We start from the raw sequence: 72,089 nt of genomic DNA, 5'->3' as shown, positions 1-72,089 counted from the left end.
TAAGCTTTCACATTCTTCTCTTACTATTTAATGCTGGGCTGTCAAATGCAAATAGGTTGGAGAGCTGAATTAACTGATTCCCAAAAGTTACAAATATCCCACCCACCCCCCGCTGTCACCAAAATATGTCAACTCCATATGACACCAAAGTATCAATTCCTTTCAAGGAGATGCTAAAAGTGGAGTGGAAATTAACATTTTTCCTGGAGCTTTGGTGATTTATCTGTTCTTAAACATTGATTACATGAATGGACTGATAAAAATGGTATTGTGTATGCATAGGTAACACAATGCTGAAAGATGCAATAATGGCCATGCATGAAATAACATTTTTGACTGCAACTCTGTACACATATCCCTGGGAGTAGTTCCTATTGAACTCAGCGGGGCTTACTTCTGAATGCACATACAGAGAATTTCAGGGGACACCCATGCAGAGAAGAGTCTTTAGCTGGCACACACAAAAATAACCAAAGTTAGGATCAGCTGAAATTTGGAGAAGATAGAGTTCCATAACTGCTGATATTGCTGAGAAGGACCCCTGGTGAGTCACCCATCACCTAGCCTCCTGCAATGATGGCCCTTCCCAAAAGACAACAACCCCAACCTACAAAGTTTAAAAAACATTGTGAGCCAGCAAAATTGGAATTTTTTTTATTATAGTATTTATGGTGAGGTATACTTACCAATTTGGCTTCAGGGATTATTCTGACCTCAGTTATGATACTCTCCCACAGTGCTTCATCAATTATCATTTAACATATTGCCTAGTATGACCCTTAGTACAGTGGTACCTCAACTTACGAATTTAATCCGTTCCGAATGCACATTCGTAGGTCTAAAAATTCGTAAGTCGAAAAAAGCGATTTCCCCATAGGAATGCATTGGAAACGAAAAATTCGGAAAAATTCGTAAGTCGAGTAAACCGCATCTAAAATTCTTAAGTCGAGTAAACCCCATCTAAAACCGCCAACGGATGTCCTTCAGATGTCAAAAAATTCGTAGGCATGCGGGCACTTTTTTCATTCGTAAGTCAAAAAATTCGTATGTCGAGTAATTCGTAAGTCGAGGTACCACTGTATTTGCCTGCAAACAAATCCAAACCTTCATTAAAAGGCATACTTTTGGAACTGTCCTCTTGTCTTGCACAATCCCTTGCACCCATCAAGATCTGCACAGTATATTAATCATTTGATTCTTGAAACTGAGCAACATATAATTCCTATGAAATGCAATATATAATTCCTATGAAATGCAATATATAATTCCAGATGAAATTGTAAATAATTTCCCAGCATTTCAATGCATTAATTTTCCATCAATTAAAAAAGAAGGACTGCTACCATTCTAGAGTCAGCTGCATCTGAAGAAAGCCACAAAAATAAAATGTCTGTGGGATGGTTTTAAGCATGACACCATTTAGATGTTTTCTAAAACAAAAACAAAACAAAACCACTGAGAACTTTCCTTTCTCGGTAACACTATATCCATTGGACTCAATAATGTGAAGTACATAAACTAACAAGAGTCATGTTTGGGGGTTTCATCAGCCTCATATTTTTAGGAACATAAAACAACATATTGTTCCATTACATAAATAGTTAAAACCTTGCATAACAATGCAATAGTCATGACTGCGAATTACCTACGAGAATAAATTTCATAAAATTTGCAACCATAGAAGTCAGGGTTACTTCTTAGAAGAAGAAAAAAAACCACAATTTGAACTTGGGGCAATGCTTGGCAGTAGCTGCAGTAAGAACCGAATGGACCCCCATTACTTAGGATCCCAGAGAGGGCCCTTCTCTTGAAAGTGTGGCCTCTTCTTTTGAGTTTTACACCCTCTGCCACCTCCTTAAGCCCCAAATTCTCTACCAATTTCATGGATGCCTCTCACAATGTCCCAGATGAGTTGGCCATGTCCCTAGACTCATCCCAAGGCTTGATCAACTTTATGCCTAAGAGGAAATACCTTTTGGGGTGTTCATACCATTGTGAGTTGTTTAGTTTCCAAACAGGATAGGCAATTTAATAGGCAATGACCACTATACTGGTGTGTGTGTGTGTGTGTGAGAGAGAGAGAGAGAGAGAGAGAGAGAGAGAGAGAGAGAGAGAAGCAGGGGAGGTAGGAGACATCATCAATATTTTTTAATATTTACTATATGGTTCTCAGATAACTTTCTCCTATGGGGCAGCATACAAATGTTAAAAAATAATTTTAGAATTGTAGTTACTTATTCGTTTAAAAACATTTGTTTACCTCTTCATTGTATTTTAAAAAAACCAACAACCACCCTCCAAGTTACAAATAGAGTAAAACAATAAAATCATCAGCTGGAATAGTTAGTTAAAGCATTAGTGATAAGCCAAACACAGATCAAAGCACATGTAAACTTTCTACATATCTGGGTAGGCTTGTCTAAACAAAAATGCTTTTAGCGGGCACAGAAAAGAGTACAGTGAAAGCAACTGCCTGGTGTCAATAGGCAGGGAGTTCCAAAGTGTGTGTGCTGCCAGACTAAAAGATTGATTTCTTATAAATGTGGATTTGAGTATTATATACCACCTGTAAGAGTGCAAATTCTGCTGATTGAAGTGATTGAAACAGCACATGTGAGGTAAGGTGATCTTGCAGGTAAACTGGTCCTAAGTTGTTAAGGGTTTCATACGCTGATCATAACACCTTTAACTTGGTCCAGTAGCAAACCAGCAATCAGGTCTAAGCACAGGTGTTATATAAGGTCACACACCTATCTGCAATCATGCTGCACCAACTGCAGCTTCTGGATCAAGCACAAGGGAAGCCCCACCTAGAGTGCCCTGCAGGAATGCAGTCTTGAAGTAACCAATGCATTAGCTATTGTGGCCAGTCTTTCCCAGTCCAGGAATAGCCGTCTCTGTCATATAAGTTAAAGCTGTTAAATGCACTGCTAGCCACTGAGGATATCTGGGCCTCAAGTGATGAAAGGTGGATCCAGAAAAGTGTACCCAGACTGCAAACTTTCTCCTTCCAGGTGAGTGCAGCCCAACTCAGGGTGGACAACGGACCAAGTTCTCAGACAATTTTTTTATCCACCACCACTGCATACCCTCTGATTCAGCATAATGGCACCTTGCCCCAGCATTCCCAATGACTGCCTCCAACAGCTTCATGTAGTTGTGGATAGTAAATAGCGCTAGCGATAAGAACCATAACGTAGCTGCCAGTGAGGCCAAAAGCACTCTCCTAATGCTGCTCTCTGAATTCGGTAGAATTGGAATTACTGTAACACTATTCCTATTCCCCAGAGCGGGTCCAGGAAAAGGCCATGGTCAGTGGGAACAAAAGCAGGTGAGAAATCAAGAAGCATTAGGAAGGCCATGCTCCACTTGTCCTGCTCTCTGCAAAGGTCATCCATCAAGGTGACCAAGACCAACTCAGCCCCATGGCCAGGGGCTGCACCCTGATTGGTATGGATCTAAATAATCTGTGGTATGAAAGCATCCAAAGTGCTAAGTTAATGCTCACAAGGGCTTTAGAACTCTGTGATGTCATACACCTGAGGCAGTTATTTTGGTTGGTACAGTTATGGCAGTTATTAACAGAGGAGCCAGTATGTTCTGTTATGCTAGGGCTGCCATACGTCCAGAATTTGCTAGACATAGCCAGGATTCACCCGCCAAAAATGGTGTCCGAGAGGAATTTTCAAAAACTGGCTAAAACATCCGGGGGAACCCAGGCGTATGGCAGCCCATTTTTGAGGTGTTGGGGGAAATTGTTTTAAAACTTATTTTAAAAAAAGATTAAAAGTTCAACAACTTTTGTATCTGGATTTTCACTTCTTAAAATATCGCAGCCCTATGTTATGCTGCTGTCTGCCTCAGAGTTAGTCCGTATTTATCTTAGATACAAATTTATGTAAGATGTATTAGCAACATAAGTAACACCTATCTGCATTGTATATATTTTAATCTGCAAGTGCATGTACACTAAGTAAAAGTTATATGTTATTTAAACTTTAAAAGATAGTGTCTTGCATGGTTCTTACAGGAGGGGAAAGGGGAATACAGTACTGTAATTAAAGGGTCAAACGACCCGGGCTCTCTTCCATATAGCTATGTAATTGGGAACTAAAGTTTAATTCCAACATGATCTGTGTAAGAATGCTTGCAGCTTCCCCACCACAACCCTTTCCAGCACCTTCCCCAAAAAGGGGGTATGTGTTGTATCTGGTGATTATCTGGTCACCGGTGCTTATGCCAGCCTTCCCTTTCCAGATGTTTTGGGCTGCCACTACCATCAGCCCTAGCCAAAAAAATATAATAATTCATATCCTCTGGCTTGGCTATTGCATTCCAGGACAGCTATATTTTTATGCATCGAACAAAGGAGAATTCACTGTCCTTTTCTTCCCCAGTGGGAATAGCAACTTCAGGCTTTATTTTTTGGCAGGATTACGGTACCTGAGGAAAGACGGAACCCCACACATCACACTCCTGATCAAGAGAAGGCATGGTGGCTGGTGTGTGTGTGTGTGTGTGTGTGTGTGTGTGTGTGAGAGAGAGAGAGAGAGAGAGAGAGAGAGAGAGAGAAGTCTTATGCATTCATTGTTGAAATATGACTTGGTTTGTCAGTTGTGAGTCACAACACTTCAAAAACGAAGCACTGTAAATTAATGTGTCTTCTTGTATAAGCCAGCCCCTTGATTTATATCTGCTGTGTCAAGAGTGTTTTTGAATGGTGCCACAGCACAGTGTCATGGAAAGCAATAGTACTTTCACCTACATAGAAGGATAATGTCAGCCATTTATACTGGCAGAGTGCAGAATGTGGGACAGGAGAATTGCTTGGTGTTCAGGACATTACCAGGAATAATGGCATTGATTCTGCAGTGGTAAGGCAGTTACGGTGGGTGGGGTGTCCAACTCTCCTTTTCTTCAAGGAGATGATTAACATGATTGTTTGATCAGCCCTTCTGCTTTATAAGCACACCATAACCTATACATTAAGCAGCACATTTTTAAACTGAAATTTGTTCCTGAAAGCTGTAGTGATGGCCACCACCTTGAGTGACTTTAAAAATTCATAGAAGATAAGGCTATCAATGACCTTACTATATCTCTTCTGTCAGAATCAATATGCCTCTAAATACTAGTCACTGAAGAGAAACGGTAGGAGTGCTGTTGCGCTATTGTGTTCATGTCCAGTTTCTGGGTTTCCCATAGGCATCTGGTTAGCCACCATGAGAAAATGATGATGAACTAGATGGGCCTTCAGCCTGAACAAGCAAGGCTCTTCTGATTTTCTTTGGCACATAACTAACAAGTGGGCCCTTACGTTCTTATTCCTTCAGGGCAAAGATTGTGCCATTTCTGTATTCTGGACAGCTCCTGCCACTTTTCTGGTGTGAAATAGTGATAGCAGGTAGCCTTGAGCATGCAAACAGATTGAACTGCAAGTAGACCTACAGATTCTATTTAGTAAAATAGCACACAGAATATTCTGTGTTTGTTCTTGTGTTGTTGTAGTGTGTGTGTGCGCGTGTGCACACACGCTGAAAGCACAAACACAAGGAATATGCCAGACCCTGATCAGTCTATGTGTTCTGTGTCCCTTTAACCTGGAATTCTCTAAGGGCTATTAATCAGCGGTTCAGTGGAAGTGGTTTATCTGCAAGCTGCTGGGAAATTCATCCAAGGAGAATTTTGCCATTGATAGGATAACAAAGCCATCCTTCTTCACTTGTCCACAAAACATGAGTAATCTTTCTGTCCAGTTCAACTCATCTAGTTACTCATTGCTGTTAAATAAAACCCAACAGTATACATCTCCAATAGACGTCTGTTGTGCCCGCCCAAACATTCTATGTTTACAGTGGGTTTGTATGCATTTGACTAATGCACCGATATGATCCTCCTGCATACTTCCACTACATCTCTTGCATAAGTAATACATTGGCATAGCTCTGCCATTTGTCAGCCAGCAGTCTGCGAACACATTTGCTCGTCAATCTAATTTTAACCTTTTCTCACACAAGCACTTGTAAATCAACCAGGCATTCTGTCGTTCCCTACTCCCTGCTCTTTGTGGTAGTCTCCTTTATTTTTATTTTTCATTTAATGTGCTTTATAAAACATTTCCCTTCTAACCGGCAGGAAGAAAATTAAATGGGGCCTTTCTCTTTACTTCTAGAATGCTGATATGAGAATGCTGGGAACCTGTTCATTCCTAGGCCAAGGATAAATGACATGTCTTCTGAAAACGATTGATAATGGACCCAGCTAATGTAATTTGGCACTTTCCAAAATGAAAGACCTTCCCACCTTGAAAGGTAAGTCCTTTGATAAATGCATGGCTAATAAACTCACAGTACAGATGCCTAAATCCATTCTTGTCCTGTTGATTCCCCCCCCCCCTGGGGTCACTGGGGCTGAATCCATCAATGTATTTATAAATAATCCCTTTTTTGGTTTATTTTAGTCCAGAGCACATTCTTGGCATAACTGAAATGAAAGGGAGCTTGGCTCATATATTTCGGTGAAACCAAAGTCACTGCTAATACAGTTTTCTTCATGTGTGCTTTTAATGCCAATTTCACAATAATGTTACAGTTTGGTATATGTAGAACTGCATTTGGCTTCTGTGAATGGTTTTCTTCAGCTGCTCCTGGTCCTGAATAGTGGTATGAGTTTTAAATAAGAGAGTAGGATGTTTGAAAGTTAAAATACCAAAGGACTGTTTGGTGGTGTCTCGAGTCTATACTTCCATTCTGTTTTGTGGCACCTTAAAGACTAACAAATTTATTAGGGCATACATTTTGTGAGCTAGAATCTGCTTCATTAGATTCTGTGGGTCTGGTGAAGCAAACTCTAGTCCAAAAAAAAAGCTTATACCATAAAAAGGTGTTAGCCATTTGTGTCCCTCAATATTTTGTTGTTTTTCCTTCATCAAACAAACAAAGCTATGCCTCTGACAAACCATTTGATTTGTTTCTCCAAGATTGATATAATCAGATTATTTTGGTTTGATTAATGAAATGTCAGTAAAATTTGGGTACAGTCCTAAAGCATGTTAAGTGCACCTAAGTCCTATAAAATTCAGTGCAAATTATGCACACAGTTAAAACACTTCATTCTCAGATTTCAATGTACCTAACTTTCTCTAGATTTCACCATTATAAAGCTACATTCAAACCAACTACATTCAAACCAATAATTTATTGCTTGAAAAGTATCTTAAAACAACACTCAAACTCTCAACAAATTCAGTCCCATTCAATATTTTCCTTTTCCTGTTAAACTGCACCTTTGGAGCACTCAGCGCTAACTTACAATTCATCAAAACAAAATGCTTACACTGACGTATTCAGATCAAATAAACAGGTTGAATATTATGGTGCCTGGCAAACCTTTACTAAACATTTTAGTTAGCCTTACATAGCAAAGAGCTCAAGCAGTATTCTTCTTAGAATATAGTCTTGTTTAAAATCACTGTTCCCAGCAAATGAGGTTGGGAAGTTTCCTCAACCAACCTAGTTCATCTTCTGCATCACTGACACAATCTAACCATACCAATAAACACACTAAACGCCATACATATGTACCTACACACCACACACACACACACACACACACACACACACACACCCTTCAGAAGAAGCAGTCACACATTAAATGAATGTGTGAGCAGGGATGTCTCCCTAGCCTTGCCTGCTAAGTTGCTGGTTCTGGCTTGCTCTGTCCCTGGAAATAAATCCAAGTGTGCAGTACAAATGCAGGCAGCAAGGAAGCCTTCATGCATGATTAAGATAAGGTTACCAGACGTCCCCGTTTCCTGGAGACAGTCCCCAGATTTACAAATCAGTCCCCTAACAAAATATATCTACTTAGTAGGAGGTTGAAAAGTGTCCCCGGATTCATTGAAAAAAAATATCTGGTAACCTTAGATTAAGATGCTTAAGATATGTCTGTACATGGCATGTAAAGCATAATGTGTAATGAGATCGCATTTCCTTTTTTATGCATACACATGTCCGCTCGCCACATGTGGTTATCTACATAGCATGTTACACATTTTCTCATGATAAAGTGCTTTCAGTCTAGGGAGATGTTGTCTAAGATGGTCCACAGACTCCAGAAAGAAATCCACACTCGAGAGACACAAGTTCTATACACAGATGTGCTACCTGCAAATATTCTTTGCCTCCACAAAATGTTACCTCTGCTGCTGCCTCCACACACATTGAAGTAGCACTACATTCACGCACACACATAACACTATGCAAATTATCTTATTAAGGTGGTTTTGATAATATATATGATAAGGAACCGGTCTCCCTACCCTGATCTTTTAATATAGAGTGTGATCTAAATCTAAATAACCAAATAAGAATAATCTACTTGGTATGTGAACATTCAGCTTGTGATATGGATGTATTTGAGGCCTATAGGATCTATGACACTGGTCAGATTCAGCATCTGACAACAGCTGGACTAAAATATTTTGGCCTGTATTTTGAATGACACTTGTGAAATCCAGCCAACTTTGTCAGCGTTTACTAGGCAATATGAACAGAACTGCCTAGTTTTCTGACTTCCACCTGGGGAGTTGAATATTTTGGTTCTGGCCTCTCTGATTCAAATTGCCCCATATAAGCCTCTAAGTAGAAAAGGGAAATGTTTTATATAATTTAGGTTTTCCCATTTTGAAAAGAATCCCCCCCCACCCACCCCAATTATGACATAACTTACACGATATGCTTGGAAGACTATACAAAGCTATACAATCATGAAGGGGAAACTTTGGCCCTCCATATGTTGATGGACTCCAACTCCCACCACCCCTGACCATTGACCATTCTGGCCGGGGCTGATGGGAGTTGAATTCAAATGACATCTGAAGAGCCAAAGGTCCCCCACCACTGCTATACCAAAATGAACTATTTTGTAGACTGGTTAGAATATTAGCCTTCAGGGGTGCATTAGGATCTATGAGGCCCATGTATAGAAATGAAAGCAGTAGACAATCATGTGCACAGTAAGGAGCAATATTAGGTAAGGAAAATCACCCCCTTGTTTGTGTACTGCTTACATTTACGTAATACTGAGATGCTTCTCACAGCAGGGTGTTGGGTCTCAGTCAGGGCAGCTTTCATTGCCTCTGAATGCTTGTTTGTCCACTGGCTTTTTGGATACTTTATACAAGGAAGGCACTAAGATACCCCTTTAAAATTTTTTTAAATATACTAAAAAAGAGAGAGTGCATCTTTGTATTTCATTAGCATTCTTGAGCGTACTCATTTGTCATTTTGTATTGCACACTACAGATGAAATGGCTCTAGATTTATGTATTGAAAAACATAAGCATTGTCTCATGAGACCAGACTCTTATCTAGAAACAGTACTCCACTTCAAAGTGTGATCAGCACAGTGTCTCTGCACTGGACTTTACAAAACCCAAAAACAAATTCCATAAGACCTGGCAATATTTTCTTATGTACTCTATTGGTAATCGCCACTAACACATGGACTTTTATGGAAAAACACTGTGGGATGGCATGGCAAATGGATGGGATGGACATGATTTGCAATGCCATGCCCCATATGAATGTGATAATATTGTTCCATAATTCTGGTTTGTTGTAACTGGGAAAAACTCTTGTGCATATTATGTTGTCCTCCTTCTTTTTCTTCCTTTTCTCTTGGTTGATGTGTTGTACATAATTTTCTGTAAAGGAAAGTCCTACTGAATGTACAGTATGTACGTCCATGAAAAGATTTTTAGGAGTGGGCTGCATTGACAATAAATGCTTGAACTGAGAGACAGTGACATATACTACTTTCTTGAAGATACTTCCACTACAATTTCTGCTTCCACAGATTAGAATTTGCCTTAGGTAAAAGCCCACAAACACAATTTTGTTGTGTCCACTATGTGCTCCTGCTTCACTGTGTCTCAAGAGAGAACTTAAAGATATGAGGGAACCCTGCACTTTGCAAACTACCTTGTATTTGAGATAGCAAGGAGATTGTGAGCAGAGGGTGTGAGTTCCATTCCACAGATAATGGGAAAGGAGGCTCCTTCGAAACTATTTGGCTTGGAAGTAGAAATGTGCCTTGGAAGTAGAAATGTGCCTAACTTCAATGCTGCTGTATTTATTATTTTTGCTGCTCCAGTTTTTCAAACCATTTAATCTGAGGATTATAGAAGATAACTGCAAGCTAAACTATCTGGGCAGGCCAAATAAACTGATTACATATTAACCCTTTTGTCCTACAATCATCCTAGCAGACCAATATAGAAGCACTGGTTTCCTCATATAATATGTGTATGGGGCAGGAAAACAGGTGTGGTGTTTAGATTTTGAGGATTTTTTTTTAATTGCTTGGCATTTCAGTTGGAGGGCTGTGCCCCAGTAGCTCCAGAGGACCAGCCCAAATCCCTGATGAACAAACATGAAGGCCAAAGGCTTTTAAGCCATTTTCACACGAGAGATTTATTCACACTCTTACTTCTTCCATTAAAATAAATGGGCTACAGTGGGCTTCATTTTGATTTTCTTATGAGGGTATATTCCAACCAATAGTGAGTTGCTTGAAAAGGGGAAATATAAGTATGTGCTTAACTGTTCCATCCTGTCTGGATTTTGCCTTGTGGATTGATCGTATATGTACCAGCCAGTCCTTTCTGTTTAATTATACTATACCTACAACCCCACTGACATTTGGACAACCTAAATATCATGGCATGCTATCATGACATGAATATAATCTCATACACACAGCATGAGTCATGAAGTGAAACTGCCAAAAGCTTTTTCCTGGAGACGCTTGAGCCCTTGTCAGATTTAAATTTCAATTAATGGCATTACATGCCAAGCAGTGCTTCATTTCTAAAATAAGAGGTGCCAGGAGGATCTCTAATGCCAGGAAACCATGCCTGAACCTGGAAAGTTCTGGGCCCTAGATATGTGGGTGTTGGCTGTGGTTAGTCATATATGAGAAATGGGATCAGCGTCACACTCTTCAATTTTATTTCTTCCCATGTTCCAGAGCCTTCCCTGATATGTTAACAAGCCTTCCCTGATATGCAGGATGCAGGTGTGCCTTTAGTTTATTGCTTGTTTTATTTTTTTAAAATGCTTTGTTTTTATTAATAACTTTATTGTTTTATTCTTTTTGCAAACCACTTTGCTTTTTTTGGTTTTTACAATCAAGCGGTATATAAATTTTATGAAAATAAATCAGTAGCTGAAACAAAGCCTAAAATCAAGTTGAGCAACCATTTTGTCTCAGAAACGCCACTAGAATCACACAAGTAGAATGTTTACCGTCATGCCTAGCCCCACTGTTTCGGAACAGCTATAAAACTTTGCTTTGCTGTTCTGAATGCTGTTCATTCTGCTGTTCGCCTGGCATTCCCTAGAATAAGCTGTGTGTGATCACACCCATAGCTTAACATCTATGCAGAAGCATCTCTTTAATGATTCATCGTGCTACAGGCTTCACCTTAGGTCAGCTTGATCTAGACTGAGGCAACTGCACTTAGCAATGGCTTCTGATGACTAAAAAGAGAGAGAATAAATAGTGTTCAGGCTGATGTACCCACTGTCACCCACCCACCCCATCAAGACCGTGCAGATCTTGTCTGAGGCCCGTGGTATGAATATTGTTAGAATGAAGTTATAAACTCAAACAGCCTGACTGAGGCCCCTGGCAAGGCCCCCTGCCCAGCTTAGTCTCTGAGCCCCAGAGCAAGTGTACCCTGCTGCCTCATGGGCCTGCACACCATGACTTTTGGAAACAAGTGCATTCCAGCCCAGCATTCACCACCATAACATAGGTTATGCATGTTGGCCTCTATTTTTGCATTACCATCAAAGTAGGCTACTCAAGCTGCTGGGCAAGCACAATCAGACTTTTTAAACTTCTTTTGTTTCTTCTCTTTTTCTGTTTTTAAACTGTTTTGCAGTTTTGTCTGCCTTTGCTTCTTTGTTGCATTTCCCTGGTCATTCATTTTTTTGCTTTGTTTTCCCACTCCTCAGTAGCTTGGGGGGCGGGGTGCAATTTAATGTGAAGCATGTCCAAAACAGGGTTCTTAATGCTTGCCACAGGAAAGGCTCAGAGGTAGAGCATCTGCTTTGCTTGCAGAAATTCCCAGGTTCAATCCCTGACATCTCCAGGTATGAATGGGAATGTCCTCTATCCGAAACTCAGGAGAGTCACTGCCAGACATTGTGGAAAACACTGGGTGGGCTAGATGAACAAATTATCTGACTTTGTATAAGACAGCTTCCTATATTCCTAAAGCTCCCCACCCCCAAAAAAGAATTCCTCTTTGCTACCTTGATCAGCTGCCATGGCTATTACAAATATGTTCACCCCTTTCCCCAGCCTCCCTGGGCCCTGAACTAAGAGGTACAAAGAGCACATGGCAGCCTTTTAAACACATAAATAACATTGTCAGATCTGGCCTGCATGCTGTTCTGAACATTAACTATGCCTCTACAGATGGCATAAGGGAAGGTCCAATAGATACAGGGAACTGAGAGTGAATATTAATGTGTGTGAGCACATCTGTGAAAACAGAGATGAAGGAACCCCTAGCATTGCACTGCACTCAGAGATGTTGATGGAGTAGCCTGGGGATAGTCATAGAATGCACATCTGCATAAACTGCCCAAGCGTAACATCCAATATTCAAAGGTTTATAACTTTGGAAAACTTAACAGATGCTCAAGCATTTTCCCACCTCAATGATGTATTTGTTTTTTTCTATGCACTAACTTTCCTCCAACTGTTTCCTATGTTGGGGAGTAGGGAGCAAGGATGTTAGAAGAGATCACTTGTCTTTAATACAAGAGGAAGGAGCTGTTATGGCACTCCCTTCTTATGTTTAATATATCAGAAAAAATATCCCCAAATTTCTAGACAGCATGATAAGTTTGGGATGTGAAATGCTAACCATGTAAAGTCTAGAACATTTTACTGCTACAAAAAATGGAGTTAAAGTTGAATTTATTGTCCCATGATACACTAGAGGGCACTCCCCCAAACACACTGATATATATTTATTCATTTGCATGTAGCTCTCCTAGCAGTTGTGTTACCTTTTGTTATCACTTTGGGAAAACCATCATATAAAATAAATATATGTTGATGTAGACAATAGTTAGTAATGTTTAACAGACTGTCAGTTGTATTCTAGCTTGGCTAGCATTATAGCCAGAGGTAGTGAACCTGCTGCCTCCCAGATATTGTTGGACTCCAGCTCCCATCAGCCTCAGGTGGCAGGAGGGGGGGTTCAAATCAAATCAAATCAAACTTTATTCACGTAGCCAACAGGCCATTGCGACTAAAAATACAGATAAAACAGATAAAAATACTGGGGAAAGACCAGTCAGGTACACAAATATATAAAAATACTAATAAATCATATGAAACCCCAGGCTAAAAGGCCGTTCAAAGGTGGCCTCGTTCGAGTTGTCTGTCAAATTGTGGCCCTTAGTCTCATTGCCCTCTCAATAAATCTGGCGACCTTCTCTGTTGTCTGGATGTTCTGGTCCGCTAACAAATAAAACATTGCGGCCGCTGATGAGCGACCTGGGATGGAAAGTAGGAGGGGAGTAATGATCTCGCTCCTCAGGTCTTTGTACAGGGGGCAGGTCAGAAGAACATGTGACACTGTCTCCAAGTTTCCGTCTCCACATGGGCAGAGTCGTTTCTCCCTGGGGAGTTTCTGATATCGGCCTTCGAGCACGGCAGAGGGTAGTACGTCCAATCTTGCCAACGTAAAAGCGCGTCTATACTTTGGGATATTTAAATTATGCAGATAAGATGCCGGGGCATCGAAGTGCGAGGGGGGCAGGTGGGCAAACCATGCACAAAATTTCTTTGTTTTGGCCAAGTTGTTTTGTTGCTCAATATCCATCAGGCGCTGATCGATTAAGCTTTTTGCTTTAGAGGGGCCCAACATTAACAAATGCTGAGCATGTAGACCGCATGAGAGAAGTTTGAGTCTCACCATTTTGGACCATGCGCTTTCGTGGGCATCCCGTATCACCTGGGGCAAGAGTCCTGTTGGATTTTGGTTTAAGCGGAGCCAATAATTAAGCGTTCTTTTCCAGATCTGTGTTTCCACAGATGGGAGACCAGCTTCAAGGCATAATGCTGCAGTTGGTACACATGGTGGAACGGCAAAGATTTGTCTTAGAAAGTTAGATTGAACCGTTTCAAGAAGATTCCATTGGGTCCCCGTCCAGATTTGGGCCCCATATGTTAGCTGCGCTAGAGGTTTTGCCTTGAAAACTTCTATGGCTGCTGGAATGTACTTGCCTCCCTTGGTATAGAAAAAGCGGGACAATGTCTTGGCGCTTTGGGTTGCTTTCTCTCTGGCATATTTATGCTGTGCGACCCACGACCCCGTAGACTGGAAGACGATGCCCAGGTATTTAAAGGCTTTGACTTGTTCAATTGGTTGATTGTCCATTCTCCAGCTGTGTATTTTATGTTTTCTCGCGAAAACCACAACCTTGGTTTTCTGGTGGTTATAGGGGGGTTATAGTCCACCAACACCTGTTGAGCTTGAGGTTCCCCAACCCGCCTTAGAAAATAATTAAAGGCAGCACCAAACATGCCCAGTGGAAATTACCTGTTAACTAGAAAACATATGGCAGGTTATTTATCCAGCATACCTATCAATAGGAGTATAGCATCTAGATCAAGGGAAGTAATAGTACCACTATATTCTGCTCTGGTCAGACCTCACCTGGAATACTGTGTACAGTTCTGGGCACCACAGTTCAAGAAGGATACTGACAAGCTGGAACGTGTCCAGAGGAGGGCAACCAAAATGGTCAAAGGCCTGGAAACGATGCCTTATGAGGAACGGCTTAGGGAGCTGGGTATGTTTAGCCTGGAGAAGAGAAGGTTAAGGGGTGATCTGATAGCCATGTTCAAATATATAAAAGGATGTCATATAGAGGAGGGCGAAAGGTTGTTTTCTGCTGCTCCAGAGAAGCGGACACGGGGCAATGGATTCAAACTACAAGAAAGAAGATTCCACCTAAACATTAGGAAGAACTTCCTGACAGTAAGAGCTGTTCGACAGTGGAATTTGCTGCCAAGGAGTGTGGTGGAGTCTCCTTCTTTGGAGGTCTTTAAGCAGAGGCTTGACAGCCATCTGTCAGGCATGCTTTGATGGTGTTTCCTGCTTGGCAGGGGGTTGGACTGGATGGCCCTTGTGGTCTCTTCCAACTCTGATTCTATGATTCTATGATTCCATTGGTACTTGAATTATTTCCAGTCTGTCAAACTACATTTTTGCCAGCGTACGAATGGCAGCTATACCTCAACTTCATCCCCATTCCATTTAAATGAGCTATGCATGCATGAAAAAGTTAGGATATTAGAATTTTCCACGATTTCATATTGTTTCATATAGATGGAGCAATATATTGGAAGCTGTTCTTCCAGCAGACACTGGGCAGGAAGTGGAAGCATATCCCAAGCAGTATTAGAACACATATTAGAATTCTATCCATCCACTGCTGCTGTGCCGGCTGGCTTGCCCAAGTATGAGTGGAAGGTATTTAGGTCCATGATATCGGTAGTGATGAGTGACATAGCTTCTTCTGTATAGCCAAGCAACCCTCTGTACCTTAGCTGTTAACTGTTATGCCAAGGATGCATTGAGCATATCCTATAGTCCAGGGGTGGCCAACTCCCAAGAGACTGCGATCTACTCACAGAGTTAAAAACAGGCAGTGATCTACCCCATTTTTTGGGGGGGTTTCAGGTTGTTGAGCTTTTTTTAGGGAGGAAAGCCTGTTTTTTTAGGGGTTCAGGTCAAAGTTGTAGAGCTTTTTTAGGGGAGTCAAAGTTGTTGAGCTTCTTTGAGGGAATCCAGTGATCTACCAGTGATCTACCACAGATATCCAGTGATCTACCTGTTGGACGTGCCTGCGTATAGTCCTTCCCATAGCTCTTTAGAAGCAGCAAATAGTAATCTCTTCCTAGATCTTTTCCTTTCTGCTTTTATTTGATATTTGGATTATCTTTTCTCCCTTCTTGATACAACAATCTTCCAGGCATATAGAACAAGGCTTATCAGTTTCACTGATAAAGTACCACAGCAAGGTATCTTTCCTCTGGCCTGTTTCTTACTCCATGGAGATTTGATATGGTATTTTGATGAGATGAAGACAGGAACACAAAGGAGCAAAAATGCAGCTCATGTATACTCTGTGGAATTGTGTGGATGAAGCCTTAGAAAAATTATTGCATTGTTAGTGGTATGTTCTAGTTGCAATCCAATGCAGAGAGTGAAATCCATTCTCAGAACAGCTTTTGATCAAGTGGAAGCATCTGCAGACATTAGAGAAGGGAAACTGCTTTTCCCTGATTTCCCCTGCAGCCCTTACCTCACTTTCCACACAGTTCTGGATGGTCCTCCAGCCCTCTGGAGCAGTTTTTAAGTGGCTGTTGTTTTTATGCTATGTATAAAGTATATTGGTGCTTAAAACACACTTAAACAAAACCTCTTTGTGCAATACATTGTTATCTGAATGCACCAATACATACAGCAGCAGAAATGCGAAATAAGAGAAAATCTCATCCCCTTCACTTACATTAACAGACACATCTGCTGGATCAAAAGCCAATCCACAAGCAGAACAGCAGTGGTGGGTTTCACCCAGAGTCAAGCAAACTTAGATCAATGTATTTCAATACAATATGTATGTTAACCTATTTTTTAAAAACATTAGACCATGAAATTAGTACTTTCAGCTGCTTAACCTCAGGGACCTAAAAGATGCCTCTCTCTGCAGCACAGATATTATAGTAAATCATTAGCCCACAAAAGAATATTCTGAAAAATAGCAATCACAGAGGGTATTGAAAACATCGTGGCAGTCATTTATGTATTTATAAAATGATCTCATGTCTGAACCTTTTCTATGCAAACAAAAGTACAAAAATCACATTTGTCTTCCATAGAAACTGACTCAGATGTCTAATATTCTTTCTTGAACATAAATAAAAGGAGAAGTCATTATATTTTATCTATGTTGGCTATTCAGACATTTATTTCCTATTAATCAGGCTGAACATTAACTCTAGTTGACTGACTCTTTTTATAACAGACAGAATGTTGTTAAGTAGGAATGATTCAGCAGCTATGTTGACGTAGGAAATCAGTGTAAGAAGCAAGACAGCATAACCCAGACTGCCTTCTAGTGCTGACGGCATTCAAAATGCCTGCAACCTGGCAGTCCATGAATTTGGCACATGGTGCCAGATCAGTGAAGTGCATAAGTAATGAAATTGTGCTGGTATGTGTGTGTAGCAAAAAAAAAAAACCCAAAAAACCAAAATCTTCCACAAGAGGTATTTCCATTTTTACTTTGCAAAAGTAATGAGTATCCTGGCATCAACATCTTCAAAATTTGGGGGCATTGTGAGCTGCTCTGTCAGGTCTTGCCAGTCGCACTATGGGAATTCAACAGAATTACAGTGGTACCTCGGGTTAAGTACTTAATTCGTTCTGGAGGTCCGTTCTTAACCTGAAGCGTACTTAACCTGAAGCACCACTTTAGCTATTGGGACCTCCTGCTGCCGCTGCACCGCCAGAGCACGATTTCTGTTCTTAAGCACAGTTCTTAACCTGAAGCGTACTTAACACAAGGTACCACTGTACTGGTATGTAATATATGGCATCAGGTGTACACATCAGGTGTACATTTTGGTGGGCATGGCTTGGCCTCATGGTCCAAATGGAAAGGCCTGGCGGGACTTAATAGCAGGGGGAGTTCTCCACCCCTGCTTTAAACCAAAAGTTATGAGTGACTCTGCTGTCTTCCTTTATTCTATGTCTTTAAAAAAACAACAACAGTGTACTAGTTTTGCATTGATTTTCTGCATAGTATCAGCTAATCGTTAACCAGAAGTGCCTTAAATACTTTCAGGAGAAATGTTGAACAATCGAACAATAATTGTTGAAACAATAATTTCAACAATTGTTGAAAACAACAATTAAGTTGAAAAAGACCATATTTTTACCATAGCTTTTCACTAGTTGTTTTTTTTTTCTATTGATACCTCTTCTGTTTAAAACTTGTCCCATATATTATAAAATCCAAAGTCATTATCCTTATTTGTGTGTATAAATTAGCAGTCTTATAAAGGCATATATCTTGAGACAGAAGCCTGGCCACAAAAATGCAACCATGTACTGTAAGTCAGTCAGGACTTACAGTTCTTTATTCAGATTGTTATCATTTTTGGTGATTGTTAAGCCATTGTTGCTTTAAAAACAAATGAACACCAAAAACAGAATTATCTTCAGAATTGCAGAAAGTTCCAATGATAAAATTCCAGATCTCTTTTGCATAGGAAACAGGTGGATAAAAGCTTTAGCTTTTTTGTGCCTTGCTGAGTCAGAAACCTGGGGAAGAATTAATCGGTCAAAGGTTTTTGTTCTTGAAGAAACTACAGCTGTTGTGGGGTGTAACTATTCACCCACATAGTGGTTTGGGCTGAATTGCTTTCCATTGACTGAACTGGAAGTGCACTAGACCAGAACATCAGGTGCCAGAAATGATCAGACTAAAATATTTCTTAATTATGGCACTGACCCATTCTTTGAGCTCCTCTCTCTTTCCATTCCCACCCACCAGCCTCTACCCCATGCCATGCTTTGCATATCTCTACTTTATCCCTTATGAATTCCGCAGAGTCAATTTGTACAATATTGGTGTCACAGAGGAATTCACTTTAAAAGCTTCTCTGTGCCAGGGGCGATAGGCAGCATTCCATATGGCACCCACCCAGGCCAGATCAGGAGGGTGGGGGTGTAAAAGAGGGGCACATGCTGCAGGCAGCAGATCCTCCAAGTCTCCCTATTTTCCAGGGACAGTCATGGATTTACAGAAGCCGTCCCAGTCTCTGATTTGATCCTGGAGTGTTTTCCTTAGGACGTCTCTATTTTCATTGGAGAAATGTTGGAGGGTATGGTAGCAGCAGGTGAGGGGTGGCAGCAAACAGCAAACCACCTCCTCCCTTTTTCATACCTGTAGCAATGCAGAAGTGAGTCCTTTTGAAATGGGCTTCTTTAGAGGGTTTGTTCTCTGCTCAGGGGTTGGGGAGGAAAGGAGCAGCTAGCTAGGACAGGAAGGTGCGCAGGGAGGAGCAGAGTTGCCAAAGAGAGCAGCAGCAGAAAAAAATCAGCCAGCAAGGTGACACCGATATTTATGGAAATCCCCAACTTGTGATGCCCAGCAACTAGTACCGGTATATTGATGCATACTGCCACAAACAGTGGAGATAGGACACAGTGGTCACTGATGGTCTTAAACTCCCTGAATTTATCTGATTCTCTTTTAAAAGCCACATGGAAGCTTTTCCAGAGGCTTCCACTGGGCACCCTGAACGTGCAAACAATATACCTATTATAGCCACTTTCCTGCTACCACATTAGATACTTCTACTCTGTGTTTGTGTACTTGCTGCAGCTCTCATTTTTGGGAGCAGTGAACTACTATGCTGTCAGCTACTTTCCAGCAGCTGATCAGTATTTCCCATCCAGTCTTATATCTCTTCCTTCGGCCTCAGAGAGAAATAATCAGTCATGCACTTTTTCTTATAACAACCAGCTTTCAACTTTTGTGTGTGTGTGTGCAGCTAATTCTTAGCAATTGAGAAAAAAATAGCAGCCAAAAAGGGGGCAGCCAAATAGCATTATTTTAAGTACCAAACAATGCAAAACACAACGTTGTTACATTCTGGTAATGGCCAAGGCCCTTTCTGTCAAGCTATTAATTTGTACTTGATCTTTGTGCAAGCAGGGGAAGGCATCTATTAAGGCAGAAAGGCAAGAATGATTTCAGCTACCTGAGGAATTTTTTTTAAGACAACAACAATAAACGAAACCTAGGAAATCCCCTGGCTAGACCTACCAGCTTTAGGAATGTTCGTTACATTGCCTGGAGCACACAAAGTAGCATGAAGAACATGCCAGACAAATATAATATTGTCTGTGCTTTCCATTGCATTAAGAGATGTGTCATAAACATCCAGGTGACCTACCTAGCCATGTGCTTGAGCATATTTGTCCAAAGAGCAAACCAAAGAACTTTAAAAACAGCAACATTTTGCTTCATACAAGAGGAAAAGATATTGAGTTAATATGCTGCTGTTTATAACTGGAAGCTTTACAAAGCAAAGAAACCAGCACCTGCAGTGGTGGAGTAGCTGAAAATGAAATAAGAGGCTGAAAAGAAAAGATCCGTCTTAGTTTGTTCATGATAGACAACCCCAGCATGTAATGCTTTGCTGTGATCCTGATTTTTATGAGGGGGGGGGGGGAGAGAGAGAGAGAGAGAGAGAGAGAGAGAGAGAGAGAGAGAGAGAGAGAGAGAAAGAATAACTTCACTGACAGCACATCAAGGACTTTCTTTTTAAAACAAAATAGGAAATTATTTCCAGTAGCACCTTAGAGACCAACTGAGTTTGTTCTTGGTATGAGCTTTCGTGTGCATGCACACTTCTTCAGATTTCTTTTTAAAGCCACTTGCCTGGGATTGGCAAAAACGGGGGATCAGTCTTGGTGAGTTATAGTAGTATTGTCACCCTACATGAATGTGGTTACCAGTGCTGATTCTTGATCATTGATACCAGTTTGGACATCACCCTTGAAGAAAATAGTCCTTTTCAGATGCTGCAGGTAAAGGGAAAGGGACCCCTGACCATTAGGTCCAGTTGCGGACGACTCTGGGGTTGCAGCGCTCATCTCGCTTTACTGGCCGAGGGAGCCAACGTACAACTTCCGGGTCATGTGGCCAGCATGGCTAAGCCGCTTCTGGCGAACCAGAGCAGCACACGGAAACGCCGTTTACCTTCCCGCCAGAGCGGTACCTATTTATCTACTTGCACTTTGACATGCTTTCAAACTGCTAGGTTGGCTGGAGCAGGGACCAAGCAATGGGAGCTCACCCCATCGCCGGGATTCGAACCACCGACCTTTTGATCAGGAAGCCCTAGGCTCTGTGGTTTAACCCACAGTGCCACCTGCGTCCCTCTGCAGGGATGTGCTACAGGACACAATAGCCATCATTTGGCACTATGGGGGCAAGAAGACCCAAAGGGAATTGGTCCTATGTGTGTTTTCCTCCTCTTCCTACCTCCCTTCACATATTGTGATCCAAGAGTCAGCAGAAGCCTGCACAAGGACTCTGGCTTGTGCACTGGGGCTTCCTCCCTCTACTCCCCACATATGCCCTCTTCACACACACACAAAATTTGGCCCTGAGTGGGTCAGGAAAACTCCCAGGACAATGCATGGGGGTTGAGGGGGGTTGTAGAATAGAATAGAATAGAATAGAATAGAATAGAATAGAATAGAATAGAATAGAATAGAATAGATCTTTATTGTCATTGTCCCCTTGCAGGAAACAACGAAATTCCTCGGTTGCTATCTCTACTCCAATAAGGCACTCCACATGATTTAAAAATACTGATAAACACAATACAATACAGGACAATATAACAAATAAAATAAGATGACTTCAGAGTCCAGAGTTTCCATTTAAGGCCAAAATTGCTCTAGGAAAGAAACTGTTCTTGAGATGGCTCATTCTCGCCTTCATTGTTCTGTATCTCCGTCCCGATAGCAGAAGCTCAAAGAAACGGTGACCAGGGTGCATTGGGTCTCTTGATATATCTAATGCCTTTCTGTGGTACCTGATGGTATAGTTACTTTCTAAGGTAGAGAGTGAACAGCCAATAATACTCTCTGCTGTTTTGGTAATTCTTTGCAACACAATACAGTTACTGACTGTCATGAATTCGCAGCACAACGGGGAGGAGAAAGGGGATCCCAGTGAGGGGCGTAGCTGGGACTGGGTCACACTGAGGCAAGGTGGGGATGGGGAAGGAGAGGTTGGTGTAGGAAGTACTCATGATGTGATATATTAATTTGTGTCTGTACAGAAATTCAGCACTCATGCTATCTATCTATCTAACCAAATAATCAAGACTCAAGAACTAATTTCTCCCTTGACCCCATTACTTTAGTCACTGTGCATACCTGAAGAGTCTACCCTGACATTTACACATTGTATAATACAGATAATGTATTATTTCTTAAACCCTTTCCAATTTTTAGGATTCTTCCACTAACAAAAAATTAAAAATGAAAGCCCGCAGAAGAGAGTTTATGTACACCTCTTTATTTTAGAATTGGATTCACAATTCTTGTCTACATTACTTCCTTTAGCAATGTTTGAAAAGCCATTCCAAGATCGTGAAGTCTTAGTCAAGCATAATGTATAAAAGATGCTTGAACATCACAAGATTGTGTAAGTCATATCTGTAAAATCCAAAGTTTGAATTTCTAAAACGTCAAAGGCCACAGTGTAATATTTTTGCCTGCCAAATAGTTATGCTACCAGGAGATGGCAGCACTTTATATAAACACAACCTGTATATCAAGCTGTTTCCTAAAACAGCATCGTAAGAAGGACTCTTCTCTGCAGTTCATCCAGCAGTGCTTCAATGTTCCAGGTGTCCAGGATGGAGCAGTGTGTTGGGTGGCCAAAAGAAACAGTGTATCAGATCACTGGAAAAGTCTAGAGCAACTATAATTATAAGGGCAAACTCCACAAGCTCTACACCAGGAGTGAGGAACTTTTTATTTAATCTAGCCTTGCTGGCCACCTGTCAATCACCTGGTGTCACAATGACATCAGCAGATAGGGCACTTTGATGTTCCAAAATTAACTGATGTGCTGTGGAGCCAAGGCCTGGTTTTTGCAGGCATCAGTTGCATGAGTAATTTAACCATGGAGAACTCACTAGCACAGCTGATCTAGCGGACTTTTGTTCTACTCTCCATCGGCACTTTAAGACTCCTGTTTGTACATCTCTCCCTGCTCCACACGTATGACCACATATGACCATCAGGTGTGGAGCGGGCATACATGGCTTGACAGAAATGGCCTTGTGGGCCAAATATGGCCTGAAAGCCTGAGATTCACCACCTGTACCCTACACTGCTGCTAAATATGAGTCTTTCTGCCACTTGGAGAAGTTATACTGTCAGCAAATTATTTTCTTTTACTGTAAGCCCATGCATGGTGATTTAGTCTCTTCATTTCCCCATGAAACAGTTCTTGTATGAAAACCTGCCATTTACCACAGTAGAGTAAATCCTTTAAAAATCTATCATTTACATGGTAGTTACTGAGATTTCTGTATAATGACTGTTTCACACATGCAAATATATGTGAAATATAATTTTTATTTTTATTTTTACAGTTGAAAGGCAGGCTATAAATATGTTAAAATACATGATTCAATTGCTTAAGTTCTTTACTAGCTTTAAATTCATATATTGTCATTCTCAGGTGTATGTACACATTAGAAAATAATAATAATACAATAGAAAGAAACACTGGAACATAGTATTCTCACAGGGAGGAGAGTCATTTTCCTCTCTACCTTTTATGAGTGAGCCCATTGCCTTTCATATGTGGGCACAAATGGCCCCAGAAGGATTAGGTGGAACTAACAGCACCCACAGGTCCTTGGGACTACACATGACAAGCACATGTCTGCCTGTGGTTTAGTGAGTCTACACTTTGCACTGGCATGTTTGCTATACACTGATAACATTCAATAATTCCTCTCTGTCTTTACCAAGCCTTGTAATCTCCTGTCCAGTGATCTAGCTACCCACAACTCATGCACTAATATGTGCTACTTGATTGAATCTGAATCCAACCAAAAGTACTGGTGGCTTTCAGCTCTTGTCATGCTTAAGGAGTGTTGCTGAATGGAATTGTATTACCTTTATACCCCAAGATGAACTTTAAGGAGCCACTTCCTAGTCCTGAAATCCTGTGAATTACATTGCCACTCTAGGCAGGCTTACCCAATAGGACTTATTTCTGAGTAAGCATGTATCTTATTACACTGCACATCACATGATACATACGTTCAAATAGTCATTATTTTCTCATCCCTGACCCTGGTCACCCACTGCCCTGTTTCTCCTTATTTGTGCAATTGAAGAATGTCATATTCACATTTTAGGGCAAGTTGTCAGAAGTTAAAACAAAATTAAAAATTAAAAAATTCCTTCCTGTAGCACCTTAGAGACCAACTAAGTTTGTTCTTGGTATGAGCTTTCGTGTGCATGCACACTACTTCAGATACGCTGAAACAGAAGGCACCAGACCCTTATATATAGTGAGAGAGTGGTGAGGGGTATTACTCAGAAGGGTGGTGGGAATGGGTGATACCCCTCCCCTCTCTCTCACTATATATAAGGATCTGGTGACTTCTGTTTCAGTGTATCTGAAGAAGTGTGGATGCACACAAAAGCTCATACCAAGAACAAACTTACTTGGTCTCTAAGGTGCTACTGGAAGGATTTTTTTATTTTTTATTTTGTTTTGACTATGGTAGACCAACACAGCTACCTACCTGTAATTGTCAGAAGTTGAGATTATCCTAGGTATAAGCTCCCTCCCATCTAGAGAACTCAACTGGGATCTGGGAAGATAATAACTGGCAGGTAATGGATGCCTCTCGCCTCTCTTGGTGTGTTTGTTTGTTTGTTTGTTTCCCAAAGGAGCTCAAGATGATATACAACATAGTTCATTAACAAACATCAACAAACACTTCAGTGCTGACCCACAAACACCCACCTACAGTTCTTTGCTCTCCTATGGTTGTTCCTCTTTATTGTTGAGAGCACATAATAGTGTGTACAGGGTAGAGAGAAGTAAATTAGTACAGGCTTCTGATTTGGATTGGGAGCACATTCTGGATTGGAGGACTATGATTTCCTTTTCTTCAGAACTGACGTGGACAGATTAAGCATGCATATAACATAAAATGTAAGTAGTGCACAGCCTGTCATTCCACACACCATAGCTTCTGAGGAATATTTTTGAACTGTCGATAACCTGCTGCAGAACAGTTACACACACACACACACACACACACACACACACACCACCCTAATACATTATTTCTCTAAGCAAAATAACAAATGCCCTTCTGACTTTTAAATCAGTAGAAGACAAGCTGCCACTTCCTGCCAAGGTCGTGGGTTTGTTCGCCATGCAGACCACCTGCATATTCCTGCATTGCAGAGGGTTCAACTACAGGAACCTCTGGGTCCAACTCTATTCCATGATTTTGAAGCCATTGTACTTTGACTCATAAATGTAAACTGAAAACGCTCTTCAGCTAGCTTGCTTGCTTGCTTGCTCCCCCCCTCCAGCTGCGGCCGCCCCCGCTTCTTTTCCCTTACGATTACTCGGCTTGTGTTTACCAAGGGTGAGGATGTGATTTTTCAATCTGAATATGGCATGTCACCGCACCTCGCTACAAGCAGCCTAGGGAACCATTTGAGAGATGTTGTGAGTCACAGTTCCTCCAACCATCACCTTCGGGACTTGTGGAGTAAACTCCCTTGCATATAAAGCTATTAACTCTTGAAATCAAAACTATGTTGGTAACAGGACGGGGGCAGAGTTCAGAGGGAGCTGCAACTGGGGTCAACCTTAAGGGTGGGTTAATCCGTCAGTGTGAGTTTCTCTTTTTTCCAGTCTTCCACATTTCCACATCAGTTTGTGATTTTATTTTATTTTAGTCCTTATGAAAATCCAGCAACATTTTATTGCAATTTTTTCTACATATATATATATACACACACATTACAGTGGTACCTTGGTTTACAACCATAATCCATTGCAGAGGTCCGTTTGTAAACCAAAACAGGTTGTAACCCAAGGCGCACTTTCACCAATGGGGCCTCCCAAAAGTTTTTGTTCATAATCCCAAAAAAACGGGTTGTATTCCCAAAAAAGTATGCAAACCGGGACACTTACTTCCGGGTTTGATGTGTTTGTAATCTAAAACGTATGCAAACCAGACTGTTCGCAAACCAAGGTGCCACTGTATTGTATACCATTTTGCCTAATATATACTTTTTCAATTCTACCAAATATAATGCATTTTTGTACACCATTTCCATTAATACTTACACATATAGGCACATTTATCCTATTTTGGTACCCATTACTTGGCTGGGAACCTGCACTGCAAAATTCAGAGAGATGCCAGTTTTGAAGGATGTATGTGTTTCAGTTCTCTTATTGTTTTGGAATTGCAAATTAGTTAAGTTTGCCTTTCACTTGTAAATGAATCAGATTTCTCTCTTCTCCCTAGTCAGCACCCAGTTGTCTGTGGTGGGTCTGTATTATAGCCAGCCTACGACTCTTTGCTGCCTGAGAAGGAGTAAATAGCACTCCATCCCCTCCAGTCAAGGCACTGAGCACCCGAGCCTAGCCAAGTCTGAACCAGAAAATTCCACATGCATCTCTCCATCACCCTGGCAGTACAAGAACAACAATAATATATTAAGTAACTATCTTCTGCCCTTTCACGACATCCAGCTCAGGGCTGCCTTAGGTAGGCTTAGCTCTGTGCCACCACAGAAAAGTTGCATCTACACATAATATATTCAGCTATTCAAAAATTAGCCACTTATTTACCTTCCTGGTCTGAAAGCTTTGCTGTTGTTTTTTAACAGACAATTTCTTCCTTCCTTCCTTCTTTCTTTCTTTCTTTCCTGGTCAGATGTCAATCCCATTTGCATGTCTGGCTATTTTCTTTCACCAGTGAAGAGCGATGTGAAATTTGTCCCCTTTTCTGCTCCATTTCTTCTCTTCTATACTCCCTGCCACTTCCACTCAGGGAATCAAAAGAACCCACAGTATTCGCAGCAGTGGAACATATTTATTTCTTTGTTTGATTATTTAGCCATTTTTGTACTGTCCCTTCACCAAAAGCGTTCATAGGGCACTTTATTAAAAATAACACACAAGAAAGTAATTATAAAGATATAGCCCACAGTTAACAAAAACATTGAAGCAATTCTCATAAATTATACAAATGGCATAATTAAAAACACGGTGGCCAAGCAGATGCCTGAGGAAAAACCACAAGCGTGACCTGAGTACAAGAACACTCTCCCCTCCTGTAGTTTCCAGCAACTGGTATTCAGAAACATTACTGCCTCCAACTGTGGAGGCAGAGCATAGCCATCATGACTAGTAGCCTTCAAAAGCTCTCTCCTCCATGAATTTGTCTAATCCTCCTTTAACTCCATCTTGGTAGATGGCCACCACTGTTTCCAGTGAGTGCAAATTCCATTGTTTAACAATGTGCTTAATGAAGGAGTACTTTCCTTTATCTGTCTGGAATCTTCTGACATTCAGCTTCATTGGATGCCCATCAGTTCTAGGAGGGAGGGGGTTTCTCTATCCACTTTCTCCATGCCATGAATAATTTTAATTGCAAATTGGTTTGTGTGGTTTTTTTTATGGTAAAGTGCATTGAGAGTCATTAGTTGGGTATAAATATAGCCAATGATGAAAGCATGAGTGAATGAATGCTTAGCAGGAGTACCACAGAAAGGAAACGGCTTGCAGTGAAAGGGGTTTTCCTCCCAAATGATCCACTGAGTGTCCAGACTTCACCATGACTCCTACTCATGCCTAGTCCGATAACTTCAGGCTCTTAATGCAGGGAACAGGTGAGTCAAGGCCTCTAGCCTGGGAAAGGGACATAAATAGCATTGTAATAAAGCAGCTGGTTGGAGCTTAATGTTGGGAGGAGAGCTAAAATAGCAGGGATATTGTTTCAGATGTCAATTGGGGATGAGACAAAGGTTTTCAGGAAGTTGTGCTTCAGCAAAATCTAAAATCCTGCTCTTTGATTCATTCAGGGATATATTTAAAGTGTGTGAGAGTGGAAAGAGAGCACATTTTTGTTTCATATAGTCAGTGCTTTCTTTCTTCAAAAAAATTGTTTAGGGGTACCCTCCTTTTCTTACTCATGTTGAAATACTGCCCCTCAATGAGGCCAAACTAGGATTCACAAAATGTTTTGGGGTATGTGGACCCCCCCCGGGGGGGGGAAGCACTGCATATAGTTATTGTGAAATGTTAAGCAAAGAGACTTGTGCCTTTGATGTGCTTAGCACACCAAACAGGCCCAAAAATTCCTATAATGTGAGGAATATGCTAGTCTGCCACACACAAAAATATCTTGTTTGGCCCAATAGTACTGCTCCCATAGAGGATGCCTTGCCCCCTCCTCACCAGTGTATCTGCATGATGTACTACTCAGGCTTTGCTCATCTGTTTGAGGGTAATTCCATCTCGCTGCCAAGTATTATGGGAGCATACGTAGATCTTCTGAAGCATTACCTCCCCTCAAAAGAAACCATCTGGTGTGCATCTTCTAATTAACAGGGACAACCAGAATACCAGTATGCAGAAACAGAAAAGGGTAGTCTCCTTTGAGGCAGGGCTGGCCCAACCATTAGACGCAATGCTGTGCTTGCCTCAGGCAGCAGATGCTGTCGGGAGGGGCAGTGGCAAGGTGTTGGGGGACACGGCTGTGTGCGCCCCACAACTTGCCTTGTATACCCCTGAACTAGCTTGCTGTCCTCAGCTGCAGCAGAGAAGACACTAGCAGTGTATTCAAGTAAGATTAGAATGCCAATTCAGTCAGCTTCTGAACACAGATGTAGGAGTGTCATCCTGTCCTTTGCCTCAGGCAGCAAAATGTATTGGGCAAGATAATTGTTACAAGGAGGCACTCTAAATGAGAAAGTTTTCAGCTGTAAGAGTAAAGTGTGCCCTGCCCCAAGTTTCACATTTCTATTTTCTGTTTCAGAAAACAGTGCCCCTCAGTTATCAGAAAAGTGGGGAGATTTTATTTATTTATAAAAAAATATTTGTATACCACTATATCACAGAAAAATGTAAAAGTGGTTTACAATATTGCATAAAACCATACAGTAAAAACCACATGAAAAAAATGAAATCAGAATTGAAATCAAGTATCAGTTAAATATTGTGGAAATATGTGTTCTTAATTCCTGCATAGACCTGGCAGAATAAAAGTGTTTTCATAATAATATTAATAATAACAATTTATTATTTATACCCCGCCCATCTGGCTGGGTTTCTCCAGCCACTCTGGTTGGCTCCCAATAGAATATTAAAAACACGATAAAACATCAAACATTAATGCAGGTGTTTAGAGGTTGAAATAGAAGGCGCTTGCTGAATCTCTCTTAGAGTATTCTACAATACTGGGCCAATTACACTAAAGGATTGGTTTCTTGCTGTTGTCAAATGAGCCTCTCAAACTGGGGGAACCCTATGATAACCCTATGACTGACATGGAAAATGCAGAGATTCTAAATGTATAGTGACTGTCACAGTCAAATGAACAGAAGGTCTAAACTATAAGTGCAGAGAACTCTCCATTTGGTTGGTTATAGCTTTATCCAAAGCAGAAAAGAGTAGATGCTCTGGCACAGCTCTAGCAACAGACACACAACACATGCTGTGTGGTTTATTGGAAAGCTTTTTTTAAAGTGTGAAAAATTGGAGACGGTAAGACGCTCCTTTGCTAGGAACTGCCACTCCTCTCTGTGGGTTGGATTACAAGATTGATCAAATCTATTTTGCAAACAGTATGCCACATATCTTCAGCAATGATGCAAATGTTGCCCCCAAGTGATACTTTCAATTAATACGTTACATGGAATGTCAGGAGGGATAAAGTTTTTATCAGTTGTGGAAAATTAACTGGAGATTTCCTGATAAATAATAGTTTTCCTAACAATGTGAAACTTGACATTTCTTGCTGCTTGCTTAAGTCAGAAGGGGAAGCAGTATGTGAGAGTGGGGCAAGGGACATCAGTGAGCTTATTGTATAAGCAAGACAGCAAAACTGAACTCAAAAGTTAATTTCAAATTCATCCTTATATGCACAAAATATGTTTTTTTTTCGTCCAGGCCAAAATTGTGCAGTCAATTTCCAGATAAAAATCCATCAATCAACCACATGATCTTGGCCTATGTATGTAGGATGCGATGCATATAGGTCTCTTCAGAGATCTATGGACAGCAGAGATAAGTCTAGTGCACCTGCGCCATGCACAGGTCCAAATGAGGCCTTTCCAGTATTGCACGACGCAGCCCTGTCATGCCTTAATCTGCATCAATTGAATGCTCTGAGAGATGACTAAAATGGAATCTACTTATTCACTCTTACATTTGACCAAAGGTCTGTAAATGGTTCACATAGAAGGTCCTTTCACAGGTAAAGTAGAAGGTATGATTCCCCTCTTTCTCAGGGACACTGACAGAGGACTACACTTATACCAGGCCCCAGACACTTAGCTTTCATTTAAATAAATAAAAAAGTAAATTAAACATTTCTAACAAAAGTTAGAAAGCAAATTGTGGAGGCAATTCTGAAGCTTCAGCGTATGAGAGGCAGCACAATAACTAAGGATACATACTTAATCACTGTTTTTAAGAGGAATCGGAGGAAGAAATGCTGACTATCCCTCCTGGGGAGGGCTTCCACTGCAGTATGGGGGTGGGAAAAGGAGAAGCTTGTTGTTGCTTTTAGCCTGACACTGGACAGACTGGATTATGTTTCATTCATTCCCAAAGTATGCTTTCTTTACAGAATAAAGCACACATTTGACAGATGGGTGGGGCACATGTCATTATGACACCACATGCTGGCAAGGTGGGCTGCCCCAACTACCTGTCAGAATCCATGCAAAAGATTATTTGAAGCAGCATCCCCTATCCTTTAAACATTGCTTGAGCAATGTTAAAAGGAGTGGTTGCTGCTTCAAAGAGCACTTTTGCAAAGAGCTTTAAGACAGCTCCCATGTTCCCATATGGGCCTTCTCAATGCTTGAAAAACCTTTTAAGGGCAGGCTGTTTCAAAGAGTGATTTGCAAAGGGCTTTAATACAGCACCCCTCCTCTGTTTGCGATTCCAAAGGTTTGAGACTCCCACAACATCAATAGTAAAATATTTTTTAAAGCAATTTGTGAACAGTTAATACATTCTATAAACAGTGATCTCAGTGACTCAGGAACAGTGTCTTTCAGCCATCAAATCCCTGGGTAAATAGAAAGGTTTTTTAATTCTGCATGGAAGTCAATAATGAGAGGCAGATGCACCTCTATTTCAGTGTATCTGAAGAAGTGTGCATGCACACGAAAGCTCATACCAAGAACAAACTTAGTTGGTCTCTAAGGTGCTACTGGAAGGATTTTTTTTTTGTTGTTGTTCTCACTAGGGAAGGCATTCCACAAACAGGGAACTGCCACTGAAAAGGTCCTGTCATGAGCCAATACCTACCATGCAGCCCAGAGTTGCCTCACCACCACCAAGGCGTCACATGCCGATCAAAGGTGTGTGATAGTTGATACTGGTGAGCGTGCACACAAAATGGCACAAGAGTTGATTTCCCATGCTGCTTGTGAGTATGTAAATCTCATAAATATGTGAGAGTAGTCTTTCCCAGCCAAAAAAGGTCTGTTTCAGCCATGCAGACAAATCCCTCTAAGGTAAAATAGCTCCTATGCTGCTTGATGTCCCTGACATCAAGGGCCTTAGCCAGCCAACATTTTAGTAAGCTTAAAGGGTAATTTCTGTTATTATATTTCAAAATATATTCCAGCAAGCTGACATTCAGATGTGTCTCATAATAGTTTTACTTTTTAGCCACACACATTTGCTTTTGCTCTTTTTATCCTTCAAATGCAAAGTTCAACATTCTCTGCCAATTTAATCACAACTCCCAACATTGCTGGTTAGGATTACACAGTGGTGACATATACTTCCCCCCCCCCTTTTTGAACTGGTTTTACAAGGTTCATATCCAACAAGGAAGTTGAGGGAAAAATGGGATTTATACACCTCCACTCCAGGTATTTTACCCAAATAATTCCACCATTCAATTAACATAGGGAGCATTTTTTAAAAAACGATATTGGGCCTGTATATCAACTCTAAAGGCATTATAGTCCAACATTCATGGGTTCCTAATGAGCTGTAAGGCTAAGTCTGTGGATTAAAAACAGCAACCAGGAACTCAGGACTGTACCTGTATGAATTCCCCCACCTTCTTCTGACTATATACCTGTCTTCCTTATAAGGGAAACAAGGAAGTAAGATAAAGAATTCCATAACCATGCTGATAGCCCTTAGGCACAGCTTGCAGTTCACCTATCCAGGTGGCACACTGTATTGTTGCCTTGTTTATGTTAATGTAGTGTTCTGGTAACTTAGAATATTTCTTCTAAAACCTGCCTGGACTGAAGTTCTCAATCGTCAAGTTCTCATAAAGTTTCTGCACTGGGCTCATTACGCTGGACATAATTAATTTTGATATGTTTTGTATGTGCAGCCAGATCTGAAAGCGAATGGGGATTGAATTGCTTTGCCTTTTTTTCCTATTCCTGCAAAGAATTAACTATGTACAAGGTAAGGCTCACAGGTGATGTATTAACTTTTGAAAAAATGTCCTGTCCTGCTCTTTTTAAAACTTTTTAAAACAAGTATACTAGTCCTGTTATGCATGCAGCTGTATCTTTCCACTTGACTACCGTGTAGTTGTTTTGAACTGAGTTTCGTTCCTGTTACCGAGGCTATGTATGGAATGTAGTCCTAAGGACTGCTTAATTTTACAAATGAATAGTGTAAGAATTTACACTGCATCTGTGATTCTGTTATGTTTTACAGAACGTAATACATTTTTAACTTACAGTACAAATAAGTATCCAGAAAAGTAGTAGCAGCAGAAAATGTCTGGCGCACAAAGAGCTGATGATCCAGCTGAATCAGGAATGATAGAGATCAAGTACATGAAACACGATGACTGATTTTTTACAAATCTTTCTTTTTGCCAGTTGTCACCTTGGGAAAAGCTGGATATTAATTCCAGTCAAGACTATGCTTCAACATAATTTTGTTTTGTAATGACTTCAATTTCACGGCACTTTTTGGTAACCGTTTTCGAAAGACATTCAATTCAAAGGGTGGAAAGGGTACACTGGCAGGCTGTGTTTGGTAAAGTTGGAACAATACTCAGAACATTTCGTTATCTGCAATAATTATGCTTTATTCTGATCTATTATATTTCCTTGATTTTTATATGCAGGAAATTGTAATCCAGGGAGTGCAGTGAATTGTAAAGAGTGTTTGCTTTCTGGACCGCATTGTGGATGGTGCTTTCAAGAGGTAAAGTGAATTATCTGAAATATTTTAAAGTATCACCAGTAGTACTTGAAGTTGTTAGGAAAAGAGTCTGTCCAACTCTCCGCTCCGATTCAAATCCTGCCCTGAGGGAAGAAATTCAGAAGCTGAATCAAAAGATTTATTTCAGAACCTAAGGGCTCGAGCACACTCAGTAAAATATTTGACTTCTTTTAAGTAGCTGGTCCCCAGCCCTAAACCGTAATCTACTGCACAAACTAGGTTGTTTACATTACCCTCCATTTCAAAAAATAGTCTGATGTGTAGCATGGAGAGCAGCTGCTTGAGAAACACAAATCCAAAGCATTTATTAGATTTCTAGCAAAAAGAGGCCTTGCGTATTAATAGCATTGAAAAGTATTTTCCTAAGGATTGCTCAGTGTATACATTTTGCAGAATTTGAAAGTTTTTGGCAAAAAAGAAATATGGTGACAGAAATAGAGAGATGGATAAATGACATGAAGCAAAGGCCCATTGGTAAGAAGATATAACACAAATCTATCTGGAAGGAAAAGGGAACTATCTTTCAGAAGCCACCTAAAGAAAAAATGTGTAGATCTAGTAAGGGCAATCCATGGGCAGAAACAAGATTGACCCGAAACTCTTCATTGACAGACAGGGGACAAGTGCCCCCCTAAGGCAACGGTGCTTAGTACTCATGGCTAGCCAAGACATTTTGGTGCTTAAAGAAAAAAAACCAAAAAGTCCACTCTACCCTGCTCCTGGCAGTAAATAATAATAATAATAATAATAATAAATTGAAAGAAAATGGTTGACCTTTCATGACCCTCTGCCTCACTATGCCTAATGATAGGGCCGGCCAAGGGAGAAAATATGTTTTGAATTTGTTCTTGGAGCGGAAATTTTCACACACTTCAACAACTACATGAAAAGATCTATTGAGTGGCCCCTCTAGACTGTTAATGTACAGTCTGCATGTTTTCAAATGCCTGTCCACAGTTAAGAGAACTTGCACCTCGGGCATGAACCAGCCACAGCTAAGGATTTTACAGTGTAATCCAATATGTGTCAGCTCAAAAGTATATCCCGTTGAGTTCAGTGGAGCTTACTGCTTGGCAAATGGGTATAGGATTATAACCTTAAAGTGCTGTCGACCTTGATGGGGAGATTTGGCCATGTGGTTAACATTCAGGCATCAAAATCAAAAGGAACTGAATGTGCTTAACGTTGACTGAATTGCACTCCTCCTTTTCTTTGGAAGCAAAAGCTGAGTTTGTGAGGAATGCAAATATTGTGCCACATATCGAGTTCTATGCGGAATTGTACATGCTCAGAATTGCAGAAAATTAGTACCTTTGGCCTTGAATGGCAGTTTCTAAGTAACTGCATCAGGCATTATTTTCACAACATATACAGTACTTAGGGACAACAGTCTGTGAAACTATTTCTTGTATTCAGAAGTTTCCAATGAAGAAATTACGTTCTACTGTGCATCAATGTTCCATTGTCTGGATTTTCTTGGAATATCCCAAACCTTTATATTTTTCTTTGTTCCTGAAAGTGAACTAAAATATTCACTTTCAAAATACTCCTTTTGTATGGGATGGCATTCTGAGAAAGAACTAGAAACCTCATTGATTAAGCAATGAGAAGGGAGAAGTAGCATATCAGTTATTCAGTTCCTCGGTGCCAGTGGTTTTTTAAAAAAAATCTGTACAACAATGTGTAAGCAAATGCTACAGGTACATGTGCATAAAATGCATATATTAGCATTTAAGCATACACAAATGCTGACTTTTCATGAAAACATTTTTTTAAAAGGTAATTGCAAATTGTTGTGGAGGTGTACAGAACTGAATTTAAGATTGGGAAAATGAAAACTGAGGGAAACCAGAATTAACAGGTTCATCCATATCTAATCCAACTAGACCAATGCTTTCCCCCCTCACAAAATGCTTGTAAATTGTTAATGGTCTTGGCAGACCACTTAATTGTTTTTCCGCCTGTTGTAGTTCACTGTGTTAGATGCTATTTGATTTTTAAGTGTATCTCAATGGCTTCTTTTATTTATTATACTGGAATTTATTGGATTACATTTTGCATTTCATAGAACTTGAATTGTAATGAAATATAAAAAGCAATAAAAATGTATAAAATAAAATAAAAAGCATGCTTGCTTTGGAAAAAACATTGGAATCAGTGCAGTCAAGTGAAGATTCAGCGATGTTTATAAAGGAGCCCCCCCCCCCCCCCCGGATTCATCAGAGCTTTCCCAGGCACAACACAAGTGTAGGGAATGGAAGTCCCATCTGAAACCTTTGCTTTGTGTTGAATATCAAGCCTGAGGAATAGTTGTGTGAATAGCTGGTGACTTTTAGTTAATCCCCAAAAAGACACTAAGCTATTGTTTTTGTTTGCATTTTTTTTCTTAGCATGTCCTTTGCCTTTCCTTTTCCTTTTCCTTTCTTTCCCCGACCTTTCTTTCTTTCTTTCTTTCTTTTTGGTCTATAATCACCAGCACAGACTGTTGGCTAAAAATACTGAGTCTAAGCATCCTTAAAATATGGGCTGACGTGGTAATGCATCTTTCTTTTTCTGAAAAGTCAGCAGATTCAGAGTGTTTTTCTGGAGATGATCATATGCTGTTGTCTCTAAGCATTTCATAGCAGTAGGTGATTTTTATATATACTGATATGGCTGTGAAATCTTGGTTGCCAAATTAAAAATAAGCCAATATCCCCTTTGAATATATTAATAAACTCAGTTTGGTTTTCATGGAAATATGAGGAATAGCAACCTTTTGAGAAATTATGTTGAAGACAGAAGCACTGAAAAGTCTGTATTAATGCTGTTATGGTATATTCTTGGGGAGCACTGCAAAGGCAGATCTTATAATTTTGGATTTCAAATAGCCATGCTCTATTATTTATTCAGTTGCCCTATCTGAAATTATGACTTGAGGGGGTAAATGTGCATAAGACAGTTTTTTTTAATGGTTGACAAATATATGGCAATCACAGAGACTTGTCCAGTCCAGAACTTTCGCATGATCCATTTGGGCAGTGGAACAAAAATGGCCCACTTAGAAGCCCTCTTTGTAAGTTACTTGAACAAAGAGGAAAAGTGAATAGAGAGGGACTGTGGGCTGCACTTTTGACCCACCCACTATGACACATGATTCCCCAGCCCAGCCACCACCATACAAGTGCTAGAATAGCTGCCTGAGGCAGGCAAACCTTCAGGCAGTGGCTCAAGATCCATGGAAACCTTTGCGTGTTTAGACCTTTTAACCTGACCCTAGAAATAAATTCAGACATGACTCAAATTTTGGTTTGGTTTTTGGCAGAATTTAGACCACAACTTTATTGATTACAATCAAGTGAGTGGTTGCATAGGCTCTGGTTCAATTAGCTCCCTGCACCCTTGCAGGCAGCGCTGTCCCAGAGCTCTATCATAGGTCAGCCATGGGTAAACACCAGGAACAACAAAAGGGGGTGTGCCACCTGTCTGCCACCCTGATGTGCCCTGGACTCGGGCATGGACACAACCCCTCTCAGGGCTGACCAAACCATTGAGTCCCTAGATTCCTTTACCGGAATACGCATCTCATAGGGATGGTGAGACCGTTCTGCCACCCCTAACACCTGAACCACAGCCTATCCGCAACCTTACAAGTTGTGACGATTTGCGGCAGGTGAAAACCCAAGTGGCAAGAGCCAATCAGCCAAGTTTCTGGCAATCAGAATTTTTGCATATCTTGAGAACTAGATGCACATCATCATTTTGGGCAGAGACTCCCTGACCACAAATTCTATTCTCTGTAATGTGTATTAAATTATATAGTGCTGAAAATATTGGTGATGGGTGTAATAGAATGTATGACTATGACATTATAAGCAATGACTCTATTGCATTGATTTTTTTCTGCTTAATGAGTGCGCATCCTTGTTGCTGGAGGGGTAAAGTGCAGGCGGAAGAGACTAATCTATTGAAAAAGTCAATTATAAGTACACCCTTTTCGCACACAAAAGTTTCAAAGCAGGATATAGTTGCATTGTTCCCTTGCATATCCCCACTTACAAATAGGGATTTGTGGAATAACTTACGTATATAAAAAATATTATGCTGTGCCTTCAGTCATTTGCAGAATTGGCATCATATTGTGCTGCATTATACTCTGTTCTTGCACTCTTTGTTTCTTATAGAATTTTACTGATCCATCTGAAATTCTTAGAAGGTGTGGCACTCCTGAAGAGCTTATTTCAAAAGGATGCCAATTGAATTTCATTGAATTTCCTACATCTGAAGTGGTAATTCACAAAAACAAGCCTCTTAGTGAAGGGCCACAGGAAAACAACTCAGATGTTACACAGATTTCTCCTCAAAAGCTAACTATCCTACTGCGGCCAGGTAAGTTGTGTTGTTCATAAATGCTATTTTTAAAAATCATTTTGTAGCTTTGTACATAGCTTCCATTTGTTCATATTAAATATCAGGATGTGACATGTGACATATTTAGGTTGTAATCCTAAACTTGCTTACCAGAGTTGCGCTGAACTGAATTTACTTCTGAGGAAACATATTTAGGCTTCTTAAAAATGGAAGTTCTGAAAGAACACCTGGTAAAGATGTGTAAGGTTGATGAACTTCTGTGAAGTCCCGCCCCCGCCCTACCCCCCACCAAGCATCTGGGAAGATTTATTTCCTTGTATTTCTTCTATTGCAACATTCACATGGCACAAAAGCAGCATTTTTTTAAGGACTCACCCTATTTTTGTAAATTATTTTAACTAATTTTAAAATTGTGCTTTTAAATTACTGTAACCAGCCCTGGGAATTAACGATGAAGGATAGGTAAGAAATATAAAGAATTAAGAATATCCACCAATATCACCTAAAATCATATCTCCCCAATATTTGTATGAGTGTTACACATACAGGTCAATGGTTTGTTTGTTTTCTAAAGTCTTGGAAATGATCACAGCACATTTTATAAATAAATTTGGTAATTGTATTCCACAGCAGCAGTGGCAATTGGTGAAAGCTGTAGCTGAGATCACATGAACCAACCTTCCTATGTAACTGCCTCACACTATTCACAGGCTTCAGATGAATCTCCAGGATAATGATCGGTGGGATTCAACTAATGAGTCCCATCAGCAGAAAACACACATAGATTTTGGCTTGCTCAGTGGAGCTTTCCTCCCATGAGCCCCCTGAAATCTGCTTGAATTCCTCCCATTGAGAAATTAACATAACCAACATGCTTCTTCTTGTTAGCTTTTGCCTACTCAGACAGTTTTCCTATCTATGCTTTTCACATGTGGCTCTTATACTGTTGTGTCAACTTTCTTAAATCACCATAAATATGGAATCAGGGCCAGATCTCAATATTATCTTTTATAATTCATGTAGCACTATCAGTGTGCATGGCACCACACTCCATCCCCGTCAAAGCTTCAGTTACTGGGGTCGTGTGGCTGTGGCTTCTGACAAGATCGCAAGAGAGCCTAGCAAGATCACACAAAGGCCTCTTGTGAGCTCTCGCCGGAACCCAGAAGCCACCACAACCACTTCTCCTCACTTGTGTGGCACTAGGCGGGCATGCCTACCGAGGTACCCATAAAGGCATCCCTTGGATTCTGCTCCTCCAGTCTGCCTCATTGACAGGCCAGCCCTGCAGCTAACACAAGGGGGGCCAACACATTTTTTTATTCTTTGTGAGAGCTACTATCAGGTGGGGGTGACATGGCCGGGGTTGGCGCAAGGGGGGGCATCAATCCCCCACCCCAAGCCTGGTCACCACAAGGGCCTGGATGCCCGGCTGCAATGCCACCCACCACGAAAGGTGAGCAGTCCTACTATAAGAGGATAATATTCTGAAATGGGATTTAACGTTTTACATTGGAAAGAAGAAAAACTGGGTGCTAATTCAGTTAAAATCTTGATGTGGCAGTGACAACCGCTTTTCTGACACAGCTTCCCATTTACAAAGTAATCAGAAACTGAAATGTGTGGTGTAAATGTGATGCACATATGTGGAATCAACATATCCGCTTGCATTTTTGGAGTCTTCTTAGGGGGGGGGTTGGTAAGAACTCTGCTTGGAAGTGCAGCTATAGAGGCTCATTATGAGCTTCAGAATTTCAGAATGTAAAACTCTTCAGCTCATCCCAGATAGTGTCCAGAGAGAGAAAGGGTACAGAAACTTGTGAGTAGGAGGTTCTACATGAGGGCAATGTCAGGAATGCATCCTGTCAAATGATTTTTCCCAAGTTCCCAAGGCTATTTCCCCCATGTTTTATTAAGAAGTTTACATGAATGCTGATAATTAACAATCGGCTTATGACATGGTTTCCACAGCGAACCCAAAGTACATTGACTTCTTCTGTGTTTGTGGCTTGTATAAAGCAGCACCCATGTTGCTTGAGATGATTTTATCCATGCCCAGGAACATCCTATACAACAAGCATAATGTGTGAAACAGGACTTAGGCTGCAATCTCCACTTACCTGGGAGTAGACCCACTGAATTCTTTGGGCTTATTCTTGTGTAGACACCATTAGGATCACACTGTAAGTATGTCTTTTAGCACATTGTGATGGCTAGTAATACTGCTGGGAACACTTCTTTGTTACAAAGGACCAGAAAAAGAATACTCTGTGGCAACAAAAATAAACAGTTCCAGTCAATATTGCATTTCCCTTTTCACTCTCTAACGACAGCTGTGTTAATTTCTTTTCTGTTTCCCCTGTGGTTTCACAAGGAAATGAAGAAACAATACAAATCAATGTTCGTCAGACTGAAGATTATCCAGTTGACCTCTACTACCTCATGGATCTTTCAGCTTCCATGCATGATGATCTGAAAACCATTAAGGAACTTGGTTCTACCTTGTCAAAAGAAATGTCTAAACTGACAAGTAACTTTCAGCTGGGTTTTGGGTCTTTTGTAGAAAAACCAGTTTCACCATTCATCAACACTGTGCCAGAAGAAATCAAGAATCCTTGCCAGTGAGTAGCAAAAACATCTAGTTCAAATACATTTTGGATCAGATTTCTGTCCTTTTCAGGGGTAGAATTTAGTTTGGGTCTAGGGGGCAGGGTGGCCAGTTACCTTCATTTTCAAGGGGGCTCCAGACTCCTTAGTTGCTATTTTCTTGGGGTATCAGTATTTCACCATTTACTTGTGTTACATGAATTGAAAACAATAGAAATGAGGGCAGAGCAATCTAAAAGTGTGGGAGGAAGGAGAACCAAAGGCAGACGAACCATCTTTTCCTATACCCTTAGCTCAGTAAAGCAAAGGCTGCCGAGGTTTCCATGGTGGAGAGACAGTCTCTGAAACATCCTGTAGTTTCTTGGAGGCCTTCCCAAGGACCTGAAAAAAATAATCTTTCAGGTTGCTTTTTATTTTTTTTAATTTTAATCAGTTATACATGAATGTGTATTTGTGTGTAGACAGACAGACAGACAGAACAAAGGTAGATGTTGTGAGCCCTTATGTTTGCCAAGAGACTTACACTTCAATCCTGGAAGGATAAATACCCATCCATTGCACAGTGATTTGAGGACCTTACCACCTTTGTTACATTTGAACATATTTTCATAAATGCCAATTTCATGTGGATACCTGTTTGGGCATCTAGAGGATAAAATACTGTTTGTTTAATTTTAGAGGGAAGAACTGGTGGCTATTTTGTTCTCAATGTGAGGTGACAGTGTGCATTTTCCCCCAGCCATTTTCTATTCCATCTTTTTAGTATTTAAATATGGCACTTAAAAGAATAAAATGAAAATAAAACTAGACAGACAGACAAACAGATTAGGATATAGGAAGGCACCATTTTGAGTTCCTCCATGTATTCATCACATTGTTTCCATTACCCTGTAGATCAGCTTCTGCCAAAAATCATGTTATTTGTCTTGCTGTCCGCTGTAGCAAAATTTTGTAACTTAGGTATTTATTTAATTGATTATAGTTTGTGTTCAACATACCGCTACAGAGATTGTTCCATCAGCACAAAAAATTCTGTTAGCCTGGTAGAACTATCTTCTTTCTGCTCCCCCCGCACACTATTCTGAGCGTTCTCGTGATCCTCTAGAACAGATTTAGGAAGGACATGGGGGCTCATAGGAAGAACAGAGGTGTGGGGAAGTCCCGTTACACTCACAAGAATCAGGACCGCAATACCTCAAGGACCACCCCTCCCCCATATAAACTGACTCCGAATCTGCATTCATCATCTGAGGCCCTTCTTGGTGTGTCTCCTCCACATGAGGTGGCAACATGAGAACAGGCCTTCTCTGTTGTGGCTCCCTGTTTGTGGAATGCGCTCCCCAGGGAGGTTCGCCTGGTGCCTTTAGTATCTATTTTTAGGTGCCAGATGGAAACATTTTTCTTCAACTAGGCCTTAGGCTAATTAATATTCTAGAGCCTTTTAAATGTGTCTGTGGGAAGGGTGGGTATTGTTTCGCTGTTTTGTTTTTAATTATTAGCTTGTTTTTATCTTGTATTTTATTCTGTGAACCACCCTGAAATCTTATGATGAAGGGAGCTATATAAATCTAATCAATCATCATCACCATCATCTTTATACTGGCTTCTGCTTGTGCAGTGCCTTAAATGAATATGGCCAAATGTAACTATTATGTTATTCCACCCCATTCATTTTAGTGCAAAGCAAAAGCAATGAAAAAATAAGAATCATATGTATTATTCACAGACTGAAAGTAACACCAGTGAATACTGATCATATTCACTGGATTGATCTCCATTGCAGACATGGGATGATTAAGTGAAGGCCTGCAATTTCTGCAGCCATTTCCATTTTTGTTAGGAATCTGAGTGATTTGATGCAATGTGTTGGTTGCCTTCTCCTTGAGTTAGACTTTTACCTCTTGTCTCTCCAGAATCAATTCCACTGATACCAACTACATTTTCTGCTTTTAACATAGCCTGGTAGATTTGTTTCACTGCTTTAATAGTTTTGACCCCTTTCTCCCTGCTGTTTGGAATCTGTCCTTACCTGGATTTGGTACAATCTGGTTTGGATGTTAATTCTTGAACATTTTTGAGCATATTTTGCCTCAGTTGGAGGTAGTGATCATTTTTATAGCATTAGTTGTGAATTATGAGAGCTTTTTACAAATTGTAAGGCTCGGGGGAATGTTTTGGCCTGATGGATAATTCATGTGTTGGTCTGGAACAGATGAATTTAAATCCCATTGCAGTTGTAGTATACTTAGACTCTGTAACAGTCAAGTCTTGTGAAGTCTCTGTAGTACCCTGCTTTATGGGATCATTATACATTTCAATTCTGATCAAATTAACACCAAAAGATCCGTTTTTGTCATATAGCTAGGGTGTAGAAGCCAAAAGCATCTTTACAAAGACTACAAGTCTTCTTTAAGCTATTACTGAGTGTATGCTAATCTATAAGCATTCGCGGGTAAATAAATTTGCACAGTAGAACATTGTAAATAGTAAAGTGCCATGCTGTATGTTTCATTAATAAGAATTTTCATGTGATCTGCTGCATTAATTGTGTTTCCGTGTCTGCAGAAGTGTCCCACATGACTGCTCTCCAACATTTGGATACAAGCACATTCTGTCATTGACAAATGATGCCGAAAGGTTCAATGAAATTGTGAAAGAACAGAAAATCAGTGCTAATATAGATACTCCAGAGGGAGGATTTGATGCAATTATGCAGGCAGCTGTGTGTAAGGTAAGGAAATATAAATAAAAATTCTTTAGGTAAGTTCTGTTGCTGTGTTCTCCATAGTAAACCACTTCCCACAGAATCCAAGTTTATCTAACATCAGCTGGAGAGAAATCTTAACTTACACTTTATAAATGCTGATGAATCCAAGATGCCAAGAAAGTCCTCTCAGCAGCATCTGATAGCAGGTGGTACCATCAAGAGGACCTCTGATGCTGACTGTAAGGCCTGAGATGGTTGGTATTGGGAAGAAGACCTTTGGGGTATTTGGGTCCCAAGCTGTTTAGGATTCCACATGCTAGTACTAGGGATGGAGAAGAAATTTGATTCAGTTTGCATTTAAAGGAGAAACTGCAAATTTTGTACCTTCTGAAACAATATGTGAACTGAAACACAGCCATCCTTCAAAATTTCCACTTCTCTGAATGTTGCGTTGCAGTTCTACACTCAAGTAATGTGTACAAAAATGCCAATACTAGGGTAAAGTGTGCATATAAGTGCATATATTGATGCAGATAGCATTCAAAATGCATCATATTAGGCAAGGTTGATTTGCAAAAAATGTGTGTATTGGGGGAAAAATTGCACCACAATTCCGATGAATTTTCATGAGGACATTAAAACAACAACAACACAGGTTTATGTGGAAAGCTTACTAGGAAAAAAAGAAACAAAATTGACAGTTTTGCCCATCCCAGCTAGTACTAACACTCTGAAATGGGCCTGATAGTTTGCCAGCAGCCAGCACAGTACATTCAGGACTGGTCATACATGATCCCATTGGGCTGCCCCACACCACTCACTCATCTGGCAGCTGCATTCTGAACTAGCTGCAGCTTAAGGGCAGCCCCACGTAGTGCATTTGCATAGTCCAGATGGAAGGTCACTAGAACATGGACTGTTACGGTTTTTATCACTGAAGCAAGAAAATGTTATAGAAGTACTGTACTCATACATTAGCAATGCATCTGCTACCATAATCCGTTTACATTTTTATTGCAGGAAAAAATTGGGTGGAGGAACAACTCATTGCATCTGTTGGTCTTTGTGAGTGATGCCGATTCCCATTTTGGGATGGATAGCAAACTGGCAGGAATTGTAATTCCAAATGATGGAGAATGCCACTTGGATCATAATAATGAGTATTCCATGTCAACTGTTTTGGTAATATGTGCTTCAGGTTTTACACTTTACTCTTCTATAAATTAATTGTATGTGCAATGTGCACATTCACAGAAAACAAATTAAAGGACTGTTGGGGCCATTCCCAACTGATTTTGAATAACGCTATTGGAGATACTTAGATCATAGAATGCTGAGGGGAGGGGCAGGAATCCATCTGAGAACTAAAACATTTATTATTTTATTTTATTTGCCTGCTTGTCTGTCTACCTAATTATATTGCTATCCCACCTCTCTGCTGTTGTGGAATCTAAGGCAGCATGCATGTGATCACCCATTCAGACACTGACCAGACCCAGTCCTACTTCACTTCAGGAAGGTGGTGAACTCAGTCCTTCTTTAAATAGGCAGAGCCCTGGATTTCTTTGGTAAATGACATTGCATTAATCCCAGCAGGGCAGCTCTGTAGCAACTCATATAATAAGTTGTGCTGCTTGAGTTTTGAGTTGTCACCTGTTTTATTACAGGCAGGGTTTCTGTAGGTTTTTTTTTAATTAGGACTTCAACACAAAGACATTTTTAACAGGTGAAGTTTTTTCAAGCAACACATCACTGGATAAATTAGCATGTGTTGGCTTGGTGTTGAAAAGCCATGTGCAGGACTGTAAAATATAACAAATGTAACTTTTCACCAGACGCATGTATGAAGGATATACATAGTTCCAACTAATCCAGAGATGAGAACACAGAGGCCCCAGTTTAGAGACTCTTCTGTGTTACCATCTTCTTTTAATAAGCCAAGAGACAGCAAAGCCATGTTTTTTATTTAAAGTTTAACTTTTGCTTCATTTATTTTTCTTTATTTTTGTCTTCAGGAATATCCAAGTTTGGGTCAATTAATAGACAAGATTGTGCAAAACAACATTTTATTAATTTTTGCAGTGACAAAGGAACAGGTTCCTTTGTATAAGGTAAGAGACATGTTTCTTACTTGATCCTCCTTTTCATGTGTGTTAAGATGGCACATCAGTACAAAAAGTACTGTAAAGCTTCCAACATCCTCTAATTAAGGATCCTAATCTCTTATATAGTAGCATAGATTCAGCACACATAAGCACTTAGTCTAATTCAACACTAAAAATATGGAACCAAGACTTATTTAGCAGAAGAACTGCATGCTCTACAAGACACAAAAAATAGAGGTAGTGTTTTTAAGAAGAGGGGAACAAAAATGCCATAGAAAGTATAACAATAGAATAGGGGTTCATACATTATAAAACTTGGTATAATGTTCCCAATGAACAGAGGAAGTCACTTGAGAACTCTGATACAAGGATAAAACTGATGAAGAGATTCTGAAACGTGATGCTTTTTATAACAAGAGTGGTAGCTCACTCAGATAGTGAGGGATGTAGCATTCCAAAGGAAAATGGAATTTTGCAGTCATTGAGAGGTGGTTAGTGTTTCAGGATGAAATAATACTGCAGAGACTGAACGGAAGCCAGAGACTCCTTATCTAAAAACATATCCACTCAATATTTTCCCTTTAGTTCTGAAAGTCCTGTGTTCCCCTAGATATAATGCTCAGCCCATTGCAATGAATGCTTTCTGAACAACACAGTCCAGACCACATTTCTGCTCCATAATAATGACATGTGTGGCTTAGAAGGCTTCCCCTTGTCTCACAGCACTAATATCCCTGTACCAAAGACATTATAGCTCATGTTGCAGATTTAATATAGCCTGGTTATGTACCATATTTTATTTTACCCCCCCCCCAAAAAAAAACACATTTAAAAGACTGTAAAATATTAATCAGCCAAAGGCCTGGTTGAAGAGGAATGTTGTCGCCTGGCACCTAAAAATATATAATGAAGGCACCAGGTGAACCTCCCTGCGGGGAAGCATTCCACAAACAGGGAGCCACTACAGAAAAGGCCCATTCTCATGTTGCCACCCTCTGGACCTCACGTGGAGGAGGCACAAGAAGATACATTTATATTATTTATATACAGTAACGACATTTTAATGTGTGTGAGAGAGGGAGAGTATGTGTATGCGTGCCAGTGGTGGGTGTGCACACATGCGTGTACACATAGCCGCCTTCTCAGTTAACCTGTGCAGATCACCTGAGGAGAGGCATTCTGAATGATCTGATAACTGAGGAGGGGAGGGAAGAAGAGCAGAGGCCAGGTCTGTCCCTCAAACCACCGGGTGCAAGTCTCTCCTGCCTTAGAGGAATAAGGCTGCTGAAACTTTGAGCTTGAATGCTCCTCGCTCCTGTGCAACCCGGAGAAGGAGATCGTAAGTATCTGCTTCTTGACTTAAACTATCAGATGTTGTTTCCAAATCACAAACTGTAGTTAAACTATGGATTATTGGAGCAACAAGATCAAACCATGGTTTCTGATCCTGGCTTGTTTCAATAAACCATAAGCATAATGACAAACTTGTTACTTTAAACCAGGAGACAAATGACTCCAATCTCCTTACAGTTGCAACCTGAACTTGTGAAGCTGAAAGGCTTCAGGAAGTAGGGCTAAGTGCTGCTGCACCAATGGAGACAGAGGTACACTGTGGAGAGCCAATACTTTCTTATTTGGAAGCACCCAGACACACTAAAGGAAAGCTCCACTAGTAGGGTGGGTGAAAAAGGGATGTGTTGTTGGGAGGCATAAAGATGCCACATCCAAAGCACCATAATTTCCCCAGCACACCTGCATAAATGGTAGGACTCTTATGTTAGTCCCAGGGCTGACTGTAGAGTCTGAAGGGACCACAAGGGTTATCTGCAATGTAGGAATCTTTTTGCCCAGTATGGGGCTCAAACCCATGACCCTGAGAGTCCTATGCTCTACTGACTGAGCTATCCCAGTGGGTAATTAAAGTGGCCCCAAAATCTCCCCTGCCCACAGTGAAATGGCATAGCAATGGCTTTGGTGGTTGTTCCACCAGCAGATCTTACCTGGCACCCATGCCCACTGCTAGTGCCCTTATGCCCATGCCTTTTCTCTGTCCCAGCAAGCCATATATGAATAGTAGGGTTGCCCTGTAAGAAATTGAACTCTGCAATTCGTGTATCATTAGAATTAAGATTTTTTTTGTTGAACAAGGGACTCATTATTTAGTTAGACACAATCGCAGGTGTAGTTTGAGCCTAGATGTCACTCCATATGTGGAGATACACAATGGAAGCCCTCAATGTATCTATGTGAACAGATTTGGACCACCATGTATGAATACAAACAGGAATGTCTACCTCCAAAAGCTCAGTTTCCAGCAAGTGTCAGTCAATTAGTATTGCACACAGACAAGGTTTCCATACATATAAAGAAGGGCATCTTTAGAGAGAATGCTGGTGTAAGCTGCAGACCCCTTCTCATACAAATCTCCCATAGAAATAGACTGGAATACAAGTAAAAGCCCCAAGATTAGATCTAACAGCTTGAAATAACTGGCACCACAAATAGAGGATTTTGCTTTCTGTGGAATGACTGAAAGTGGTGTTATGCTACAGTTAACAGAAATCCTTTTCATTTGTTTGCATTAAAATACATACTATTTAGATAGGTAGGTGGATATTATAAAATTAGTATTTTTAAAATATGTATATGCAATCTATAAATATGTTCTCAGAGGGGTTTATAGCTATATAGTAAAAACAAATTGGAAATGCAAATATAAATCCATAAAACCACCCAGATCATCATTTTTAAAATGCAGAGCCCAGGAAAAATTAATTTAAAGTAGGAACAGATTTAAAGGTCTAGGACAGTTTTTAAAAAGAAAAAGAAAGAAGTATTTTTTTTAGTGCCAAAATGGCATCAAGGTAGGCACCAGACAAGCCTTTAGTGCCACCACTAAAAAGATCCTTTGTCCAATAGCACCTCACCTGAAGAAGCAGCCTCAGAAGAAGATCTTAAGGTCTGGATATGTGCATATGGAAACAAGTGGTCCTAGAAGTACCCTGTTCCCAAGTTGTGAATAGCCTTAAAGGTCAAAACTCTGAGCCTGAATTGATTTGGAAACACAGTGAGCCAGTGAGCTGGCAAACTGCAGTTAATATGCTCATATCCCCCTTCCCTCCCCAAGCCCAATTAGCAATTTTGCAGCTCTGTTCTGAATGAAATGAAGTTTCTGGACCACCCTCAAAAGCAGTCCCATCTAACCCACATTGCAGTAGTCCACATGTAATTATTACAACTTCCACTCATCCAACATAGCAGGGCTTGAATCTATCATTAATTCATCCTGGAAGTTCCGTTCTGTCATTTAAATCAAAAGCGTTGCATTCCAGGCATGTTACAAACTTGTTCAGATCAGCTCTATTTATTTATACGCTTAGATTCAGTTATCCTGTTTCACTGTTCTCCAATTGTGTATTGGGGTGTGCTAGTTAAAAAATCTACTGGTAATTACAGCTTCCTGAATTCACGGTGCTTGCTCACACTCTAATTATTTACCTGCTCATTGCTTCAGTTGTGTGAGTGGCATGATTCCCCCACCCCTTTCTTTCTGCTCTATGTAGGTTGGTTATTCAAGTTGTACTGTATCCTCTTACTGTTACTTAGTTGCTTTTAGACATTACCTTCTTTGTTATATTTTAGTTGAAAATGTCATTCAGCAACAATATGTACTCTGTTTTAAAGAGAAATAACAAATACCAGCAGTATATTCTGAGACTGGTAATTATCTGAAGTGACATGTACCTATATTGGCCAAGATGTAAAGAGATACAGCCTGATCCTATGTATGCTTACTCAGAAATAATTTCATTTAGAGCTGAGATTGCAGTTTTAGATATGTCCAAGGGGATGCATGTTCCAAAAGACACTTTGTGTTTTACTGCTTAAACCCTGGGTCTGTCTAATATACCGGTATCATGCTCTGCTTTTGAAGTTCCCCTTGATTTCAAAAGTGAATTTCCAGATGCAACCAGTGGGGCCCCTGTTCAAAGAAACAATTTACCATCTCCTAGGCACGTGAAATTAGTTGTGCATTTCTTTGGATCCTGGACACTAGAGTCACACATAATAGCTGTGTTTGAACATAAGGCCAAGCCATGGTTTCTTTAAAACGTGGTTTGTTTGATTAATCACAGGTGGTCTCACAGAAAAGCAGATAAGCCATTATAGTCATATCTCGGAAGTCGAACAGAATCCATTCTGGAAGTCCATTCGACTTCCAAAACATTTGGAAACCAAGGCGCGGCTTCCGATTGGCTGCAGGAAGCTCCTGCATCCAATTGGAAGCCATGGAAGCTATGTCAGACGTTCGGGTTCCAAAGAATGTTTGCAAACTGGAACACTCACTTCTGGGTTTGCGGCATTCAGCAACCAAAATGTTCAACTTGCAAGGCATTCAACTTCCGAGGTACAACTGTATTTGTTTCTCCAAAGCTTGGTTTGTTCTCTTAGTGCTGCTGCCTTATTTATGCCTCTGTAGTTTGGCAAGTGTCCAAGGTGGGGTGGCCAAACCCTGGTTAAACAAGATTATTGAGTTTGGATACAATATCAAAAGATTGTCTTTAAAACACATGATTCATATGGTGATTAGTTGCCATAAAGCAAACCACATTTAATCAGCTGGGTTCAGTTTGGATATCCAAACAAGCCACACTTGGCTAAACAAATCATGGTTTTGTGTTATGGGTGAACCAGGGTGTAGCAACACAAAATATTAAAAACAGGCCTCTTACAAAATGATTCTTTTTTCCACTTGTCACATTTTCTTAAATAGCTTTGACTATATTCCAATATTATTTCTTCCAGTAATGGATTTCTATTCAGTGAGATTGCACTGATGGAAATAAAATGATCCCTAATGAGTTATGTCATGCTGTAGTTTGGCAATGTGCCAGGAAAAGACTGCACTATTTCAGAGTCTGACTTCACAATTTCTGACTTACAATCTATGAACTGTCTGGTTTTTTTCTGAAATGCAATGCCAATATACTCTAAGAATCATCTTCCAAAGTACTTGGGCACAAGTATTTGTCATGTGCAACTGCCTGCTAGAATGTGAAATATATTTAATCCTGCTGACTTTACACAGTAAACGTAAGGCATGAAATATTTTCGTTGCATTGCTAAAATGTTATGGTACGTCAGCAGGATCATAATGCTGTCAGCAGTACAGAGCACAAGAGAAGTATGAAGAAATCAAATGGTCAGAGTTTATAGATACATTTAGGGCAGCTTTACACATGACACTACACAGATGCTTTCTGCATTTCCTGTATCTGTAATGTGCAGATATAAATGGCCAACATACACGCTGGACTTTAAAAAGAAAAAGCTCTTCTCCTTAGTTTGTCTCACTTCATTGCAACGCCAAGCACTTTCTCCAGCATCAGCACCCAACTAAGGAGAAAAGGATGGGGGCAGTGGGGTGGTGGGGTGGAGAGAAAACACTGCAGGGTAGTAACCCATGGGTGGAGAATCCTACATTATACTTGCCTTTTGCTTTAACCTGTAAATTGATAATCCTATTGAAACATATAAGACAATATCCCACTTATGCTCACACAACACAGCTTCCTCTCCTCCCCATCCACTGTTCTGCACACACACACACACACACACACACACACCAATCTGCTCCAGAAGGTTTAGAGCAGATTCTGGGGTTTTACAGGAAGCTGGAGGGAGGAGGGAGGAAAGGGGAAGTCAAAGGGGGTTTCATGAAAAGCATTCAAGAAACATGTTTGTTTTCACCTTATAATTTTGTGGTCATAATTGTGTTTTGCAGAACTATGCTAATCTTATTCCTGGAGCTACTGTTGGAAAACTCCAGATGGATTCTGGAAATGTTCTCCAGTTGATCATTGATGCATATAAGGTATGAATATATATGAATGCATATCAGGAATAATAATAGTGGTGGTGGTGGTGGTAGTAGTAGTAGTAGTAGTAGTAGTAATAGTTCTGAATGCCTGTGGAATCAGTGAATTAGTGCAAATAAAAATTTGGTCACACTCTTTTTTTGGTGTGTGAAACATTTGTTATAAATAGATGTTAAACAAAGAAACCACACAGAGAAAAGTTCTAGAATCTAAAAAGATGTAATAGAAAAATGCAATAATTATATTCTTGATGAACAATTTGCATTGCTTTAGCTATGTGATTATTATGCCCCCCACCGCCACCCAAGACTTCTTAAGAGTAGAATGCAGTCAATAAATTATGGTTTTGACAATATTTGTCAAATATATAAGCTCCTATTTGACTGATGCCCAAAATGCTCTCAAAGCAGTGTACAATAAAGTAATTAAAACACAGTAATAGTGTTTTTAGGGTGTGTTTTTTAATGGTGTAGCTTTCCCTATGTTTCTGCCCACATTTAGCCAGTGAGAAAGATAAAACTGGAAAAACGTATATTGCAAACAGTCAGACTCATTTGCTTAGATTATAGGCGCAGTTCATAGCTCTATCTATAAACGTGTGCTTTCGCTTACTATTCTTTATTCGGCTGCTTGCAACTTTGAATAATGTTATACTTTCCTGGGAAATGGAAAGTTCCAGGCAACTTATGAGATCACTTTCCTTTGGAGCAGAAAGTACTTGTGGTGTTTTTCATAACACCCATTATGTACAGATGTATAACAAAACAAGCAGAGGTGTGCATGGCAACCGATATGAGTGACAGGAATATAGGAATCCACCTTATACCAAGTCAAACCATTGTTTCATCTAGCTCAGTATTGTTGACACTTACTGTCAGTGGCTCTTGAAGGGTTCAGGCAAGAGTCTCTCCTAGCCCTACCCTACCTGCAGATGCCAGGAATTGGACCTAATACAAATTATGAGCTTCATCCCTTCCCCTAAAATACAGCCTTAAAACTCAGTTCCTACCAAGTAATAAACCTGTGTACCTCCAACCAAAAAGCCATTAAAATAAGAAAGAAGTATTTTTATCTTTTCCCCATCCCTGACAGAAGAGTGTAACAATTTACATTAGAAGCCTAGAGTATGTAAATGTGACTTTAGGAATCACTACTTTGAATGATCAGGGTACACCAACTCTGCTGTGAGAAAATGCTTACATAGGATTCTGTTCATAAAGGTATATAAACAATAGTATCTATACCAGATCTGTTTTATAAAACTAAAATAAAGTAGAAAATTTGCAACTGTGGTTAGAAGTGGGTTTGCAAACTGTAGTTTGGTTTAACTATGGTTAGTGAAAATGCTGGTGCTGATGTAATACCAAACATCAGGGATGCCAGCCCGAATTAAATGTTGGGGGGCAGGTAAGCCCCGCCCACATAATTGATCACATGACGTGGCACACGCACACAATTTGGGGTGGCCAGAGGGAACTCAGTCCCTAGGAGTTGGCCCCTATGCCAATCATAGTGTTAATGGAAAAAGGAATGGTACCATAAGAAGGAAGGAGGACGATAATGTGTGAACCCGTGGGGTGCTTGCTCTTGATTGCCTGACTGTGGTAAATAGATGATGCGGTGCTTCCATCACAACAGGATAATATATTTAATTTCACTTCACTGCCAAATGTAATTCCTACTACAAAAATATTGGTGCGCTTTCCCCTGCCCACATTCTGCCACCCCATGTCGCCAGCAGTACTATGTAATTCAATAATGTATGTGTCTCAAGAAAAATAACTTCACCATTCCGCCTCAGTGTGCTCTTAAGAGGGGGGAAAAGGAATCATAATTGTCATTTGCCCTCAGAAGGATAATCATGCTGAAGTTTCTTGAGTCCTTGGATTTCTGCCACAATTTTAAAGTGGAAAGCTCTACGTTATTATTATTCACAGATGTGTTGGCTTTTAAATTCTTCAGAGGAAGTGAGCATGAGAGAGCTGTCAAAATATTTGTTGTAAGACGTTCTCCTATTTCCTTCCAACGTAAGTCACAGCCTCCAGCGAGCATGTCAGTACGTGCCTTGAGAGGTTAAAAACTGCAAAAAAAAACCTGAAGTAATGTTTTGTGTCTTCAAAGCAGACATTTCAGTCAAAGTCTATGTGAAGTAAAGATTGGTGCTGGAACACAAAGTTATTAAATAAGACCACACGGAGACCTCTTTACCAGCAGTTGACTCCCTTTAGCAGTTAATATATATGAGACTAAACAGAAGTAAGTTAAACTGCAAACACAGGTTTTGCATATTTCAGCTATAATGTTGCAAGACTCGCTGAGCAACATTTTCCTACTGCATGCTTGCTCGTGTATCTTAGAAACCTTCAAGGCTTTCACCTGAGGGTCACTAAGGTCATTCAGGCATAATTCATTTAAATTCAACCTAGCATTCATCCATTGTCTTTTCTCACCATAACACCAAATAAATTAAATTTGCCCACTCTGAATGTTGCAATGTGACCAGGGCTAGAAGAAAATTCTTTATAAAGGTAAAGGTAAAGGCATAACAGATCAGCCTGCGATTAGAATCACTCGGATTTCAGACACTGAAAAAATTGTATTGTCAGAAAGTTTTTCCTAATGTTTAATCAGAATCTCCTTTCTTGTAACTTGAAACCATTGGTTTGTGTCCTACCCTCCAGAGCATTTCTCAAGTGAAATATGCCATTGCACACCTCAAGCCATTTTCACAATCAGTTACTCTTTCAAACTAAATTAATAGATATCCTCCTACCTAATCCAAAGCTCTTTTCAGTCATTCATTCATACAGAAGCAATAGACAGGGGATTCATCACCCGCAACCTACCCATTTTCCTGCAAATGTCTGTAAGGGGATGAGGGTACCAATCAGAAAATTTGGTTCAGACTTTGATTTTGTATTTCTGAAGATAGCCCAGTCCCAACCCCAATTTGGTACAGGCCCAAATTTGAACCCCATTTAGAAAAATAAAACTTCATGCCTACACCATTCACCAATGATTTTTACAAGGCAACCGAAAACATCTCTTTTTACAGGCATTTGGGCTTGAGTTTTTTTTAAATTGCAGCTGAAATATCTTCGTTGCAAAGTTGATTTTATTGGCAATTTGATTTTTGATGTTTTTTAGGTGTGTTGTGCACTGCCGTGAGATCCTTTGGGACAAAAGGCAGTCTAGGAAAAAAATTGATAAATAAATAATTAAAAACATAACACAGCATAAAAACGTGAGTGAGATTAAAACCATCTTAAAACTTAAATGGGTTTTAATTTGTTTCTGAAGTTTTTTTAATTAAGTTTTCCAAAATTTCACACATAAATTTCAATACATAACAAAAACCATTTTTAACTTCCCACCCCCTTTTTTCCATTGTGTTTCTGTTTCTCTCCCCCTGCTGCACACTGTCTTCTATCTCTTAAACCTTAACAAAACTACTATAATCTTCAATCTCTTCTGTTGCTCATAGTTCAAATCCTGCTTGCGAAAAACTTAAATGGGTTTTTTAAGTCCTGGGAAAATAAAAAAAAGATATTCAGTGGGTACTGAAATGATGTCAAATGAAGTTCCAGGTGAGCCACTCTCTGTGGAAGGCATTCCACATACTGAGAAGACCCTCTATTCCACAACAACCTGCTGGACTTCACTTGGCAGGGCAACTTGGAAAAGGACTTCGCAAGATGTTAGTTTACCAAATGAAATGACATTGTTCCAATCATTATGTCCTTAAGGCACTCCGGTCAGAAATTGAGCTGGAGGTGTTGGGAGACACGGATGGGGTAAACCTTGCTTTCACTGCCATTTGTAACAACAGCACTGCTTTTCCACACCAAAAGAAATGCTCTCACATTCAAGTGGGAGAGGTGGTAAGTAGGTTCTGATTTCCTAAATCGTGTTTCTCATTGTAAATCTGATTACAACCTGATTCTAAGAATCAGGAGTAGTTAGTAAGGAACAGTCAAGGTGTATAGCAGCCTTCCCGAACCTGGTGCCTTCCAGATGTTGTGGGCTACAACTCGTATCAGCTGAGAGTTGTTAGGAGGCCCCTCTTCACCTCACAGAGCTGCAATTCACAGAGTTTCCTGTGAAGTTCCTGCATGCAGAATGTTTTGCGCAGTCCTCGGAGCTCAATGTCAGAGAATTCCGACATTGGACTGAGCTGGAATTGACTTATTCTTGTAACAGAATTTTATTTTCTTTGCCTCCAATTATACTTTTCTTCTTTTTAAAAAAGAAAAAGAAAAAAGAGTTCTCCTACTGGATACTATGTTAAATTGATTTTAAAATTGCATAAAAGCGAATGCTACCTTCTTGTGTTTTCCACTGTGTGCAGTGCAGTGTTTATGCATGTTTGCTCAGATGTAAGTCCCCAAGCAGTTGCTTATTCCCTGGAAAAAAATGTGCTTATGATTGTGTTGTATGGGGCTTACTTTGAAGTAGACATGCCAAAGTTTGTACTGTTGTTGTTATTATTTAAATTTATATACTGCTTAATACTTAAGCCATCTCTAAGCAGTTTACAAAATAACAAATACAACGTGTATATAATAACAAACAATAAAACCAAAGAAATTACATTACAATGCAATGAAACAATGAATTTTCCCGAAGCCAAAGACATAGCATCACATGGTAAAGCATCTTTAGTCAGGGATTTCTTTCTCCTTCTGCTTCCCATCAGCTGCATTGGGGGGGGGGGGACTCTGATCTGTGTAAGCTCATACTCTAATAAAATGTTAGGGTGATATCCAATAAAATAGTTCTGTTAGTTCAACTTCCCCTCTCCTCTCTCCACATACCCCCCACCCCCTAAATCTGTTCTGGCATCCCCCAAAACCCTCCAAAGCAGATTTAGGTAGGGCATGGGAACACATAGGGAAAGGAGAGGGAAGGAAAGTTCTGTTGCGTGAACAGAAATCCTTGCACTAATGGAACTAGAATCATAGAATCATAGAGTTGAAAGAGACCACAAGGGCCATCCAGTCCAACCCCCTGCCAAGCAGGAAACACCATCAAAGCATTCCTGACAGATGGCTGTCAAGCCTCCGCTTAAAGACCTCCAAAGAAGGAGACTCCACCACACTCCTTGGCAGCAAATTCCACTGTCAAACAGCTCTCACTGTCAGGAAGTTCTTCCTAATGTTTAGGTGGAATCTACTTTCTTGTAGTTTGAATCCATTGCCCCGTGTCCGCTTCTCTGGAGCAGCAGAAAACAACCTTTCTCCCTCCTCTATATGACATCCTTTTATATATTTGAACATGGCTATCATATCACCCCTTAACCTTCTCTTCTCCAGGCTAAACATACCCAGCTCCCTAAGCCGTTCCTCATAAGGCATCGTTTCCAGGCCTTTGACCATTTTGGTTGCCCTCCTCTGGACACTTTCTTGAATACTTACACTTTGCTGATTTTGTTAGCTTATATTTTTAATATTTGTTCTTTTGCATTTTTGTACACTGAAGCAATGAATGGTTAAATACAGATGCCCCTCCTCCTTTCCTAGGTCAGTTTCAATGTGACTTTAAGCCTATCTGCTTGTGGGAAAAGTCCAAAGAACGTCATAATAAAGCCGGTGGGCTTGAATGAAGCTCTGGAAATTGAGATCCAGTCAGAATGCAGCTGTAATTGTCAGAAGGAAGCTAAAATGAACAGCTTCAAGTGCAATGGCGGACATGGTTATTTTGAATGTGGGGTGTGCACCTGCAACCCAGGCTACATGGGTCCTCACTGTGAATGTGATGAAAAGAACTCATTGAGTACAGGTTCCTGCAAAAGTTCTCCAGAGGAGACCTCTTGTAGTGGAAGAGGCGACTGCTTTTGTGGACAGTGCATTTGCCACCCATCGGCATATGGACATATTTATGGGTCATTTTGTGAATGTGACAATTTCTCTTGTGGGAGATTTAGAGGACTGCTATGTGCAGGTAAGTCCACTGCAAACTGCCATTTTAAAAATTATAAATAATAAAATAGAATAGAAGTTGGCAATAGAATATATGCTCTATTTCAAAAACAGTATTCAAATATAAGCGGTATTCAAGTTTAAAACAGTATCCATTTAAAAATTCATAATGATTGTTCTTAACATGGTGGTTCAAGGAGCTCTTGCAGACTACTGCTGCAGTCCTAAACTAGGGTTACCATATGTCCTCTTTTCCAGGACACATCCTCTTTTTCAGGGGTAACATTTCTGTCTGGGTAGATTTTTTAAAATTTGCCAAAATGTCTCAGACTATACTTTCTGGATGAGACGTAGACATAACTGGTGGCTGAAGACTTGCTTTCCTCTTCTCTTCTCCTGCCCCCCTCAGCAATATATCACAGCTTCTATAGCCTCCCTATAGTAGGGGTATTTAAAATAAGAGTCATCATAGCATCCTCTTCAAAATATCGCAACCCTATGACCTAAACACATTTACTAAGATGTAAGCCCCATGTGACATACTTCTGAATAAACAATAGGATTGGTGTTGTCAGGGAGTTTGTCTGTGAAACATCAACCCTTCGAACCTAAAAATCTAGCTCAATACTTTGCCATTTTAGCTGGTCCCAATGAAAGTGCTACAATACTGCAGCAGCTATCTGAATTATATTAATTCTTGGATTTATCATCCCCAAATTCCATGATCAACCTTCGAGGCAGCTATGTGGGGATTAAGAGGGAAAGGTTGTGAATGACAGAGTTGTTTGACAGGCATAATGATTGAACAAATTATTCTGGGCTTTGAGACCTTGGCTTGGGGGAGAACAGAAATCAAAACAAGAACTAACCTCCATGACTTTCCTTAGGCAACGGCTACTGTGACTGTGGTCAGTGTAGATGCCACAGTGGTTGGACAGGTGAATACTGTAACTGCACCACTGACACCAATAGCTGTGCTTCTGCTGACGGCACAATCTGCAGTGGGAGAGGTGAATGCATGTGTGGAAAATGTGTGTGCACAAATCCCGGGGTTTCAGGAAGCACGTGCGAAAAATACTCACCCTATGCCGACCCTTGCACTTCTAAACGGTAAATTATACGCCTTTAAATGTCTGGAAATGTTTGTTTCTGTTGCATGTCCAAAAGTATAGCAATATTTCAAGGGTGCTGAGTTTTGTTCACCATTCCTGCTGCGTCTGGTGTATTTACTGTATTTCCTGATATAAAGGGAGTGGGTGGCCCTGTGGTCTAAATCACTAAGCCTCTTGGCCTTGCTGGTTGGAAGGTTGGCGGTTCGAATCCACATGATGGGGTGAGCTCTTGTTGCTTTGTCCCAGCTTCTGCCAACTTAGCAGTTTGAAAGCACACCAGTGCAAGTGGATAAATAGGTACCGTTGTGGCAGGAAGGTAAATGGTGTTTCCGTGCACTCTGGCTTTCATCACAGTGTCCCATCACGCCAGAAGCAGTTTATTCATGCTGACCACATGATCCGGAAAGCTGTCTGTGGACAAAAGCCTGAAGCGAGATGAGCGCCGCACTCCATAGTCACCTTTGACTGGACTTAACTGTCTAGGGGTCCTTTACCTTTACCTTTTACCTTTTATTTCCTGATATATTTTTCTTACTTTCAATGTCCTGTTATTGTTGTTGTTGTTGTTGTTGCTGCTGCTGCTGCTTTTTATGATGGTATTCACTGGTAAAGAGTACCAGCACTTCTCTCTTTTTACAAAAAAACAAAATAAAAATTACTGGTTATTATTATTCAGTTTCTATCCCACTAGTCCTCCCAAAGGAGCCCAGGGTGGCAAACACCAAAGTGGGGGAAACAACTATTAAAATAAAATAAAAACATATTTTTAGAACATCTAAAAACAGAAGCCTTTAAAACATCTAAAAACATGTCAAACAGTTACATAACCTCACCGTTAATAATTTCAAGGTTTCTAAGAATAGCATATTTTACTGTGCCACTATGCCATTTCTTTATGTGATCCCTTTCTTGTGAGTTTTAGGCCTTTGGTTACCATTCTCTTCCACAGGGATGGTGGACCTATTAGGATAGTCTGCCCTGGAAGTTAATGGAACCTGAGGAATTCCTGTAACGTTGGCCACTATTCTTGCCCCCATATTTGTTGATGGGGTGCTGAAGCTAAGAGTGAATTAATAGCAGGAGTGAGATCTGATACATAGTTCAATTTCTCGGTCAATCACTACACAAGCTCCTAAGAGAGTGCTTAGAACCAGAATGATCAATAAAGGCCAGTGAGACAAAAAAATTAAAAATGCAGATTTTGCTTCAAATGTCTTAACTTAAAATTCTGGATTGCAGAACTGGAAAATATACCTAATCTGCAATATTTGCATACCATATATGTGTTTCAATCCTACCTGAGAGTAAGGAGCTGTATATGGTAAGGATAATTATATCTTATAGATGTAATTATCTATAGGAAAATGCAGTTGTACAATCAAACAGCAAATAAAAGTAAATTACTCATTTTGCATATACATCACATTGCTAAAAATCAGTCAGTACTGTTGCTGTGCCATGGGTTGGATTGCAACATCAAGGCAATGCCCCATATAATGGCTTTTGCAAGCAGAGTGGTCATTGTGACCTGTATGAAACACGTATTTGCTGGCAGAATTACTCATAGAATCAAGTTGCACTCCTTGAACTCCAGTTCAAGTTATCGCTAGATTAGTCATTTTTCTGGTAGGTTGTATGAAAATAAATTTCTTTCATGAATGTCATTCATTATGTTCTTTAACTAGGAAGCTCAGACCTGGCTTCAATTGTAGATGAATAATTAACAACCTTTCCACTAACTTGTGTGGGTGTTAGATTAATTCAGATATGTTTTTTATTTGTGCATAATTCTTCAATGAATTTAATTACGTCATTTCTAGCCATCAGTTAAATCAACAAACACATTTAATTTTAACTAATATTTTCATTTGTACCTTTTAAGAAATGTGACAAATATGCTAGCGACTTCTGTTAAGAGAAGAAACAGGGTTTCTTTTTTTCCTTCCCTTTTATCCCTTGGGGAGGGCCTATTAGGAACCCAGTTTTGATTATGACTAAAAGCTAAAGTCATAGGCCATACCAGACCCAAAGTGAGCACACTTTAGTCCCTTGGATTTTAATGAGGTTTAAGTAGTTAAAATTATACATTGCACCTGCAGCCTTTATCTATAGGTCAAGTCGACTTTGGAAATTATATATCCCATTCTAGAGCAAATTTCTGTTCTGCAACAATAGTCTGTGTAAACAAGCAAATTTTTTTTAAAAAAAACCATAATCAAAACCAAGGCATTTTTTAGTAACTATTTATTTCTTGGGTGCCCTGGTCTCAAGTTGTTAAGGGCTTTATCAGAGGCATACCTAGGCTCCCTTGCACCCTTGGCAAGGAGCTGTATTGGTGCCCTTCCCACCACTTGCACCTTGGAGCCCTGCTGTGGGGGTGCCCAGAAGAGCCTTCATGCCTCACCCTTCTGCCCAGAGTAGTGGAAGAGCAGCAAGGAAGCACATGGATGGGCAGGTGGGCTCCTAGTCACTCCAGGTCAGAGTGGAGAGGCGTGATTTTTGCAACCCCCAAGTCTGTGCCCTTGGCAGGTGACAGCCTGGGTATACCCCTGGGCTTTGCTTTATAGACCAATAGCTACAACTGGCCTCATAGCAGCCAGTGCAGATCCCTTAGTACAACTGTTATGTGCTGGCAATCAATCACTCCAGTTAGCAATCTTGCCACCACATTCAGCTGCAGCTTCTGGACTAAGCCTAAGGAAAGCCCTGTAGAGAGCACATAATGCTAATCAAGCCTCAGGTTTACTCAAGGTTTTCATTGATGCTGTAAATCAGAGCTTTCCAGACTCTTCATGTTGGTGACACACTTTTTTTAGACGTGCATTATTTCACGACACAGTGATTCAGTTTTGCATCATTTTGCAATACAGTAATTCAGTTTCACTAGCAATTTGGATAGGAGGTTAAGCTAACCCTTTTCCAGCCCTGGGAGGAGTGTGGGGAGTGTTCGCGCGACACATCTACACAAAGCAGCCAACACACTAATGTGTCGCAACACACAGTTTGAAAGCTGCTGTACGTGGATAATGTTGCCCTCTTGTGTTTTATATCCAATGAGAGCCTGAAGAAGGAAGGGGGAAGTGCAGAAAAAGACTTAACTGCAGGATATTTCTTCAGAGTTTTTAAATGCTGTACACATAACACTGCTAAGTACTACTTATTGACCCGTGTAGATCTTTTGTAAGTTACTTTTGAAGATGAACACTACATATGTATTCCCTTTTGTTCCTGGTGCCTTGTAACTGACAGAGATTGATGAGCTGTTGAATCATTTTTTCTCAGGAGCTGCGTAGAATGCTATTTAGCTTCTAATGATCAGTCTCAGGAAGAGTGTGCTGAGAAATGTAAATTGGTTGATGCGACTGTCAGTAGTGGAGAAGGTATGTAGTACATTTTATTTATTTAAATGTATTGCTTAGGCACCGTTGGTTGTAGGCTTACTTCTCCCCAGTAGTATTTATTATTTGCTGCTGCTTGTATTTTTCAAGTCGTTTTATTATTTTATTGTAGAAATGAAGAATCTCTGTGACCCTCCACGTGTTGTGAGATTTCAGCTTCCATCAGCCTTAGCCAGCATGGCCAGTGAGCAGGGGTGATGGGAGTTATAGTCCAACAACATCTGGAGGGCCTCAGGTTGCTCATCCCTGATCTAAGGTCTACCTTCAGGAAGTGGGGGTAGCTTATTCAATCTAAAGTATAGATTGGACTGTATGTTTTTAACTGTTAATGTGTATTTGGTTATTTTATTCTATTGCATCTTGCTCTAAGAATTCGTGTCAGAAATCTTAGCATTAAATATGTAATATTTTAGACATATACATAGGATAAATACATCAGACACATGACTTATATGTCTAACTAATTTAGTGTGCAGAGAGTAAATCCTGGTGTTCAAGGTCAAATGTTTATGCAACTAAATGTGTGCAACAAATTCAATATGCTGACAACAGAACTGATTATCTCAGATTACAGCAATGTAATCCAATGTGAAGGACAATGAAAAGAGTAGATGTTTATGGGCTTCATTTGTAAAATAAAGAAATGCTGAGAATAGATGAGCTCCCTGACACTAGCACTAGTCAAACAGAAAAGAGCTACAACAATTCCAGGTCCAGGGCTGGCAATGTTTTAGCTGGCACTCCTGTGCCTTTCTTTTAACTGCAATTTGATGCAGGGAAATTAACCATATGAAGCTTTTAAAATTTATTTTGCTCTGAGACAGGCACTGCCCCTTATCCAGAACTGTTTAGCAGCAGAAGGTGGTGACCTCATCTGCCTACAGACAATATCCTGGGACTTCTTTATCTCACAGAATGATTTCTGTGCTACAAAAAGTTTCACCTGCTAAATTTGTTAAAGGTACAGGAGAAGCGCCCTTCTTGAAAGAAATTTCACCTGTCATCCTCAAACTTGGATAGGAAATGTTAAATTCCTTGAAGTAGGAAGAGAGGCAATTTCTCTTTCTGGTTTAAAACCCAGACTCACTGTTGACCCCGGCGGCAGAACTGATGTCAAATAGCTGACCAAGAAGTACAGCTTTTCTAAAAGGAGGGGGGAAATGAGACTTATTATTTTTATCTATTACATGAAGTCATTTGTCAACTGTATTCCCACCCACAACAAATATGAATAACAGACAAAACTGTAGTTCTTGAGATCAAGTAAGATAATCTGGGGTGCTGTAAACACTTCACAGACATGACCTCACAGATATAATAATTAGGTCAAACACCCAAATGAGGTGTTTTTAGTAGATCAGCATCTTGACGAAATTGCTAAGAACAATCCAAAGGCTTCTCAGATGGAAACAATCCACTGATGTTTACATTCTGTACAACATCATTATTTTATATATGTTAATGCAACAGTATATTTCTTGGGAGCAGAGCATTGGGTGAAGGGAAGCAAAGCACTGTAAAAGGATCCCTATGCATGTGGGAATTTGTGCAGAGGATTTCTTTTACATACATTGAAGGCACATTGAAAGCACATGGCTTACCCTAAAGAATCCTGAGAACTGTAGTTTAAGTGTGCACCCTTACACTACAGTTCCAAAGATTATTTGGGGGAAGCCATGTGCTTTCAAGTGTGTGCTGAGTATGCAGCCTTAGTGAAAAGCAAACTCTACCTACTTTCCATGAATCCACCACAATTTCAGCAAGACGAATAGCTAACATGCTATTCCAGTGCTATGATTAGGGAAGTGCATATGTGCAATCTAACTCATGACGCTTGTGGGGAGAAGCATTCTCCTGCCATTTTTCTGCATTGTTATGGGAAGAGCCTGTCTTCACCTAGGCCTCATTTAGGCCCAGAGAATGGTCATACACGGGCATTCAACTTTTTCAAAGTTGTAGTGTTTTCAGTTACAGTTATACTCACCTTGTTATCTTTGCCTTGTCCTTCCCTCCTTCTATCCTCTGCCCCAATGTCAAGATATGCACAGCAATTTATATGCATTTTACTTGGAAGAAAACCCACTGAAGTTCAATGGAAGTTACTACCAAATAAGTACATATAAATAAGGTTGTTTGGAGGGCAAGCAGAATCTTTCAGCAAACTCTTTCCGCCAATTACACCAATATGGTACTTTTCATGGTGTGGCTATAGATTTCAGAGGAACTTCAATGAGGACCATTATTACTGTTTTTTGAAAATAGTTTGTGGATTGTAGACTTGACATTTAGCATCTGTAGGTACATTAAAGCGAACTGATTCAGATTCCATTGTTCTTCCTTTTCGTGGTCAGTCACAGTTCTTCACACAAAACCCATCCCTTCTAGGCTCTTGAATGGGCATAAACTTTTTCCTATTTAGGTGAAAACATTTTTTTGCAGAATCATATTAAATGCATAGAGGCAAATAAAAATAGAAAAATATTAGGTTAATCTTAGATTCATTTTTATCTATTTTTCAGTGAGCAACATTAGAATTATCCAAAAGCTTCATTTTTTTCCATAATATTTTGATTTAATCACTATTGAAATGCACTTTACCTTAATCTTTATAACAACATTCTGGAAGCAATATGTGGCAGCTCCTTTGAAAAGGATCAGTATCCTTCCTTTCTTTTTCTGAGAAGTGAACATGCTATGCATTGAAACACAGTCTAGACATACTCCCAGTAGCAAAAAAAACAAAGAGAACATATTATTTACTTTGTACTATAATCAGGGCTATTATATTCCCTAAATAGCTATGACATCTCTCTTGGAAGTATTTCCAATTCATTGCATTTCAAATTACAGCAGACTAGGTGGGTGCTCTTGATGGTCAATGGAGATTGACAACACCTGGACCTTCTCAACTGAAACCTAAGTGCAAAGTGTAACAAAAACGAGAGGGGGGAAAACCCTTTTAGTGGGAGAAGTATTGTGTGAAATTCTTTTAAGTGTTTTAGCTTCCTTCCTTAGTGCCTGTTGAAAACAGCCTTGTGCTATAAATCCTTTAATCTGCATGGTTACTGCATGATGAATGGTTTTTGACCTAAAAAAAAGTGTTTCCCCCCACAGATATCATGGAAGATAAATTTGTTCCTTGTTTGTTACTTGGAGAAAATGAATGTGCTATCACATTTCAAATGGCAGCTGATGAACAGGGAAAAACAACCATTCGTAGTATAAATCAAAAAGGTAGGCCACTTGGGTTTGGTAAATAATTTCTTACGTATATATATATAGTCTGGAAATTTGGATTGGATCCTGAGAACTGCAAGGAGGAGGACACTCTCAGAAGGGGGTTTTACCATTTTCCATTCCTATACTTTCTACTATCTGCCTGAAAATCCTCTCCAGAGCATCTTGGGCAGGCACCCCCAAACTTGGCCCTCCAGCTGTTTTGGGACTACAACTCCCATCATCCCTAGCTAACAAGACCAGTGGTCAAGGATGATGGGAATTGTAGTCCCAAAACAGCTGGATGTTGGGGGCAGTGGAGAGCAAATTGGCCAAAATCAAACAGTTGCATCATGTGCAAGTGGAACTCAACCATAGTTTGGGTAACACTCCCTGGAAATGCTCCATTCCACCAGTGGAAGACTTTGGGTTCTAAAATTTCAGTGGCACCTTGTGCAACGCAAAAACATTATGTGCACCCCACCTCTCATGTTCTGTTGTGGTAGTGTCACCACACCAGTCGCAATGCCCTAAAACCGCCTCTGAAGTTTTTGCAGTGTTCAGGAGAATCCACTGACCCCCAACCAGAGAAGATTTTCAGGGGTACAGGGAGCTGAAGAGGAGGTCCAGTTTTCAGTCTTGAAGCCAATAGAGAGACCGTTTTTCAATGAGCTAAGAAAGTGCACCTAAGATAATTGTTTCTTACACAACCATTGATAAGTAGCAATATGGAAAAGAAATGAGCCAGGCTGACAATGCTAAGTTTATTTTCAGCTATGTATCATCTGATTTACTGTGGATGCTCCCAAAGTTTGTCCTATTCATTTGAATGATGGGTGGAGCTCCACATGTGCATTCCTTCATGCATGCAGAATTTCCTCATGAAATGAAGTGAATGAGGCAGCCAGCATGCATAACATCCCTTGTTGTTTCACTGGGATCTGGGTTAGGATGCCAATCTTTACATGAAAAGCATACAGAACTAAACCACTCAGAGCCTCTTTCAAAAGTGTAGCCTAATTTGTAACCCTATATGTGGGTTTTCCTTTCTTTTTACAGCTTGTCCACAACCTCCAAATATTACAATGATTGTGTTGGGTCTTTCTATTGCTATCTCCCTCACTGGGGTTGTCTTGCTTTGCATATGGAAACTGTTTGTTTCATTTCATGACCGCAAAGAAGTTGCTAATTTTGAAGCAGAGAGATCGAAGGCCAAATGGCAAACAGTACGTAAAATTTCATAGTTCTTTACTTTATTCAGTTGCGAAATGGCATGTTTTGGGTAGATTTTGTGTTTCAAGAAAAACTGAATGTTCTGCAGTGTACTCCACTGACTCACTAAGACATACCTGAATATAGTGGCATTAAAACTGTTAAAATGTGTTAAAATCTCTATAAAAATAATGATATTTCAGAATACACAAGGAAACATCATAGTTCTTTCCTGAAAGTATCTAAAGTAAGGAGTAAATATATTCACATCTGAAGATCATTTTGGCCCAGGCAGAACATATTAACATCTATATAGAAGGCAGTATGCAACAAAGGCATGTGCTGCTTTCAACCCAGCAGATGTCTGACTCCTCATGAAATGTCACCCCGTGGGTTTACTTCCCAATGGAAGTGTACCACCATATCTGAGAGGGGGAGAAGCACATACAGTTTCCCTAGCTCTATGTTGAGGCTTACTGGCAAACTTCCCTGCCCATTTCTTGAGAGTGTAGAGGCAGGCTCTCCCTGGCCAAACAGCTGAAGGCAAGTGGCAATGGCATTATGGCTGAGGAGATTCAGCCCTCACCCCAAACCCCAGCAGCTTCATATGGAGAATCTGTGTTCCACCCCTCTGCCTCCACTTCTCCACTCCTCCAGATGTTGTTGCACTCTCACCATCCCTGACCATTGGCCATGCTGACTGGAGCTGATGGAGGTTCCCTATCCCTGCTTAATGGCATCCTCCTCATGCAAGGAATTCCAGTGTGTGCATCTTACTAATTGGCTCTGAGGTAATAATTAAGTTTTAAAGCCCAGTATCACACTGGATAGCCTACTATGTGATACTGGGCTTTAAAACTTAATTGTTACCTCAGAGCCACTTAGGTGGTTGTTGACAACCTATGCTGCGCTTTTCTCCACCTAAGCCCTACAATCTATAAGAAAGACTATGTCTTGTGGTGCTAGAAGCTACATAGGCTTTCTGAGTTAAAAGGAACAATGCACATATAGAACATAGTGAAGTATGACATGTGAAAAGCCTTTTCCACCAGGAAGAACAATGCTTGTAGCAATATCAAATGAAATTGCCATTAATAGGAAGAGCAGGTAATTAATTTTATTGTTGATGCTCTATGAACAAGCAATTAAGAGCAGGAGGAATGAATTGCTTGATACCACAGTCCTATTCAGTGGAGTTACTTTGTTATATACAAGCATAAATTTAGTTAGAGATTGCATTTTTTAACACAGGGCAACTAATATAGTATACTACTAACTCTGTGTGAAATAGACTAACTTGTTTCTGTTATACTTCTGCAGAAATAGAAAATAAATAGGATCATCATGACCCTTCAATGGCCTAAGTTATTTTTTGGGGAAATATACAAAATACATTACTTCAGTTGTTTGCATTTTTTATTTAACATCAGATTATAAGTACAGATCTATTGATTAACCATTTTTTGTTAAAAAACCAAATGCAGTAAAAAAAATGCCACAGAATCAAATAAGAAGTAGTTTATTGAATACAATTTCCCCCATCTTTTCTAGGGAATAAACCCATTGTACAGAGGCTCAACAACAACATTTAAAAATGTAACATACAGGCAAAAGGAAAGACAACCCGGATCTGCTGCTGATATACTTTAGCACCCTGAAATATTTTTGGGGGTGGGAGGGGAATAGTTTGAAAAAATGTTACATTTACTAAATTTGTTCAAAATTTATTATTAATATGCTATAGTGGTACAATAGTTTAGGATGACAGAATATGTGCTTTTCATGGTTTGAAGACCCGTAGTCATAGCTTAATTTGATCTATGAGAACTCATTTTCTGTGTCAGAATTCAGAACTGGATGTGAAGTAACCAAAATGCTGGAGAGGCTGCAGTTCCACAGGCACATACTTCCACATGTGGTGGGAATGTCCCAAAATCCAACCCTGCTGGACAACAGTCCTACAGGAAATAAGCAAAGTACCTAAACAGCTATTAGAAGTCACCCCAGAACTGGCCCTACTAAACATCTTCCAAGATAATAATGCCCATGCACACTATAAACCCACCTACTCTCAGCAGCCAGAAACTTCATAGCCAGACGATGGAGAGACCTGTCAAGAGTAAACTGCTTTCACTGCCTGAAGCCAAACCTCTCTTAGGATGCACTAAGTTCTGAGGTGCATCCTAAGTTCTGATTGTGCATATGGAAACTTCCCTACTCACCTCAACAAAGGTGGCAGCTATGTGCATTCCTTTGCAAATCACCTCAGAAAGCAGGTCATTATAAAAAAATACATGTGAGCCATCTCAATAAAATGCTGCATGTTCATTAATCATTGCATTTGTGTCCAAATGACAAAACAGAATGTAGCTTTATTCATAAGCAGTAATAGTCATGGAAGATGTTACCTGCCACTTTTTTGAGGCATGATTCCTATGCTGTTAATAGCCACATGGCATAAACTCAAGATTTTAACACTACTGCTTTCAAAACCTGTCAAACCTTAGGAAAGGTTTCTGTGTTTGGCTAATAAAATTCTCCACCACTAAGGCTGCAATTTTTAATAGGCTTACTGTGCAATCCTATATATCTCTACTCAGAAGGAAGCCTCACTTACTGTATATAAAAATGTATAGGATTGCCCTGCTACTAGGATGTAAATCCTATTGCACAAAATAGAATTTACATTTGCTTTAAAATGTTGTTTTGTATATGTAGTTATACAAAAAAAAAGTCTATTTGCAGAGTGCCTCTTGCATTTTAGAAGGTAAGAGAATTGATGGAGGGTTTAGTTGGCTTGTAAGCAGGGTGTCTTTTTTATTATTACCATGAAGGGGTGTTTGGTTTTTTTTTCTCCCAAAGCAAACTTTCACTATGTTGTTCATAGTATGAATGTACTTGGTGAAGACACTGGAAATGTCTGAACAGTTATGTTTCCTGAAATAGTTTTGACCCAAGGCTGGACCTTAAATGAGGCCAAAACGTTACCAGTAGCATACTGCATTTTACTCATTGGAGTTCCTTGGGCATTTTGTTATGAGGTTTTTTTTATATGTAAATATTGTGTGAATGGCATGCAATAAATAAAAAATTAAAACCTGGCATTTTAAGTAGTTTTTCTTTTCTTTTTAAAATGTTAATATGTAAGCAGACTTGTTCTAATCAAGCACTTTTGCACAGATTTTCAGATTCTATAACAAGTCAAATACCTTGGGCATGATTATGACCCATAAATATTATAATTTGTGTGTGCCATGTGTCACAACATTTGGTACTGATTCCTGCTGTTTTGTAAGTATCAAGAAAGGGCTTTTGATCCCTATGCAGTATCTAACATATATATTTAATTACATGTGTGTGTTGTCACCATCACTTGAATTCATGTGCCCACCTGGATTTTCCTGAAGCATGGAAAAGCATAACATAATTTTCACAACACATAATATAAGGGATTCTTCACCATAGAATGTGGTGATGGCCCATGGTCTAAAAGGATTAGACAGATTCAAAGACGGCAAGTCTGTCAGTCTCATTTAGTCATGAACTACACCACAGAACACCTGGACCACAGTTTTGGAACCTCTGTCTTAATCAGATATAAATAAAAATGAGTTGTGTCACCTCTACAGAAGAGTGAGCATGTACCCATACACTCTGCAATGCAAATGAAGGTGCTGAGCCTTGTACATGGGACAAACAGGTCTGCATTATTCTTTTCCCTCAAATGTGGATAAAAAGATTGCACAAATCAGGATTTCAGGCATATAGTTCTCTACAAGGGACAGCCATATTACATGGCCATTCTGGATGCATATTCTGGTATCCCATCACACATAGAATATCACAGCTCAGGCTATCTGGTTCAGACCAGATATTTTTTGCCACATAAGCATAATATTTAAAAGTTTATATGAGATACTAATTACCCCTCTACTCCCTTTCAAGTAAAGTCACTCCATCTTATTTGCAGATGCAAGTTTCTTAAACAGTTTGTGAAGAGGGAAGATTGCATTGTTTTACAGTGCTTAGATTTTCTACAAATATTGCCAATTCTGTAAGTTTTCAAATTGCTTTAAAGATTTCAGTTATCCCCAGCAATCCCCGTAGACCTCCATTTGCTTTCCTACAGTTTTTTTGCTTTGCTTTTCTTCCCCCAACCTATTTTGTCCAAGAGCTTACATTATTGATTACTTTGGGCAATATCAATAGTGATACCTATATAACCCTAGGTCAAATTCTGGACATAGATGTTGTTGTTGCAACTTCCTAATATATTGCTCTAACTCCAGCATTGCTGCTCATTTCTGCATCTACTTTATGAAGGACTTTCAAATAAATGTAGTCTTTTGTAGTCAACTTGCTTTTCCATGTTATTACACAATTATGTGTAATTGTTGGATAGAGAAGACATATGCATTATAATTATTTTTCTTCTACACTGTTGTAAAATATTGGAGAAATTGCAGGGTTTTTCCTCTGTTGATTCTCATTTTTCTTCCCTAATATAAATTCATATATATATTTATCCTTCTTGCTAATATCCTGCTGTGATGAAGAGCACATTCCTTCTCTGTCTTTGACAGGGGCTATATTGCCACTCTATCATACTTCTCAAGCACACCATGGGAATGTCTGCTTATATTTCACAGTGGGGTATGAAAGCTGGAATTGATTTAGCTCTATAGTGGCTATCTGTGGTCTGTAATTTATAGCAGAACCCACCTATAATCAACATCTCTCTAAATCTTCATTTTCTATATTTCCAGAAAATGGTCCATACTTTGAAATCTTTCCGCTGTCTTAACATTTTGTCACCAATTGGCAAAGATGGATAGATATCTTTAAAAGAAACATGATTATACACGTCAGGCATAATAAAAAAGCAAAAGCTTGCCAAAGACTATACTGAACAGTAAGGAAAGAATCCTTGATCTGTGTGGGTTTGTTTGACCCTTACAGATTTTTTTAAAAAAATCCTATCAGTGTGTGCTTCTAAGCTATGAAGCATACTCAGATACAATGTTTTTTTAATCTGCAAGGATGGAACATAACCCACATGGATCAAGGAGTCTTCCTTTATTGCACACTATAGAGTCAGGGGAAAAAGGTGCATCGTTTTGGATTACTTACATAGGGTGGTAGCCAGTGTTTATCATACAGTACTTAGAGTAAACCAATTGAAAATGATAGAATTACAGTAGATCCACATTCAAAAGGTCTACTTTGAGAACGCCTAACATTGGATATAGTCACTGGGTTATTTCCCACAGAGTCAATGCACAAGTGGAACAACTCTCTCCTCTCCCTCTCCTTCCTCAACCTCCCCCCAACACACACACAAAACAAACAAACCCTGCTCTGGGAGTTCCCCCAAATCTCTGCAGCAGATTTGGGGGAGGTGCACTGGGGAGGAAAGAGAGGGAGGGGAAGTTCCATTGCCCAAGCCCACACAGTGACCACACAGCCTCACTACTGGCTTACATGTGCTGTTGAAGCACTTGTCATGGGAATCCCTGGTCCCTCTTTTAGCACATTCCATTGAGCTGCAAGCCTAGCAGCAAGCAAGGGTTAAATATGGTACTCCTTGAGCACTGATGGAGCGATTAAAAGCTTTTTTTTTTTTTTGTAAGAGCGGAAGCCTTAAGGTTGACAAGCAAATCAAAGGCTTTTCCCATTAGAGAAGATTGTCAAGAAAGTTTTTCAGAGGCTCAAAAGTTGCTGGTTTTAAAAGTTGCAACTTTGGCTGGCTCTCTTATTTCCTCCTACAACAATCTTCTCCCTCCCTCCCTCCCTCCCACCCCCTCTCTCTTTCTCTCTCTCTTTAAAAAAAAAAATCACTTTAAAATATTTTACTGCAAGAGTTACTCTTTGGTAAGCACTTGGCCGACTTTGAAAAGGAGGCAGGAGGACTCTATCAGAACCCTCACACCACCTTCCAGAAGCTGGGCAAGTGCTTATTAGGCTTTGAGAAGGCGCCCTCCTCAGTTGCATGCCCAGTGCAACACTTAGTGAGCCAGTGTGGTGTGAGAGCCAGTGTGGTGTAGTGGTTAAGAGTGGTAGACTCGTAATCTGGGGAATTGGGTTCGCGTCTCCGCTCCTCCACATGCAGCTGCTGGGTGACCTTGGGCTAGTCACACTTCTCTGAAGTCTCTCGGCCCCACTCACCTCACAGAGTGTTTGTTGTGGGGGAGGAAGGGAAAGGAGAATGTTAGCTGCTTTGAGACTCCTTCGGGTAGTGATAAAGCGGGATATCAAATCCAAACTCTTCTTCTTCTTCTTCTTCTTCTTCTTCTTCTTCTTCTTCTTCTTCTTCTTCTTCTCACACTGTTCTAAATCCACCTCTGGTTGCTGGATGCATCTCTCACAAAGCTTTATGGAAAGTTCAAAAGGTTCTGGATGGGCCTCTAAAACCTGGCATTTTAGATGCTCAGAGTGGGGATTTGGC

General features: G+C 40.1%; 1 protein-coding gene across 1 annotated transcript; it reads left to right on the top strand.

Annotated features, from left to right (window-relative positions):
* Positions 1 to 31,737: 31,737 nt before the first annotated feature.
* ITGB6 (integrin subunit beta 6) lies at positions 31,738 to 68,720 on the top strand. The gene is made up of 16 exons (XM_033165771.1): positions 31,738 to 31,810; positions 32,290 to 32,366; positions 33,043 to 33,122; positions 37,304 to 37,508; positions 39,865 to 40,111; positions 42,663 to 42,828; positions 43,825 to 43,986; positions 44,820 to 44,915; positions 50,695 to 50,784; positions 54,535 to 54,669; positions 56,308 to 56,728; positions 57,594 to 57,816; positions 61,101 to 61,198; positions 64,331 to 64,450; positions 65,492 to 65,658; positions 67,196 to 68,720. The coding sequence occupies exons 2-16, from the start codon at positions 32,306 to 32,308 to the stop codon at positions 67,292 to 67,294; spliced, it is 2,370 nt and encodes a 789-aa protein (XP_033021662.1). The 5' UTR covers positions 31,738 to 31,810; positions 32,290 to 32,305; the 3' UTR covers positions 67,295 to 68,720.
* Positions 68,721 to 72,089: the final 3,369 nt, after the last annotated feature.

Source organism: Lacerta agilis, chromosome 1 (genome assembly GCF_009819535.1).
Source record: "Lacerta agilis isolate rLacAgi1 chromosome 1, rLacAgi1.pri, whole genome shotgun sequence".
Taxonomy (NCBI): Eukaryota; Metazoa; Chordata; class Lepidosauria; order Squamata; family Lacertidae; genus Lacerta; species Lacerta agilis.
The sequence above is the reverse complement of the archived record's forward strand: the minus strand, read 5'-3'. Positions and strand labels throughout refer to the sequence as shown.

Bases quoted from the DNA above. Each gene is read 5' to 3' on its own strand.
- ITGB6 (XM_033165771.1), top strand. From the start codon at position 32,306: ATGGGGATTGAATTGCTTTGCCTTTTTTTCCTATTCCTGCAAAGAATT. The intron at 57,817-61,100 runs GTAAATTATACG...ATTTTTTCTCAG, and splicing joins GACCCTTGCACTTCTAAACG to GAGCTGCGTAGAATGCTATT. The intron at 61,199-64,330 runs GTATGTAGTACA...TTCCCCCCACAG, and splicing joins GACTGTCAGTAGTGGAGAAG to ATATCATGGAAGATAAATTT.